General features: G+C 49.0%; 5 protein-coding genes and 1 long non-coding RNA gene across 11 annotated transcripts in view; 4 read left to right on the forward strand and 2 right to left on the reverse strand.

The window, feature by feature from the left end:
• Window positions 1-4,681, reverse strand: part of LOC130188604 (protein Wiz-like) — a 10,300-nt gene extending 5,619 nt beyond the window's left edge. Inside the window, exons 1-7 of the mRNA XM_056407006.1 lie at window positions 4,593-4,681; window positions 3,874-4,054; window positions 3,576-3,759; window positions 3,376-3,451; window positions 2,464-2,612; window positions 824-2,380; window positions 1-86 (exon numbers count right to left, since the gene is read on the reverse strand). The exon at window positions 1-86 is cut by the window's left edge and continues 364 nt beyond it. Coding sequence (XP_056262981.1) covers window positions 1-86; window positions 824-2,380; window positions 2,464-2,612; window positions 3,376-3,451; window positions 3,576-3,759; window positions 3,874-3,972 — 2,151 coding nt within the window. The 5' untranslated portion in view covers window positions 3,973-4,054; window positions 4,593-4,681. The remainder of the gene's footprint in view (window positions 87-823; window positions 2,381-2,463; window positions 2,613-3,375; window positions 3,452-3,575; window positions 3,760-3,873; window positions 4,055-4,592) is intronic.
• trappc5 (trafficking protein particle complex subunit 5) lies at window positions 4,629-13,304 on the forward strand. Of its 3 annotated transcripts, none has more exons than XM_056407850.1 (3): window positions 4,629-4,853; window positions 11,374-11,676; window positions 11,941-13,304. In XM_056407850.1, the coding sequence occupies exons 1-3, from the start codon at window positions 4,704-4,706 to the stop codon at window positions 12,235-12,237; spliced, it is 750 nt and encodes a 249-aa protein (XP_056263825.1). In that variant the 5' UTR covers window positions 4,629-4,703; the 3' UTR covers window positions 12,238-13,304. The 3 variants fall into 3 exon arrangements, with proteins under 3 accessions (XP_056263825.1, XP_056263827.1, XP_056263828.1); XM_056407852.1 differs by lacking the exon at window positions 4,629-4,853 and adding an exon at window positions 10,327-10,395; XM_056407853.1 differs by lacking the exon at window positions 4,629-4,853 and adding an exon at window positions 10,337-10,395 and having other exon boundaries at window positions 11,404-11,676.
• On the reverse strand, window positions 5,949-9,167 carry pglyrp6 (peptidoglycan recognition protein 6). The gene is made up of 5 exons (XM_056407845.1): window positions 9,058-9,167; window positions 8,019-8,822; window positions 7,496-7,706; window positions 7,126-7,420; window positions 5,949-6,037 (listed from the first exon to the last, which is right to left on the reverse strand). The coding sequence occupies exons 1-5, from the start codon at window positions 9,122-9,124 to the stop codon at window positions 6,017-6,019; spliced, it is 1,398 nt and encodes a 465-aa protein (XP_056263820.1). The 5' UTR covers window positions 9,125-9,167; the 3' UTR covers window positions 5,949-6,016.
• Window positions 13,305-13,359: 55 nt separating the features above from the next.
• Window positions 13,360-19,830, forward strand: LOC130189150 (mucolipin-1-like). The gene is made up of 13 exons (XM_056407844.1): window positions 13,360-13,626; window positions 14,461-14,693; window positions 14,781-14,942; window positions 16,010-16,166; window positions 16,573-16,654; window positions 16,774-16,870; window positions 17,010-17,109; window positions 17,199-17,305; window positions 18,264-18,413; window positions 18,501-18,602; window positions 18,689-18,811; window positions 19,354-19,560; window positions 19,664-19,830. The coding sequence occupies exons 1-13, from the start codon at window positions 13,584-13,586 to the stop codon at window positions 19,793-19,795; spliced, it is 1,695 nt and encodes a 564-aa protein (XP_056263819.1). The 5' UTR covers window positions 13,360-13,583; the 3' UTR covers window positions 19,796-19,830.
• A 7,317-nt stretch (window positions 19,831-27,147) lies between these two features.
• Window positions 27,148-58,908, forward strand: prr36b (proline rich 36b). Of its 4 annotated transcripts, XM_056406231.1 has the most exons (7): window positions 27,232-27,440; window positions 32,059-32,276; window positions 41,400-42,117; window positions 42,513-42,594; window positions 54,589-54,812; window positions 54,923-57,877; window positions 57,969-58,908. In XM_056406231.1, the coding sequence occupies exons 3-7, from the start codon at window positions 41,502-41,504 to the stop codon at window positions 57,995-57,997; spliced, it is 3,906 nt and encodes a 1,301-aa protein (XP_056262206.1). In that variant the 5' UTR covers window positions 27,232-27,440; window positions 32,059-32,276; window positions 41,400-41,501; the 3' UTR covers window positions 57,998-58,908. The 4 variants fall into 4 exon arrangements, with proteins under 4 accessions (XP_056262208.1, XP_056262206.1, XP_056262205.1 ...); XM_056406233.1 differs by lacking the exons at window positions 27,232-27,440; window positions 32,059-32,276 and adding an exon at window positions 27,148-27,223; XM_056406230.1 differs by lacking the exon at window positions 32,059-32,276.
• On the forward strand, window positions 48,302-48,633 carry LOC130188132 (uncharacterized). The gene is made up of 2 exons (XR_008830570.1): window positions 48,302-48,347; window positions 48,439-48,633. It is a non-coding gene; the product is annotated as an uncharacterized LOC130188132 (long non-coding RNA).
• Window positions 58,909-68,971: the final 10,063 nt, after the last annotated feature.

A 68,971-nucleotide genomic window follows, 5' to 3' on the forward strand; every position in this document is an offset into this window, starting at 1 on the left:
TTTCTCCACCTCCAGCTCGTCTTCGTCGTTCACACACTTGTCAGGGGGGAGCAGTGATGTGGCGCTCCGCTGTGCTGCGCAGTCCTCTATCAAGACAATGAATTATAATAATAAAATAAATTCAGAATAAACATCACATTTACATTTCAACAGAATGCGTACGTTAAATATGACAGAATGCGTACGTTAAATATGACATGCGTTTACATCGTTTTCATTCAGTGTAATAATCTGATTATTGCACAGTTTTTGCATTAATCCGACAGTCTTTCAGGTAAAGGGATTACACATAACTATGCTAACGGAGCTAACGGAGCTAACGGAGCTAGATTTCTGCGACAGAAATATGAGAATTAATACAATCCCTGAAACGGCATTCTTACACGAAAAGCTACTTGTTGGTGTAACAAACGTCGCGGAGCAACATTAGCATTCATTTGAAGTCGTGTTCAGTCCAAGTCTAATGTTCCCTCTACTTTTAGCTCCGTTTTTGGTCTCCACCGACTCCTGAGGGAAATATCTGCCGTTTTTTAGCCGCTAAATGGTCGTCGCGAAATTTTTACCGTTCGCCGTTTACGGTGTTCAGTTTTCGAAGGTTTTTGCGTGGAAAACAGACGCCTGCTGCAGCCTGGAATCAACACCGAGTGGTTACGGAGTGAAACAAAATATGAAATACACCTTTCATTTGATCCATTGTTTATGATTAAATAATATGTATAAGTGCAGCTTCATTGTTTTCTGTGTGATCAGGTTTTCAGACGGATGTCTCATATCCATCATCATTTACCAGCATGACAGTGTGTAGTCTGACATTGAGTCTCACCTGTGCTGGATCGGGCTCTGGTGTGCGGTTTCACTCCAACAGGTGAGTTGGCATCTCGTTGAGAACGCTCTGTGCTCGGCTCTTTGTCCTGCTCTTCTTCTTTGGTCCCTGTCAGCTTGTCATCCTCCAGAAACTTGGCCAGATCCGTCCAGGCCTTCCCTCTTTTGCTAAATCTCCTGTTGCCGGTGCGCTTGAACACCACCTGGCTCGCGGGCCGAGCTGCAGCGCCGTCTGGCGTCGTGCCGCCCTCAGAGGCAGCGGCTCCTTGCTGGCTCTCGCCTCGGGTCGCATCGTGAGAGGATCCGGATCCAGCTAGACGGTCAGAATCAAGGCCGGGCTTGGGAATTTGAGCGCCCTCGTGGGACCTCAAACGCTGGCCAGTCTCATCCGCCAGAGCGCCACTGGAGACCTCCACCGGGTGAACGAGTTTCTGGTGTTCCCTCATGACAGTGTGACTGGAGGTCAGGAAGGCACAATGACCACAGGCCAGGGAAACCGATGGCGGCCCAGGGGACTGGGGGTCAGCCAGTGTCTTTCTGTTGTGGGTCTTGATGTGATTGGCCAGCGCCTGAGGCGTTCTTGTGCTGAAGTGACACTTTGTGCAGACGAAGCGGCGGCGGCCGGCGGCAGCACCTCGGACCGGAGCCGGACATCGAACCGAATTCGGAGGAGCGGCGTCCGAGTCGAGAACTGCCGGGTCTGGTGTTGAAACCGTAGCCGGGGGAAGTGACGGACACGTCGCCGGTTCTGGGTCCAACGTTTTTCCCGCATCTCGCATCACAGCCGCGGCGTCCGAGCTCTTACCGTCGAACTTCTGAATCCCTCTCGCCTTCCCGTTTCCGTTCAGTTTCTCAATCTCCTCCAAGATCTTCAGACGGGACTCCTGGTGCCTCTTGTGGTGGTCGGCCAGTGCGAGGCGATTCGGAAGGTCCCATCCGCACTCAACGCAGCGGAATCGGCCGCTCTTTCCCGAACGCCCGCCGCCCGGGGCGCCACTCAGACAGTGCTCGACGATGTGCTCCTGCAGGTGCACCTGCTTCTTGAAGTAAATGCTACATTCCACGCAGGTGAAGATTTCGTCACCCGGCTCTTCCTCCGCTTCTTCGTCCCCTTTCCCTCCAAACTTCGTCGGCTCCTCCGCCGTTGCCTCTCCGAAGCCGGCCTCCTCAAAACCGCACACCTCTGCGCCGCCATCCAAACGCCCTGCCGTCTCGGCGCTTTGGGGTTTTGGAGGACTCGCCGTCGCCCGCTCGCCGGTCTCAGGCGACGTGCGCCTCGAGGTGCCGAGTCCGGAGAAGGGCCTGAGCAGCACCCTCTTCTTCCGGCACCGCTGAATGAATGTGCATTGAGCCCAGGGGGCGGGAGCGGGACTCTCGGGGTCCGAGTCTACAGGGAAGGTGTACACATCCTTCCCAAGCTCCTTAGTTTCTTCCCCCCTGGGCCACTTCTCCCCCTCACTATGGCCCATCTCCTCCTCCTCCTCTATTTGGCAACCGTCCTTTGGTTTTCCTTTGGAGAGGAACAGCTCGGATACATTCCACGCTTCGCTGTCTGCCACTGCGAAGAGAAAACGTCGGAGTTATGAATGGAGGCTCTCAAGTGTGCAGGCAGGGTCTGGGTTTCGCCCCGACGCCACTCACAGCCTGGCGGGCCGAGCCGAGACGTATTTGGCTCTTCTGTCGTTGTGCTCTCCTGGTCGCCGCGGCGCCCCTCCAAGGCCGGAGACCAGCTCATCTCGCCATGCAAGTGCTGCAGTTTTTCAGGTTCTTGGCAGTCTTCACGATCGGGACTGGGCCGCGTCGAGGAAGGGAAAAAGAGAGACATGACACCCCTAACCTCGCCAACTATTTTCATCAACGATCAATCGGTTAGAATAAAAAAAAGAAGGGAAGAATGTACTAATTCTAGCTTCTTAAATGCAACTACTTTCTGGTTTCTTTACTCCTCTGTGACGGCAAACTGAACATCTTTGAGTTGTGGACAGAACAACGCTGTCGAGGAAGTCATTTTGGGCTCCGGGAATGTTTACATTTTTTTAAACAATTGACAAATAGACAAATGAAAACATCCAAGGTTGGCTTTTGCTAAGAAATAAGGGACTAAAAAAAACCATACAATTATTTCAAAAATACCCTACTTCTTTTTTTTTTATACCAGAAAACATATATTGCGACACGTTATTGTGATAGAAGATTGTGTTGAGACAGCATTTGGACCCTCAAGTTGGAAAATTAAAGAGATATATTTTATGGGCCTAAATACATGGGAGTTTTCATAAGGGGCGGGGGAGAGGGGGCTATACAACTTGGACAATTTAGCAGCAGTAAAGTTTTAGTTAGTCTTTCACTTCCAGAGTTTAACGTTAGAGCCAGTTAGCTTAGCACGAAGAAGACTGGAAACAAGAGGCTCTACAACTCAAATATCCCGATGATCTGCCTTTTGTGACGTCCCTCCCTCTCTGTGTCTGGATGGTTCCCCTGAACTAAGCAGCCAACATCGCTGCCCTTCCTCCTCCTCCTCTTCCTCCTTCTCCTCATCCTCCTCCTCCTCACCCGAGTCCAGAACAAGAGGATCCTGGGCTGTGAGCTGCCAGGCCGTGCGGGTTAGAAAAGTGCTGTAGCTCCTCCTCTGTCACACACAACAGCGCACAAAACACACAACAGCATCAGCCCGTAGTTACAGTCCACAGATATCAGCGCCATCTAAATGATGTAATAACGACGGTCCCGGTAGGTATTAAGCCGTGTGTTACCATCGAGTGTTTCTCTCTCGGAGTCAGAGTCCCAGCTGAGGGAGGAAGGGAAGGCTGAGGACCTGCATCTCCTCTGTGCGCTCCTCCCCGGGTCTCCGCTGAGCCGAGCGCCCTCATCGCCGGCCTGCACCCTCGGACGCTTGGCAGACATCAGGACGTCCCTCACATTTGGAGAACATGAGGACTAGAGGGCGACAATAAAAGATTTATATATATATATATATATATATATATATATATATATATATAGTCAGATGGCACGTGACGAATGACGGTGAGGCTCAGCGGGGGCTTTTACCTGTAAGGTGCATTTGAGGGAGGCGGGGTTTTGTGCTGAGGTTGAGGGTGCGAGCCCATAGCTGGTCCCTGGGGTTAGGGGTTGCCCCGCTGCCTCCATGGTGCCCCACCCCTCCCCCCAGAGGGCAGTATGGAGTCCCACTGGTGACCAGCCGTCCTACATTGTGCAGCGTCCCCTTCTTCTGGAAGACACACACACACACACACACATAATAAAAGTTTCTCACCACTCATCCTTTATACTAACAGACAACAATTACCGTCGCAGATTGTGAGGGAAGAATCAGAAAGCAGCTGTATGGAAGTGTCAGAATCTGCAGAACCAGTATTTTATTTATTTATTTATGTTTTGGCAAGATGCAGGTTTCTGGACTCTCTGGCCTATTTTCAACCTGCCTGCTCCTAAGGAATTAAATAGGGCTCCCAGCTGGTTGTATAAATAAGTAGCTGCTCCACTCAGGCCTATGCACCCACCCTCTATCCCCCCATCCCTCTTCTAAAAAAGCAGGAAAATGCCCGGGTACATCCAGGGTGTCCCACCCGGCTGGCCTCTGCTGCTCCAGAGGACGTGGCTGGTATCGATCCCGGTCGCTGTCAGGTGACAACACCGCATCCGCGCACGATGTCGTTTAAAAAGCACCAAAACGCCCAGAAGCTGCAGGATTGCTTGTCTTTTTTAAATTCTTCTTCTCCCTCCAGTGTAAATACATAAACACTCACTGAATTCCAGGCCTGGTTTGCGGGTCGCAGCAGAAAAGGCTGGTCGCTGCTTCAAGCCCCGCTCGTCATAGTTGTCGAGGACGGCGCTGAGGCTTCCACCGCCCCGAGACGATGCTCGCCGCCGGCGGCTTCGACTGCTCGCTCCCGCGGGGACGAACTTGTCCCTCCGAGCCGCCGCCGCCGCTCAGGTCTCCGCATGGATCCCTCGAAGATGCCAGACGGAGGACTCCATGTTATTTGTCTCGCGGGCGCGCTGCGTACGTAAGTAACGTCGACGCGGAGGGCGACGAGGAAAGAGTTGTTTTTTCTTCAGAGTCGCAACGTCAAGTTGAATAAGTTCAACTTTCTTCTTTTTCTTCTAGCGGCGCCTCGGTTCACGTTATCGTGTCGACGTCGGCGTGGGAGGAGGGGAAGAGGTTTTTGTTGGTTCTAACGCGTTTTGGGTCACGACGGCACTTCGTTCTGCGAGATAATGCGAGACTACACGGGGTCCGCGCGCGGGGACGGTGAGTTATGCCGGACATCGCTTTGTGGAGACAGGTGACGGTTTCATTGTCAGTTGGTGGCATTTTAGTGTCAGTTGGTCGCCATGTTGAACAGCGTTTATAAAACACGCCGCAGACGTGAGGCGAGGACAGCTGGACCCGTTTATCTTTAGTTGGTGTCATTACATGTTATACATGTTGTAAATCTAAAACACGCCTCACTGCGAGTTATTATTATGTGTGTCTGGCGCCCTCTACTGGTCCGAGGTGGAACTGTGTTTTGTACCTTGAAGGACACTTTCCATCAAGTACTGACTCTAAAAGTAAAGTGTTAACACCACAATGTACAGCATTTTAATTAAGCAAACTTATTAGCGTCTAAATATACTATAAGCAGGCCACTAAAAGTAAAAGTACTCTATCTATACATATAGTGTATATAGAGTATAGTTATTTGTGCTTTAATGTGTAAACATGACTAATGCGGCTGGTTTTAGTTACTTTATTCTACTGCTGGGTAGCTTGGGAATTTACCCACAGGGACCAATATAATATCTTATTAATATAACGTATCATTTATGTATTACATGATAATAACTTTGTTTATTACCTTTTTGATTTTAATAACATGAAGCAACCAGCAAATTATCAAATACATGTACTGGAGTAAAAAGTAAAATATTTACATCTGAATTGTAGTGAAGTTTATGTATAAAGTAAAGTATAATCATAAGTCAAATACAAATAGAAATGTAATGTAACGACGGTAGGAGTAAATGTACTCAGTTAATCTCCCCGACTCACATCGACGAATAATCTCACCAGATTTCATGTAGCACACGTCATAGTGTTTAAAAGGAAGCGGCAACAATCAGAATAAAACAAATATTTATTGGGTTTGAGTTTTTGGTTCACTCGAGCTCCCTCTTGCCAAGCGGATCATTTTCCTTTCTTGACTTCCTAAAAGGAAGGAAATAGGGAATGAAACTGGTATGCAGTATATTCAGAACTGTTACAAAATACATCAATGTAAAAGTAACAACCCATCGCAGTACAGTATTATCAGTAGAATTCACTTAAAGTATCAAACGTATTTATTCTGCAGTGAATTTGGCCTCTTTTGTTATCTCATATTTATAGAACTAGACCTCTTTGAGCGTCAAATAGTCATTTAAATTAATCCCCCTGAGAGGTTCAGGGAGTAGCTACAATATGTTCAGGAAAAAATACAATATTTTCAAGTAAGGTACAAGTACCTCCACGTTCTACTTAAGTGCAGGACTTACACAAACCAAATAAAGGAGAGCCATCAGTTGTGCAAAGTACCCGGGTCTGTCCTGACATGTCCAGAAGGGAGGGTTAGGGGGCGAGGGCCGCCACGCCTCGATGGAACACGGCTGCAGGCTCTCGCCTCATGGCAGCGTCGGAAACACACCAGGGCAACGCTGCCCAAAAGAAATATCATTTTGCCCCTGATATCCCCAGGAGAGGCGCAAAAAATGCCCCCATGATTTTGATAATTTACTAGCGTTTTGTTGTGTGTGTCCTATCTGTCGTGCCGGTACTAGGCAGGTACACAACAACAAAATCAATAAATATAATTTTGAATGATAAAAAACAAAGAAACACGTTATAATTGTTAATAGTTGTTTAAAAAAATGTCTGAATAAATAACCACAAATAAATAATAATACAATTGAATATGATTGTCTGATTTGTTTTGTTTGTTCTAAGAAAACACTTTGAATATGTAAACTACTGCCTAAAAGTCTTATTATTGCCATTTGATGACTATTGCTCATAAGCCTAAATAAGTCTATTTATTTTTCAACAAAGGTTAAAAGTTATTTCACAAGTTTAAAAAAAGTGCCCCAAATTTCTTTTTAAATTCCCCTGGATTTGAGGCAGTGAGGGAAAAAATTACCCCCTAAATTTGTTTTACATTTCCTACCCTGCCTCAAGGCATTATGGGCAATTCTGAGCTGGACTTCTGTTCCGGACATTGACTCGTTTTCCTCTCGGGGGTCGGCTGACCGGCTCGTACGTACCCCGTAGTGTTCCCAGCCTCTGATCTCCTCGTAGAGCGCGTCGCCGGGACAGGAAGTGCTCACCACCTGCCTGTGGCCCTGCAGCACGAAGTCGGAGACCAGTCGCCCGCCGCCGACGGCGCAGGACGCCAGCCGATCCCTCACCAGCCCCATGGAATGCTGGGAGGGAACCGCGGCGCCGTAGTCGCCGATGAAGGAAACCCCGTAGCCCACGGAGTTGTGCCCCAGGGTGTGGGCCCCTTGCCAGAGCCAGCCCCGGCCCTCGTAGATGTACCCGTCGGAGCCGGCGACGAAGCTGTCGAGGGGACGCGAACTTTAGACGCCTGTGAGTCGGGGCGCGGGGGCGGACCGTTTGGCCGCGAGGCCGTACCTGTAGCCGATGTCGTCCCAGCCTCGGTCCTCCTGGTGGAAGCGCTGCATGGAGCGCATGTCGGCGGCGCAGCGCTCGAAGGTCAGGCACGGGTCGCCCGGCGTGGAGGTGTGGTGGATGAACATGAAGGAGAGGGGGAGGGTCAGGTTGGTGGGGGTCCCTCGGTACGGCCGAGCGCCCCACATGCAGCGAGGGATGATGGGCGGGCAATCTGAGATAAGATAAGATATATACTTTATTAATCCCCAAGGGGAAATTAGTTCTCTGCATTTAACCCATCCTGAGTTATTAAGGAGCAGTGGGCTGCAGTGATGCGCCCGGGAAGCAGCTGGGGGTTCAGTGCCTTGCTCAAGGACACTTTGACTTGCAACTAATGGGGAGAGCCGGGATCGAACCCACAACCTTGGGGTTGCAGGACGGCCCCCTTACCCCATTGAGCTACAGCCGCCCCCAAAATCTGCAACGGGGACGTGTGAACGCAGGACGTGACCATGACGAGAGCTTCTCGGGTCCTTTCACTCACCGACGTACTGACGGACGAACTCCTTCATCGCCTCGGTCGCCGAAGCCGCCAGCTGCTTCTTCTCCTCCGCCGCCATCTTGGAGCGCCCCGTCAGCCTCCGCCGCAGCGCCGCCGCTTTCACCACCTGCCTGGCGAGCGCCGGCGGGGCGACCAGCCCCCCGAAGTTCTCCCTGCGGCGCCGGCCGAGGAGGCGCGGGGCGGCGTCCGCTCCCGCGCTCTCCGGCCGGCGGGCGTAGTACTCCGCCAGCAGGCCGCTGAGCAGGAGGGGCCGCCGGCCTTCGGCGGAGACCTCCGTCCCGAGGACCACGCCGTCCACGCCGCCGTTCACCCGAGCGGCGGTGAGCGCGGCGGAGGGCCCGCCGAGGAGGGTGAAGACCCGAGGGGAGGCGACGCTGTCCCAGCAGCCGTCCGGTCCCAGGAGAGCGGCGCCGTCCGGGGCTCTGGCCAGAGTGAGCTGGTACAGGCCCCGCGCGCGGCCCGCCGCCCGGGCGAGGAAACCGGCCTCGATGCCGAGGAGGAGCGGCGCCAGGGCGACGGTGGTGCCGTCGGGCGTCAGGGCGACGCCTTCCTCTCTGCCGTCCTCGGTCACCCTGTGACGCACGGCCGCGCGGAGGTAACCCGAGAGGCTCGCGTCCAATCGGGGAACGTCGGAGACGTTGCCGAGGAAGTGGCGGACGAACGCGTCGTCGAGGCCGGCGGCGCCGCGCAGCCTCCTCAACACGGCCAGCGGGCCTGACCCAAGAGCGCCGGCCTCCACCCGCCTCACCGCCTCGATGAAGTCATCCATGTGGCGGGACGACGGAGCTGGGGACAAGGACAGGAAACATGCGGGTGACTCGACCTCCGTGAGCCTCGACGAGCTCGGACACGGGCCCGGCAGAATCAAATCGAGTCGGAGGAAAAGTTTAAGTCGAGAATCTCTGAGAAATCTCTGGGGAACAAAAAAACCCTAAATGCACTGGAGTCGGTGCAGTTTCTGCCGCCACATTGAGTCCAACACATTGTCACTGAACTGGTGATCACAAGCGGACGAGTTTACCTTGGGCGTACGTGCCGAGCAGCACCAGGACCAGGGCCAGGGCGGGTCTCCAGCAGCCGTGAGCCATCCTGAGGCAGGAGCGACTCCAAATGTCTGTTCCACTTGTTGCCTCCTGTCATTTATACAAGTCCCCCCACACACACACACTCCCCCCCCTGTGTATAATAAGTGGGCGATTATGCAATTGTTGATTTAGTGTAGATCCGCCTGCGTTCAGCCCGCCGCCGTGGCCCACTGAGCATTGTGGGAAAGGGGCACCTGCCGGGCTCAAGGTCTTTCCACGCACAGCGCCGGACGCAGTCTCTTTTGAGAAATTCCCAAGTTCCCCGTTAACGCTCCGTCTCCACGTTAATGCGGCTGGTGCTGGTGAAAAGGAGAGAAAACCTTTCTGGGAATAAAAAAAGCAGCCGGCGGTAAACTTCCCTCCGCAGTACTAATCACTGGCACTCCTCTGAGGCAATGAGCGTATTCCGGTGGATTTTCTGAGAAAGATGAAGAGGTGCTCCACAATGGTTGGGACCGAGGCTGCATGTCAAGACAAGAACAGGAAGTGGTTGTAGTCTACGGCTCGACTGGGAAGTACATTGCAGAAGGTCGGGGATGCCAAAAACAAAGGTCAAAGATATGAATTTCTAATCTGTAATGGTAAAGACCTTTTTAGAGGGAGAACGATAAGGTGCCTAAAATGACTCCACAAGCATTACATTAATTTGTATTTTTCTGGAATAGTCACAATAACTAGTTCCTATCATAGACTTTTTTTATGTGCCAACATTTTCTTCCCCCAACATTGCTCTGCTTCATAGAAATGCAATATGTTTACACCGTGACCTTTATTCACCTTCTCGAGGGAACATTAAAAAAAGTATTACGTTGTTTGCCAGTAAATTCTATTTTAGAGTGACCTTGACATTTTGCCAGGAACAAGAGATAAAAGTGACCGAGTTCGCCCGCTGTTTCTCTGCTCATCAATGGACACCCTGTCAATTAAACAACAAATTAATACATATAAATAAAATAGAGGTGTTTGAGTTATTACTAGACACGGATGCACTTGTGAATAATTAGAAGGGAACAAAATTACACATGAGAGCAAAAAATATGTATAAACTACAATTGTATTTAACAGTTTTACATACACTATAGCCTCCACTTGAACCGTGGATACATATGTCCACTATGGTAACTGTAGTCGTTGTTGATGCGGTGACTCTCCGGTCCGCTAGAGGGCGCAGGGCAATGTAAACCATGGTTGCAATGCGAGACTATTGAGAAAGTAACAGAAGAAGAAGAAGACGGAAGCTACACTGCTCAGTCGCTCGTCTCTTCCGCAACGCGGTAGGTTTATCTTTCAAGAAATACGTCCTGTTCATCATATAAGTCATCTACTCTGTATTTGTGTTTTTGTATTTTAAACTGGCACGTGTTCACAGTTCGAAGGGCTCGCGTGCAGTTTGCTTTTTCTAATCGGAAAGTACTCGCTAGCATGTTTGGCTCGGGTAGCTAGCAGCTAACGTTATTGGAGATCAGCTGTCTGAGTCCTGAAGGCTCGCGAGTTGATTTAAATATGACGTCATTTGTATCGACGTGATGGGAGAACCAGAGGCGCCTTCTCTCTCGTTCTAGTGAACCGATGAAACGCCACCGTGGAGAATGTGACGTCATTGACGGTACATTAGTGGTTCATTGATTAGTTGATCAACAGAACACTTTGCTGAGAGATGCAGCATTTCAATAATGTGCCCAGAGTTGCAGCTTTTCTTGTTTTATATTGGAATATATATTTTTAACTGGTGGTTGCTGAAAACAGGCAATATGGGATATTGATTTTGCTATTACAGACTATTGATTAATCTGAATAGGAAGACCGGTAAATTGCAGCAAGCCTGCAAAAAAAGCTTTTAGAGTCAGAAGTGCAGATCTGATATCTGCATGAAGGAGTTTTCCCCAACATGATGGAAGTGGGCTTAAATGTGAAGTCGCCATTGGCTGCTTGTATTCGTAGTCTGACATGCGTGGCCCACATGTCTTAACATCACACGGTGGAGACTGTCCACATTTACAGGCTCCTTCACTTGGGAGGTGGGAGGCCTGATGGCACAGTTACATCAGGACTTCTGGTTTGAAGTTTTTTACCAAGGGTCATAATGTGCAGATTGTCAATACATGCAATGGTCTAGAAATATATGCTAGAGATCATGTTTTAATGCATAAAATCCACCGCAAAACTCTTGGCTCATTTAAAAAAACGTAAGTATATCTGTATCCAGTGCTTTCCTGGAACAAAGTACGCTACCTGCCTGTGTTTGTCGGTAGATACTAACCTGTGCCGTGGACCACCGCCAGAAAATGGACACGCGGTTCACCCGAGGCAAGTCCAACATCTTGGAGCGACCTCTGACCCGGCCCAAGACGGAGGTCAGCGTGAGTGCGTTCGCCCTCCTGTTCTCGGAGATGGTCCAGTACTGTCAGAGCCGCGTGTACTCTGTGTCGGAGCTGCAGACGCGCCTGGCGGACATGGGCCAGAGCGTCGGCGCCAGCCTGCTGGACGTCCTGGTGCTGAGGGAGAAGAACGGCAAGAGGGAAACCAAAGTGCTGAACATGCTGCTCTTCATCAAAGTGAGAAAACAGAAAACCCGAGTTGACTCTTAAACTAAATATATATATATATTATTTTTATATATACTATATTTGTATTTATATATATATTTTTTAATATATTTGATATATTATTTATTTATATATATATTTTCTATATATGTTATATATTTATAAATTTTCTTCTATATATAAATATATATATATTTTCTTCTATATATGTTATATATTTTTACATATTTATAAATGTTCTTCTATATATATATACTCTCTTCTCCTTTTTAGGTTAACGTCTGGAAGTCTTTGTTTGGGAAGGAAGCCGACAAGCTGGAGCAGGCCAACGACGACGACAAGACTTACTACATCATCGAGAAGGAGCCGCTCATCAACGCCTACATCTCCGTGCCCAAGGAGAACAGCAGCCTGAACTGCGCCGCCTTCACGGCGGGCATCGTGGAGGCCATCCTCACGCACAGCGGCTTCCCCGCCAAGGTCACCGCCCACTGGCACAAGGGCACCACGCTGATGATCAAGTTTAACGAGTCGGTCATAGCCAGGGACAAGACTCTGGACGGCAGATGAGGAAGACCGGAGAGAGAGAGAGGGGCGGTTTTGTCGATCGCCCCAGTGAGACGTGAAGTCATCCAGGTCCAGGCTGCTGTTTGTCCCTGACTGAACTTCCTTGTGTTGACTTCTGAGACGGGAGGGACTTAATGGACGGACGACCGCACCATGCTGAGCCACGGCGACAGCAGGAAACATGCAGCTCGTTGTTCAATGCTCCACGTTTTGTTTTTGTGGATCATCTCAACATCACTTTTTATTTCACATCGTCACATCACGGATGATTCGGGGAGGGGGGATATTGGGTAATACTGTGACCACATCGTAAAAAATTACTTTAATTAAATGACCCCTTCGGCTCTAGGAGAATTGTGACGGCCCTTTTTTTACACTTTTTTGTATCAACTTAATAATTAATTGAAGAAACACTCCAATTATTTGTTGATAAAAGTGATTGTAATGTGCATCCATGGCCTCATTGGATGAAAGTAAACCAACCAAACGAAGACAAGATAATTAGAGCATCCCTTGTTTATACAATGATAATAAAGGATATTGTCACAACAGAGGCTACAAAATATTCTAGTATAAAAGACAGAGATCCGGACATGAGATTTAATTTTTGTTTTCATTCCAGTGTAACTGCATCTGCGTGTTTTATGTCTGAAATAGATTCATAGTCCAGGCCGTAGCTAGCATCACGACACGTGGGCATATCGTCACCATTTTTTACTTGAATATATTGTTGTTTTATTTAGTGTCACTTTGGGGTTAATATTAACCAAACAAAACATACACATTGGGGTTTTATGCGCTGGCTACAATAAATTTGAATACTAAATAAAGCTTCAGCGTTCCTCCTTCCTCCCCCCAGAATGTTATCCCTTATGGCAGCGTGACAAAAGAATTGAACGCCTTAAATAAAATGTGATAAAATCCAAATAATGAGTGACTGACGAACTTTTTTGGTTGCTGTGGGAGGGATATTACCATGTAACCCAATGCGTGACGTCATTTTATCTCAGCCTCCTGCTCATCATGCACCGTGTGTTTGCCTGTTAACCGTGAATAAAGCTTTAATAACAGTCAAATATATATAAATGCTGACGTGGTACCTGCACGGACACTTTGAGAGAGAAAGCACGTCATGATGGGTTGTTTCTTCCTCGGAGCCGGCGCAGCGCAGACGTCAGTCACGTGGCGGAGTCACGTGCTCAGCAGCAAGCCGCTGCGGTGTGTTTACATTGTGTCCTCATCCACACTCCGCGACCGACGAGCATCCCTCTGATGCGCGGTGGACTTAAGTTTGATGAATTCGTGCAGATGATGACGTCATCCTCCATCTTGCCCGCGTGAACGTCGCCATGGCGTCTCCCGGTCCCACCTGCACCCACGATGGAGCCACAGGTCAGTCTGGACGCCCTCTTTCTCCCGGCTACGGGCTCCCGGTCTTTCGAAAGACATGTTTCGTATAAACAGCTTCCGGTTAGAGTGACCAAGGTCGCGCGCCGTTCACGCGACGACGGGTTTTTTTACAAGCGAGTTCACGCGCTCGTTTGTCGCGAGCGCGCTCGCGACAAACCTCGCCGGCCTGTCGAGACAGGTGTGCACTGTGTTCTGAAAACCGATGATGTCATCTTCTTGAAATCTAAAATGTCCTGCGCAGGAGAGACCGATTATCTGTACGATTAATCGGTTTTAGTCGGTCAAACAGCATGCGCCTAAAGTGAGGTCATCAAATGTTCCAAAAACCACAAGCTACTCAAGGTACTAACATGTGAGATCTATCAAATATAAAATAAAATTGTGTTGAACAATTTTATTTATCACTTATCTAAATAGTTGCAGATTGAATTTCTGCTGATCAGCACAAACGTGTTTTAATTAAATAACTGTTGCATTACCACATGGGGTGACTGTGGGTCAGTGGTTAACAACATAATCAGGGAGTTGTCGGTTCAATCCTCGCCCTCGTCGATGTCTCCTTGAGCAAGACACGTAAGACACTTAACCCTGGATTGCTCCCTGCAGATGGACTATGTAACTTGTCTTTGAGTTCCTTAAAAAGCAATTAAATGCATTATTATTATAACCTGGTAATAACTGGGAGCTCGATTCAAGGTCACAATGTGTCTGCCCCCCACACACACACACACTCTCACCCATAAACACTTTCTAAAAGGGTGACCCCAGATCACTTTTAATATTTGGTTGACGCTGTTGATGATCTGTGTTTCCCAGAGAAGGACCGGCTCCTCTCCTCCGTCACTAACTATGGGAGCCCTCGTCCCACGTCTCTGGTGGGCTCCGAGACCCCTCATCAGAAGCAGCAGGAGGAGGAAGAGGAGGAGGAGGCCCTAAGGAGGAAGCTCAAGTACTTCTTAATGAGCCCTTGCGACAAGTATCACGCCAAAGGACGCAAGCCCTACAAGCTCGGCCTGCAGCTGCTGAAGATCCTCATTGTGACGGTGCAGGTGGGTCCAGATCTGTGTGGTCTTGTGGTTTTGATGACATCACAGCGTGAGGAGTTAAATATGATCATTCCTTGGTTGGGTCTCCAGTTGGTGCTGTTCGGGCTGAGCAACCAGATGGCGGTGACCTTCAGAGAGGAGAACACGGCCGCCTTCAAGCACCTGTTCCTGGAGGGCTACAAGGACGGCGCTGCGCAGGCCGTCCACACGCAGCAGGAGCTGTACGGACGCATCCACTTCGCCGTGGAGCGGGTCAGTGAAGAAACTAAAAAGGGGCGAATTTGGCTCCCGAAATACAAGAAAAAACACGTTTTCATGACATATGCAGATAATAATAATAGTTAGTTTGCCCTGGTTTTGAGATGTTGTTTGGCAACACTGAGGGAGAACTTCCACTAACATTGTTGTTGTTGTTGTGTATTTCATTCAGTCAATCATTGTAATACAATACAATATTATTCGATATAATATACAAAACAGAAAGACTGAAAAGTTTTAGGCAGAAGCAGAAATGCTTATATATTCCTATTCTAAATTATTATTATCAAATAAATCAGATAATTAACATTAAAAAAATAAAAAGAATACATATAATAAAATATATATATTTACATACATCTTCCATATACATACATATCAATCACACTTATAACCCTCATACATTGTTTTATGAATAATCCTTTTGAAAACCAAAAATGAGTTGACCATTCTTACATCCATTTTAACGTTCCATAATTCGTCTGGAAGCCGAAACATCCCAAAGAGATCAGGAAGTAAATATACACTACTGTTCAAAATTTGGGGTCACTTAGAAATGTCCTTATTCTTCAAAGCATTGTTTTTATCAATGAAGATAACATTAAATTAATCAGAAATACACTTTATACATTGTTAATGTGGTAAATGACTATTCTCTGGTGTTTAATGAAGTCTCTACATAGGTGTTTAGAGGACCATCTCCAGTGTTCTAATGGTACGGCGTGTTATCGCCTTAGAAGACTAACGGAGGTGTAGAAAACCCTAGAGAACCCTTTTTATTTGAGCGCAGCTGAAAACAGTTATGCTGCTAAGAGAAGCTATAAAACTGTCCTTCCTTTGAGCGACAAGATTGAAAAACAAAATTAAGATTTCAAATAAAAATCATTATTTCTAACTGTGTCAATGTCTTGAATATATTTTCAATTAATTTATTTCAATTAATTTGATAAATAAAACTGGGTTTTCATGGAAAACACAAAATTGTCTGGGTGAGCCCAAACTTCTGAACGGTATTGTATATATTTAGTAATTTAATCCTCTGCTTTTCTTCCCCCCCTCAGTACTCGGCGCTCCCTCAGATCTCTCTGGGCCGCTACGCGTACGTTTTGGGCGTCGGCGTGAAGGGGAGCGCGCTCTCCCTCTGCCAGCGCTACTACAGGAGGGGCGTCATCGACCCCGTCAACGACACCTTTGACATCGACCCCCGCGTCGACACCGGTAGGTCGCTTGAGTCGGTCTCTGGGTAATCAACGTTTAAAAAGACTAAAACAGCAGCCGCGGTATTAACTGTGTTTCCTTGTCCCTTAAGGAAAAGAGTGTCAGTGAGTCATTGGGAGGTTGCCCTACTTTAAAAGGCTCGGAATAGTTCCGACAAAAAATAACGCAACACCAAAGTTTGTTTCCCCTCGCCTTGGGAAAGGAGTTATTTGCATACAGCTGCTGATTTGGCAGAAATGTCTTTTGGCAATGTGCGATAAAATCATGTGACATATGAAAAGTCTCCTGGGGGCCCGATGCTGCATTTTCAACACTATGAGGGAGTCTGGTTCGCGTGATGAGGGAAACATCCCATGTGGTATTTTGTGTCGTTCCTCTCATGCTATTTTCTGTGTTTTCCCCCCAGAATGCATTGGAGTGAATCCACCGACTTACAGTTTGGCTTCAGGAAACGGAGACTACAAGAATTTCACTCTCAAGTTTTATAAGTCAGATTCTATTAAGTCTATTTTTAGTGTTGTTGTTTTTTACGTTATAAATATAAAAAATGTGCGATTCTTGTCTTTTTTTGAATGGCGTGAACCATTCAAACATCATTCTCTTTCAGGCTGATCAACGTCACGATCGACTTCCAGCTGAAGGCCATCAACATTCAGACGATCATAAACAACGAAATCCCCGACTGCTACACCTTTGCCATCACGGTGAGCCGATTGTTTCTATCTGAATGAGCAGCGGACCCCGACGTGGCCTCGTCGATCACACCCGTGTGTGTGTGTGTGTGTGTGCAAGTTGTGGGTGAAATTCCCCGTGTGTGTTTACTCTGGTTCTCATTGCCGTCAGATCGTCATGGACAACATGGCGCATAGCGGCAAAGTTAAGATCAGCCTGCAGAACGAGGCGTCCATAAAGGAGTGCAGAGACCCCAACGTGTCCGGACACGGTGAGACTCATCTTTGTGTCATCCTTATGGTCGGCCATGTTTTGATCCTCCTCCTCCTCCTCCTCTTCCTCCTCCTCCTCCTCCCTCAGCTGAAAGCTACGCCCGGGAGTTCCTGGACGTGCTGGTGGCGTTCGTGTGCCTGCTGTCCCTGGTGCTGTGCGGCCGCTCCATCCTCAGAGGCGTCGTCCTGCAACACGTGAGAAAGCGGCCCGAGTGTTTGTGTTTTCATGGTGTGACATTTAAAAATAAATAAATAGGGTTTTGCTTCGGTCACCGGAGCCACGGCGAAATCGGTGGCCAAAGGATGTTGAGAAATCAACTTTTTTTAGTTTGACTGTGCTCAATATATTTAGTTGACTCACGCACAGAAGTTAAGGTGCTTGGTGGAGTATTTTAAATGATTTTCCTCCCTCGTAAAATATTTGCAAAGACATTTAAAATAAGATAACTAATATCCCAAGAGTTGTTATTAAAACAATGTATTCCCTTTAAAAAATATATATATATTTATTAACTTTCTGGTTGATCAGCAGAGAAAAGCTTTTATCTCTTGTTCCTGGCAAAATGTCAAGCTCACCTTAAAATAGAATTTACTGGCATTCCATTTTATAATAAATATAAACTAGAACGGGCACTCGGTAGAGCGCATACCTTCGCATATCACAAGATTGGGCATTGAATTATGAACATTTTGGTAGTTGCATGCCAATTGGATAAAAATTGGTATGGTATGGTAAAAAGAAGATGTTGACCTATCCATGACCTTGACCTTTGACCCGATTGATCCCAAAATCTAATCAAATGGTCCCCGGATAATAACCAATCATCGCACCAAATTTCATGCGATTCGGTTTAAAACTTTTTTTGTTATGCGAATAACATGCATACAAATAAATAAATAAATACACGGTGATCAAAACATAACCTTCCGCATTTTCAATGCGAAGGTAATAACTTAATATTGCTAAACCTTCTACTTTTTTTATATTTCCCCTCTAGAAGGTGAATAAAGGTCATTGTGTAAACCGATTGCATTTTGATGAAGCAGAGCAATGTAATATCCTAGTGGGTTATTTGTGGGTTATTCTTCCACTGTATGTGAATATGACGTTTAAAAACACACCATAGCAGCCGTCTTTGTCGTCACCCTGCAGGAGTACGTGCGTTTCTTTAAGCGCCGCCTCGGCCGCGGCGTGCGCTGGGGCGACCGAATGGAGTTCATCAACGGCTGGTACATCCTGCTCATCGTCAGCGACATGTTCACCATCGTCGGCAGCTTCATCAAAATTGGGATCGAGTCCAAGGTAATGCGATAAAACACATTTTTAAAAAACATTTTAAAAAAACATCAGAGTTCCTGGTAATAAGTGACGTCGGCCGTTGTGCCGCAGACTCTGTCGTCATACGACATGTGCGGCATCCTGCTGGGCACCTCCACCCTGCTGGTGTGGGTGGGAGTCATCCGCTACCTCAGCTTCTTTCAGAAATACAATGTAGGTGGAAAAAACACACGCATAAAGCTCACGTCTTATCCCCTCTTTGTTTTCTCTAAATACATATTGTGCCCTCCGTCTCTCAGATCTTGATCGTGACTCTGTCGGCTGCGTTTCCCAACGTGATTCGCTTCTCCTGCTGTGCGGCGGTCATTTACATGGGATACTGCTTCTGTGGCTGGATTGTGCTGGGGCCCTATCACACCAAGGTACCACACACACACAGACACACACGCACACGCACACATGTACTCTAACAAGGGATGAGTCAGTCTCAACAGCCTAATTATCATAAAATGCCCTCCAGCGTGTATCTTCTTCGCAGCTGTGTATAATTAATGAGAGAACATTGACATTCATTAAATATGAATCATGGCAGCATTCAGTGGATGGATCTGTTTTTGCTCGGCGTCATGGGGAGAGCGTTCAAAAAATCTTAAATAGAGCAAACTTCACAAATGCACAAAAGTAAATGAAATAAAAGTTCCCGGCCCGACAGAAATATGTCTAAAAGTCATTTTTTGCACAGAATTGTGTTACAATTTACAGTTTAAGACATAAAAAAAAAAAAAAAAAAGGAGTTCTCCAGTGATTTAGTATCGCTCCTCCATAAAGTCAGGTGACCAGACTTTTCTTGCCTGTTATGGTCAATCTACACGTCAAAACGTCACGTTTCAAGCCCGCGATAACGCCGATGACATCATCGGGGCCACAGCCTGTGAACGGGAGCACCCTGTGTCTCCGTGTGCAGTTCCGCTCGCTGTCCACGGTGTCGGAGTGCCTGTTCTCTCTGATCAACGGGGACGACATGTTCGTGACGTTCCACGAGATGGAGAGGAGCGGCACGCTGGTGTGGGTCTTCAGCCAGGTGTACCTCTACACCTTCATCTCCCTCTTCATCTACATGGTGCTGTCCCTCTTCATCGCGCTCATCACCGGAGCCTACGACACCATCATGGTACGGTTCCCACTGGGGTTCTTCGCTGTGGGTTAGTGTGTGTGTGTGTGTGTGTGTGTGTGTGTGTGAGAATATGCTCAGCTTTACGTTTGTCCTCCCGTAGGCTCAGACGCAGGAGCAGGTGAGGGTCAGCGACCTGCACGCGTTCATCGCCGAGTGCGCCGACACGCCCAGTTCTGGCAAGTTCCGTGGGCCTGAGGGGTCGTCGTGCTCCTTCCTCTGCTGCTGTGACTGAGGAGGAGGAGGAGTGAAGGGGGGAGGAGGAAGAGGAAGGAGGAAGAGGAGGAGGAAGAGGAAGGAGGAGGAAGAGGAGGCAGCGGCCCAGAGCATGTAAGCTCTGTGTGTGTGTGTGTGTGTGTGTGTATAAATGTGTGTGTCTGTGTATATATATGTCTGTGTGTGTGTCTGTGTGTGTGTGTATGTGTGTGTGTCTGTATTTGTGTGTGTCTGTGTGTATAAATGTGTGTGTGTCTGTGTGTATGTGTGTCTGTGTGTTTATGTCTCTGTGGGTGTGTGTATGTGTGTGTGTATGTATGTGTGTGTCTGTATTTGTGTGTGTCTGTGTGTGTATATATGTGTGTGTGTCTGTATTTGTGTGTGTCTGTGTGTGTATATATGTGTGTGTGTCTGTGTGTATATATGTCTGTGTGTGTGTGTGTGTGTGTATGTCTCTGTGGGTGTGTGTATGTGTGTGTATATCTGTGTGTGTGTGTGTGTGTGTGTTTATAGCACTATATTTCCACTTTAGCTGTCTGCAGCTCCTTTTGCCCTCAAACTCCCAGCAGAGATGATAAATGCCTCGACCTGCCTGACCTTCAGCGCGTTGTCGTCTCTCAGAATTCAGCATTTATCTCTGTGCTCACACGGCCCATTGCCTGCTGAGGGAGTTTGTCCTGCATGAATAATGTATCGTCTCTTCCTGACACGACGTGTTTGCTGGGGCTTTGATGAGCAGCAGACACATGTGTCGCTGTAGACGGCTACGGGTCCACTCAGTAAGGAGCGGCATCGTACGGTATGTTTTCGGTCCCGGCTCCTCCTCCTGCGTTCATTCTTTTCACACAAGAAAGGACGAGCCCTGCAGCCAACCAGTCAGTCATCAATATGTATGAACTCATTCTGCTGAGCCTTTTTGCCGCTTGGCTGCACAATAACGTTTCTATAGAAACGCTGGAAGCACGATTGTCAACGGCAAGAGACAAAGATTGTTTTTTGGAGCCCGTTTTCAAAATCTGAATCAGGAGTGTTCATTTGCCAAGTACTAAAGAACATACAAGGAATTTGACTCTCTGAACAATAAAGATAGAATAACACGATGAAAAAATACAATTAAAACAATAAACATGCAATAATAGATAAGTATGGTCTTAAGTGTGTCATGAAATACAAATCTGATGTTTGTCAATTTAAAACATTGTCGAGAAAGTTGACGTTTTTCTGAGGTATGCCGTAGTAACGGCTGTTACCTTGGCTAGCTGGCTAGTCGTTGTAGCTGGCTAGCCGTTGTAGCAGGCTAGCCGCTGTAGCTGGCTAGCCATTGTAGCTAGCTAGCCATTGTAGCTGGCTAGCCGTTGTAGCTGGCTAGCCGCTGTAGCTAGCTAGCCGCTGTAGCTGGATAGCCGTTGTAGCTAGCAAGCCAGCTAGGTAACGTGGTTATATTCATGCTCATGCCCAAATGTAGCGGTGTCTTTCCTGATGCGTTTTGGAGAAGAGAGTTGTTGATATTTTATCCAATGTGTGAACAATGTGAATCTTTTTATCTGCCGGGATGCGAAAGAAGGAGCGAGATCCAGTTGTTGGAGTTCATCCTGAGACAAAACCCACCGGCATCGTAGCTTCGTTGAGGGACATCACTTGTGCGATTTTTAATCTTCGCGATTACATATTTTCACAACCGTTTTACGGCCAAATGCAACTTTCTTGACGTGCAGAATTATCTTTTAAACTGACAAACATTGAATGTAGAATTCATGGCACAATTCAAACAGGATCAGAAAAAGATGGCGTTCACTTTCACCGCCGCAGGAAATAACCTGGCACCCATTTGGAATGTTTCTTCATCTCCATAACTACAGAAACAGTGGAGCAGAGTGAATGTTAGAGACTCTTAGCCAAACTTTGTAAAATATGTATTAGTTATAAAACCTTTTTTATAAATTGATTTTTATTTATTATTCATTCTTTCTGATTTTATGCTGATTGTTAGTCATTGTCACGACCTTCACCGTAAACACCTTCCGACAGGTCGCAGGGAAAACACATTTCCAAGCTCATTATGTTGTTGATTCTTCTTCAGCTGTCTTGTTCATTTGAACCAATAAGCTAGTTTAATAAATCAACTAAAATAGGTGTAAATAAATGATTTAAAATGTAATTTCAACACTTAAAATCACGAAAAATCCCTCCGGAGACAGCAGGTACGGCTACTATGCTAAGTTAGTGTCGTTGAAGAAGTGGGTACGTTAGCTGTAGCTTAAGCTTTTTGCCTTCCTGTACTTCTTTCTTTTTTTGTGTTTCTTGTGAATTTTTAAAAGATACTCATTTCACGGGTATACGCACACTTCATAGGAATATTTAAAAAAGAGTCAAATGCCTGTTTTACATCCATTTTGACCAAATATGTTTAAGCTTTGTAGGCAGCTTAGAGAGCTGCTAACATTATATATATATCGGGTCAGTGAACTGACATTGAAGCTGTTATTTTCTTTTTTAATCTGTAAATGAGAAAGGGAATGATTACAAACAAGTTATTTATATCTTTTTGTACTGTAGAAGCTAACTTATTGATATGATTATTGTTTACAATCACAACATGCACTTGTTTATTGCCACATACTTATTTGCACTTACGGTATAGTGATTTAAATGCACGGGAGCAAAGCACTGTGTCTGTGCAGCTGCTCCTGTTCTCATGTGGTACGCTTCTTTAAAGCCACTTTTATTTCATGGTAACTTGGCATTGGCTTCTGGTATTTTGCATGTTGTCTTTATTCTTTTTTTTAAAGTGATGGTTAAAAGGGGAGTTTCTCTGTTTCTTTAAATGAGGTTTTTACCCTCATTTGTTAAATATGTTTTGTAATGACGCTGCCTTAGAAAGAAAGCACCTGTAGATCAAATAAAGTGGAATGACACTAGTTTGACTAGAGACTCTCAAATTGTGTCAATATTGTTGAGATAAGTAAAACCGTTTTGTGTTATTGTGCTTTGTTTATTATATTTGCAAGAAAACATTACACATATCGATATACTAACATACATAACAACAAGAAATACTTAACTTATGTGTTTATTTTGTTTTATTTCGATGCATCTTTAACGAAAACCCCTTTTATATTACAAGGGTTTTATTCAGAACCCTAAACGGCCCAGAGCCCACTCCAATCATGGTTCACAATTTGAATGTTTGGGGGTGCGTGGGTTGGGGTTGGATGGAAAAGGGTTCCTAATGGAATACTTAGTCAAACAAAGGACTTAGGCACTTAGTCTAACACAAAGTACCCTTGAACAGAATAAGGTCTCCTTTGAAGTCAGTGGTTCTGGATCGAACCCCAGTCCTCCAGGAAGAACCCTTTTGGAATGGAACCTTTATTCCTGAGAGTGACGGCAGTAATGAGATGTACTGAAGTTCCCTTGTGCTGGGATAGGCTGCTAAAGAAAATTATACCAAGCTTGGATTCAATGAAGCTGACAAGCCTTCAGTGTGTGGTTGCAGTCTGGCACCACTAGAGGGAGAGAGCATCCACCAACCAACCAACCAGACTCAGTAATCAGTACCACCTACAGCCAATCTGACTAGTAAAATGAAACACAGCTACTTAGTAGAGGGAGGGAGGAGTTATTGCCTTCAATAAAGATAAATAAGCATTTATTAAAGTTCTTCACCTTCAAATCCACTATCACCACAAACTACATCTCAACATGAGCTAAACGGACGCGGAGTCTTTGGCTGCACCGGAGCAAACAATTACCAAAAGACGAGAGAGGACCCAGGATGGGATGGACAAAGATCAAAGAAGGATGCGTGCACACTCGCTCCTCTTAGTGCGGATGAGTGGCACGGCTGTCCGATACCCTCACGCACCTGCATGCATTATTCACTCGCAGGAGGCTGAGACGAAGCACTTAAGGCTCAGACTAACAGGAAGCGGCCGGTCGTCAGGGTACAACGCTGGTTAAACAGGCCCACGCACAGCAAGTGGACTGCATTCACCTCCGGTCCAAGTCATTAGTCTGTGTAGTACAGATGTATGTATACGGCGCCTCCAGAAGAACAGGCATGATATCCTGTAGGGCTGCCCCCCCATGTTGCATGTGTGTGTCCTTCATCTTCTTCTTCACCACCACGTGTTGCCCCGAGCATGCTGCATGTTAATGGCATGCTGTGCTAGCACGTTGCTGTCTGGGGCGTCCACGGGCAGCTGCACCCCGCGTGTGCTAACCTGTAACTGCCTGGCATTCACACACACACACACACACACACACGCATGATATGATTGGATCTCTTGTGCATTTTTGTGAAAGCCAATTGTGTTAAGAGGAATTCGATTTACCACTTTAATAAAAAAAATGTAAAAAAGATGGCGTACATGGGTGTGTCTCGCAGTGCCGGCTGCTTTCTTGTGTGTTTGTTTTGGCTGGCGGGAGGACGACTGCGCAGTCTGACTGTACTCGCTTGATTATGTGAAAAATAAATGAGACCGTGCCTGTTTTTTAATTAAGTAACGTGTTGTGTAAGATCATCTTAACGGTAGCAGACCGGAGGAGGCTGTTTTGGGAGGGCTTGACAGTGTGCCAAACCCTTTTTGTGCCACACCACCTGGACTGTGTGCTGGTGGATTGGAGGGGGGAGGGGGGGGGGGCAATGAGATAAATAGCAGGGGAACTGTGCAGCGGGGTACACAGCCCTGGCCCTTCCTGTCGCACAACACTACCGGCCTGTGTGGAGGAAGGTAAACCCAAACACCTTCCTCTCTTTGTTGCGGCTTGTCGACTGGTGCCAATACGTCCGTCAGCGTACAACCAGCAGGCGTCAACCCCCCCCACCCAACCCCCTTCTTCCATGCCTTTCATACACGTGTGCGTGCACCTGCACGCACACTGCAACTCAACTCAGTCTGATCAGCGGTTCGAGCAGCTCGACCTTCAGTTGGGATTCAGCAGCAACGCGAGTGGAAAGATGCTTCTTTTGTCATCAGGTGTGGGTTTTTTCTGTCTTTGTGCCGCACATTTACAACCTTGGGCTCAAACAAACAACAAAATACCCCTCTCTCACCCCCTCCCCCTCTCCAGTACTTGGAAAGAGCAGAGTGCACTTCGGGCTCGACCGTGAAAAGGAGCCCATCCGAAGCCGAGCGGCGCACAGAAGGCCGACAGGGGCATGCAGGAGGCTGCTGTGGGAGAGCTGAGCGGCAGCAGAGCAGCAGACAGGCAGACATACAGACAGAGAGAGAGAGACAGAGAGACAGACAGAGAGACAGAGACAGACAGAGAGACAGAGAGACAGACAGAGAGAGAGAGACTGTGTCTGATGGCTCTGATCTGCCGAGGAGCACGGAGACAAAAGCTTTTGTGACCGAGAGAAAAACGACACAACTTGACCGACAGAAAATATCGGCTGCTCCCTTTTGCTCTCTTCCATTTCGTGGTGTCTTCTCTTCGGCTGTGACACAACTGAACCGGCGGGGGCAGGTGCACGTGTCGGACTGCATGGGAATTTCAAATGGCAGGAAATTTGAATTTTAAGACAAAGAAAAAAAACGTCCTTTTAAGCTCTAGATGTTTGGAAATAACTTCCATCAACAGGTCTGGAATGTGTTCAGAGATTTAAAATCCTGGATGCAAGTCACATTGAGACGGACAATGCATGCAACTTGATGCATGTGGGGCAGCGGTAATGCTGTGTGTGTGTGTGTGTGTGTGTGTGTGTGTGTGTGTGTGTGTGTGTGTGTGTGTGTGTGTGTGTGTGTGTGTGTGTGTGTGTGTGTGTGTGTGTGTGTGTGTGTGTGTGTGTGTGTGTGTGTGTGTGTGTGCGCGCGTGCAGTGGGGCATGGAGAAAGGGAGAAAAGGGTTTGAAGAGGAGAAGAAAAAGGGGGGTTGCAGGGGTTGTCTTGGAGGGTGGGCAACAGACAACCGAGAGGAACCCGGGCATAGTAGGGTGACTTGCAAGAGGTGACATCATCCTTAATTTGAATAATCCCCAAAGCCCGGGAGGTGAGAAAGACATTCGCTATTCAGCCCTTTCAATTCCAGCGTGGCGCGGCCGTCGTGGTGGATGCTGCCTTCAAGGGGCTTGTTGCGGCCTCCAGTTCTCTGAGGTTGGAAGTAGTGAAGGGAAAAAAGAATAGCCTTAATGATTATGAAATAAAACAAATGTGTTTTTAATAGATCTTTTTTATATTTTATGTCCGTGTGAACATCTGCAGTGACAATTAGCCAACTTAAAAAATACACCTTTTGATCAGTTGACACAGCCTCAGTGTTCTCTTCATGTCATTGTGTTTCTGTTCATGTGGTGTGAGGATGTGCCAGGTGTTGCCACCCTCTAAAATATTAAAGCGTGTCTATACTCGGCAAACAGGTGTAACTAATTGAACAGAATCATTTAAATAATGAAAAACCACGGCATTCCGATCCCCAATGATTAACACCCTGCTATTTCACTTGTTACATTATACTCAGGGCATCTTCATTTTACTTTTATAAAAGTACAGACACCAATATTTTACTTGATATTGTGCTTTAATATTATATAAGAATATAAATATAAGAATATTAAAGGGGCACTATGCGAATGTTGCACAACTTGTAAAAGTTAGAGCTTTGAAAAGTTGAACCATGTCAGTTATTTTATATCGGGGTGTCTGCTGCTTCGATTTCAAACGTATTTATTTGGGTACAATTAATGATTGGGTCCAATATCAATTCATATGCTGTCTTTTTTCAACTAATTTATTAATTTTTAAGTCAATAAAGTGCAAGCGAATAGTGCTAATGACTAGCGTTGTTTCTTAGCGGGAACCAGTAACTTCTTGGAGTCTCCCATGGTCATTAGCCACTGTTCCTAGTCAATAAATACTCCGGCACAACAAATCCTCCATAAAATGTCAAGTATGTTGTTTAAGACATACTTGAGACAAACAAAACACATCGGGTTCATTATTGAGCTTGAGTTGGCCAAGTAGAGCGTGTTAGCTTTGGACTAACGGTCATTGAGCTAGGCTCCTCCCATTTAGGACAAGAAAGCGAATAGGCCAAACGTTTCCCGAAATGTTAAAGCTTTTTTTCAAACATTAATAATCAAGTATTTTAAGTCTGTTTAAATGTTGACCAACAACTACACCACACTTTTATAGTTTCATCTCACACAGAGAACCCCAGTTTAAAAAAAATGCTGCTTATGTACATCATGTGGCGTTTTTATTGTTTTAAAACAGCGTAAAAATTATCACGACACTTTATATATGTAAAATATTTCTTTATTCCGACGTTTTCTGTCGTCCCTGAAGGCAGCGGCAGCCCTCTCCTCCTCCGCCCGTCCCTCTGTTCACATGTCTACTCTTGTGTGTGTGTGTGCGCGTGAGAGAGAGAGAGCGAGAGAGCGCGTGCGTGTGGACTGAAGCGTCATTCTCCTCCTTTCTTCCTTTCAGTGAACGCGCATCACTTGGTGAGAAACGGCGCTTTTTGAGATCCAGAAGTTTCTTGTTGACTCGCTCAGCTCTCCCGCTAATTTTACTCCAGTTCCTCCCGCTTTCCTTTCCGCCCCGAGCCTCAGTTTCTTGTCTTTTTCTTCTTCTTCTTCTCCCTGGCTCGAGGACCGGCTCCGCTGCTTCACACTGGGCGTAGACGGAGAGGATTTCGCTAGCTCGCGGCTGCACCGACTGGTAAGGGCGAGACTCTTTGAGCGTTAGCTCGAATGCTAACGTCAGTTTGAAACCGCCGTCGGGCTCATTAACGTCTAACGTTCCCGAAGCCCAATCCTCCAACCGAACGTAACGTCCGTCGGCCGTTACACACGTTAAGTGTAACCGTTCCACCGCGATTTGCCGTGTTTGGACTATTTTAACGGCAAAACGGGGGCGTCGAAATTGCGGTGTCCTCTTATGTGTGAATGGATATTCGTGTTAAATACGCAGTTGAAAACGTTTAAACGGTTTTGGTTTCGGTGGAGGAGCCGTGCTCCGGTTAAGAGTGAAAGGGTGAGTGTGTGTGTGTGTGTGGGGGGGGCGATGGGGCGGTGGTCGCTGGGAGTGCTCAACAGATATCGGGGCTAACCCGAAATAAGATGCGTGGTTTTCAACGTACGCTCCTTTTTTCTCTTCTTCTTCTTCTTCTTCCACAAACGGAATGTTTTTCAATCTTTAGGCGACCATTTTGTCCCCCCCCCTCCCTCCTTCCTCCCTCGCTGAACTTTTTTCCTTCTTCTTCTTTATCTTCTCATCTCCCCTCCTTCTCCATCCTTCACCGCGGATGCCCATTGTTCTGTGATGGGCCAAGGGGGTGCGAGTACTGAGATGTTTTAGTCGCCTCAGAGAGGGGGGGGGGGGGGACATGCTCGCTCAGTTTATTATATGTCAACCAAACCGAATAAATTATAGCATTAACTCTCAGCTTGCACAAGCAACAATTCCCTCAGACCTCGGAGGGAGTGTGTGAAGCTTGACATATCTCTGAGATCGGCTGTGTGCAGACTGGAGCTTGGGCATGTCATCAGAGGTGATTAATGTTACCCCCCTCCCCTCCTCCCTCTCCAGAAGTGATCAGCCATTGTGATGTGAGAGTTGAGGCTGGAGGGGCTCCTCTCCGCCGCTCCTCCCGAGAGCAACAGGACAGATTACACTCCCGTCTGTAGAACAATGGAGAGGAGGATGAACGCCGCCAATTTCTAAAAGCCTGGCCAAGAGCGTTTTAATAAACTGCCAACGCGAGAGCGTCGGCGAAAAAAATCTTTAACCTCAGTCCGCAAGCTCTCCATTCCCCGACGCAGATCGTCTCCAGCTTTTGTCCGCGGTCCGGCGGATCGGTCGACCGACGCGCCGCAGGTCGACCGCCGTGACGTCGATGTCGTCCCTTTGAGTGGATGGTGGACGGTGAGCACTTTAACGGCTCTGCCACGCAGCGTTTTGGAGACGCACAGGACTCTTGAGTCAGGGGTGGGCTCAGCCATCATACAGTCCCCCCCCATCCCCCCTTATCTTTTCCCGGTGCATGGATGAGAGAATGTCTGACTCACAGTGCTGCTGGATGAGGCAGGGAAATGGAGGACAGGCCGGCGGGCCTAATGCAATCACTTGGGATTTAATTTCGGTGCCATTTATAACCACACTTGTTTGTTTTTAAATCAAGTTATTTATGACTGTCTTTAAAAGGATTATCGGAGAACGTGGGTTTGTGTGTGTGTGTGTGGTCTGGATTTGTCAATCTATACTAGAATAAATGACGGCGGTTATTGTAATTGGAAAAACAAATTGGGCCCCTTAATCTCCTCTCCGCGGATCAGAGTGACATCCTGTATTCATCTCTGTTAGTTCTTTTTCTTTTTTATGGGGCGCATCGGTCTGTCCCTGTGGACGAGACTGAATCCATGAGAAGGAGAGCGTCTTGTGTCTGAGACGGTCCGTCATACGGGGGGGGGGGCAACAATCGGAGCTATTGAAGCCGAAATGGAGACTAAATGATTCGACGCGTCGCTCCACAAACTATTAAATAGTTGCAATTCTGTCAGTGATTAACAATCAGTTAATTAGTGGATCGTCAATCACAGTATTGATGGCCGAACGATTCTGCTTCTAGGTTCACACATGTCCCTGTGTGTGTGTGTGTGTCTTGTGTGCACTTTCCCTCTTCGCTGCTGTAATCCGGTAAATTTCCCCACTTTGTCTTTGATTTCTATATTCCTTTGGTTTTGTTCAGACGATGCTTTTTATCGTCAACACACTTCAGCTGGAGCTGAAACAATTCGTCAATAGACTCGCCAATCGACTCTTTGAGATGAACAAAGCATTGTTTCAGAGAGTGTGAGCATCTGCTGCTTTTCTTTTGGTCAGTGATGATGGAAAACCGAACATCCGTCTTCCCTCCGGCTGCTCGGATCAGACGAGCCGTTTGAATACGGCACCGATTCTGGGGCGTTGTCGTGGGTATTCGTCATTATTTTCGGACACTTTGGTCAAATGAAATGATAAATTTGCGGATTTGCTAACGACATCACATGTTAATTCGCCCCTAAACTTAATCTATTGAGATGATAATCTTCAGTTGCAAATAACATGAGATGCTTTTTAAATAGTCCGAGGATATTTCCAAGCAGACGGTCTTGTCGCACACTTTTATTTGAGGTGAATTTATATTCTAATGTTCTTGTTCCCCTCCCCCTCCTCCTCCCCCCCAGCTGGCCTCTTGACCCACGCCCCCCTTCGCCCCCCCAGCAGCTCTGATCTTCTCGATTGTGAGAAGGGCCAGCCTGTGCCTCTGGTCACTGCACTGAGCGTCTGACCCTTGCACCTCGAGCAGCAGCACAATAGTTTATTGTTTGGATCTCCTCAGAACCCCAACAGACGCCTCTGTTGGGATGCGTTTCCCTCTCTTGTTTTATGGCCGTCGTCCTCCACGCTGCCGGCCTCGGTTGTCCCAGTTGTCCGGCCACGCGGTCGGCAACTGCCGGTTGCGGCTCTGGGGCCGTGTCTGCCGGCAGCTGCAGTAATTTGCTGCGTTCGGGCGCCCTGAATTCCTCCGGTGGGAGGACGGATACGAGACGTGGTTCACGGCCTTGTTGCTGGGCTCCAAGGCCACGTCTTTTTAATCAATTATTTTTGATTTCAGTGCCTAGCTTTTCGCGTAATGCAACGTCGTCGTCCGTTCCGCGGTTCCGCTCTGCCGCAGCTATTCGGTCAACGGGGTTCTCTTTGTCTGGGTTCTGCTGTACTTCTGCTGCGCCGGAGCAACGATTATGTCAGAACCCGCCGGAGCTGGGGCGCGGAACGATTGGCACTCGTGCCGAAAACCGGCACCGATGGACTCTCTTTGCCGCCGGCAGCTGGAGGGGCCATTTCATTTCTCCGTCGTATCGGTTTCCCCTCGGCGGCATTCTGACCCGGCCGTGTCCCGTCATCGTCGATCAGCCTGCGACTCTCTTGTGGGCTGAGCTGCTCAATGTGTTTTCATGGCTGTTGTGGATGTGGTTTAAAAAAAGAAATGAAAAGGAGCTCCTGCCAGCTTCGGGTCCAGTGGTGCGCCGTACGGTTCGGTATCTGGGAAGCCGTCGGTGCCGATCGGGTCGGACCCTCCCGCCTGTCTGTCCGCCGCCACTTCAAACAGGAGGAGCTGATCCTCTTACGGACGTGGTCATTCCCCGTGGACCGTGCGTACGCATGTCCATGCCCCCCCCGCTCCCCTCCTCCTACAGGGCCAAATCTCAGGAGGACGTCAAAGCCTCCCCGGGGTGTTTTCTTCCGTCCTGTCCAGATGCCCCGGTACTGCCCTCCCCCCGTCTCCACCGTACCCGCTTTATCTGGGCGCCATTGATCCGAGCCGCCAGCTGGTCCTGGGCCGGCCTGATCTCATTTACCCCAAAGAGGAGCTCGTCTGTGGGCAGACGGCCCGTTATGGAGATGATCCAGCAGCTCTTCAAGTTACAAATTAGCCCTCGTTTGTCTGTTGCTTCTCTCAGTTTGGGTCCTCTGTCTCGTCTCGCTGTTTCTCTCTCTCTCTCTCCCTTTTTACGCCCCACTCCCCTTCTGTCGTTTTCATTGTTCATCTCTTTTAAAACCTTGTCACTGCTATCTTATCTTCCGCGGGAGCGAGCTAATGGCATCAGAGGAACTAATGCACTTCCGCTGTCCATCGCTCTTTCTCTCTCTTTCTCTCCCCCCTCTCTCTCCCCCCCCCCTCTCTCTCTCTCTCAGTCGCCTCCCTTCCCAGCTGGCCTGGCGCTCCCCACTTTCTCCCGTTCGATCAATACATCCACAGAGTCGAGCTCTGCGCCGCCGCTCGTCGTCCCTGTCGTAGGGTCCTCGCCGTTGTCTGCAGCCAGGCTGTGTTTTGGGGCTGTCGTAGTGTCTCTATGCCCCCCCCCACACACACACAGAACATTTTCCATTTTCTGGGACACACAAGGCCTCCATCGTTCTTTCTTGGTCTTCCCCTCTCTCTCTCTCTCTCTCCTTTCACTCGTGTCTGTGTCCTGTTTTAGGACGCTCGAGGCCGACTGTACAAGATTAGCATCTCTCTTTGTCCAGGGTTAACGCGCTCTGTCATGTGTTAATCTGGGGGGGGGGGGGGGGTTCTCTGAGCCCGGCTGCACTTTGGGAATGACAGGGTTTGAGTGTTTGTATGTGTGTGTTTTTTGTGAACTTATTTGATGCTTATTTGATGCTTGTAAATGAGCCCTGAGCTGTGACGCCGTCGGCGTTCTCTGCCATTCGGGGAAACCTCGTTGTTGATTTGTTGTGTTGTTCTACTCCAGTGCAACATTTCTTTTTGCAACCCCCTTTTTTATTACAGCTGAAGTTTCCTCCGGAGGACATTTTGAAGCCTTGAAGCTCCAAAGAGTCACAAGGATTAGTGCCAGCCTCTGTGGTCACATGACTTCTCTGATCCACCTGTCGCACAATCTGGTGCCAGCAGCCGAGTAAACACGGAGACGAGGGAAAGGGAATCGCCCCTTCACCTCCCAGCGGGGCCTTCGAGCCGGCTCCCGGAGGCTCGCTGCAAATCAATCGGTAGGAATGACAGGAAGACGCCTTGAAGGAGTTCACTTGACGACTTCTCTGTCGGCGGCTCTGGAATGACTGGCGGCTTCGTCCCTAGATTCCATCGACCTGCTTTTTGAATATGTATTTTTTGAGTTGGCGCATAAGAAGACCTGATTAGAGATGTCAGGGACGTGATGCCAGGCCACCGCGGTGCAGATGAGAGAAGGAACCGAGTTGATGAAAAATATTGATCCGAGTAGCCTTCAATTATCCCTGCGCGCTGACAGCTGGTGAAAAGGCTGATGGGGTTGTACTGAGCCCAGAGGGAAGACTTGCAGACACTTGATACCTCAGCATCTCTGCTTGTTTTTCGGGAGAAGATGAATGATGTATGATTTTCCAATCGAGAAAGTAGAATTAACAAAGTTGTAAAGCATTGGGCTCAATGCAAAGACAATCACTCCTCATCAAGAAACTATTCTTTTGTTAAGTTCTCACAAGGAGCTTATGGAAAAGCCCAGGTGTGACGGTCCGCTCTGTCCTGGTTCTGGTTCTCCCGTGCCTCTCTTCCTTCGTCTGGGTCCAGAGTCTGAGCTGAAAGAGTTTCACCTGCACGATTTCATCCAACCCGTTAGCGAGCATTCAGAGGAGCTCTATAAAAGTAGCCCGTCCTCTCGCTGGTGCTTTTGTTTATTTATGTAGGTCAGCATCAATATTAATTTACGATGGTTGCATAACCCGTGAAGAGTTCCTCACGGTTGCTTTCATGTCGGGTTCGTGCATCAACACAGGAACGGTGGAAAGAGACACTGGGTGACATCATCGCTCCCAGTTTTCCACAACGTTGTGATGGAATACTCTCTGTTGTCGCGTCCCCAGCTCCACGCCCTCCCTGTCACTCTACGGGGAATGTGGGCCATGCAGAGCGGCCGGCTTTGTTGGGTGTTTATTTGTGTGAAGGACGGAGGCGGTTTCCTGACCTCAGGCCGGGGGGGGGGTTATGGGAATGTGTGAGCTGTGATTAGCCTCGAGGCAGCACCCCAGCTGGATTGAACCGGGTGTCGTGCACCTTTTAGCAGCCCTCGTCTGACGCACACACACACACTCACTCCGGAGGTCACCGGCGGGCCGTGATGATGTGCGTCGAAGGCGCAGAGAAACATCCCACTAAGTCACGAGAGAGGCAGGCCGTGACGGTCGACCGAAGGGGCTTTGAAAGATTTTACTTTAGCTTTGAACCTTGGACGCCGTTGCATCACTCCGTGACTGACGAGGAGAGCGCTCCCTCCGTAAACAGTTGATGGTCTCATACAAACCGCTGCATCGACTGAGGGGACGGCTCCTAATCTGTTGCGCTCGACGTGTTCAAACGGCGAGCGACTGACGGGAGCCGTCGCCGCCTCCTCGGGTTCTGCCGAGGTTTGGCTGAGGAGATGAAACGCTCAGCGGAGAGGCGCCTCCAACGTACGTCGCTCCATTTAGATGGAGATGCCTGTGAAGTAAAGGCGGATCTCTCTCTATCTCTCTATACATCTATCTCTATATATCTCTATCTCACTCTATATATATCTCTATCTCTCTATATATATTTCTCTATATCTCTCTATCTATATATATATCGCTCTATCTCTCTGTATATATCTCTATATTTCTCTATCTCTATATATCTCTCTAAATATCTATATCTCTCTATATTTCTCTCTCTATATATCTCTCTCTCTCCTGAGGCGCTCGTGTTCCTGCATTTATTCCCTCGACACGGTTCTTGAGTAGCGTTCTTCTTCTAGTTTTTGTGTCGTAACAGTGAACTCTCTCTCAGTTCGTCTCAGTTGTATTTCATTTTGGTTGCGACGACATCAACTTCGGATTAAAAAATGCTCAATCAAAATATTGCATTGTTCGAATACAATTACATTATAATATGAATCTCTTCAAAATGTCCTTCAGTTAATTGTTTCGTATCTGATTTGTTAAAATCTGATACATTTCCCCTGATGACACGAGCAGACTTAAAAAAAAAAAAAGAAGTCTGCTTTTGTGCGACAGCATACAACCCAAATTAAAAAAAGTGAGTTTTGTGGCATTTTGAAGTCATCAATCCGTCATGAAAAGTGTTTCGGTTTAATTTGAAACCAATCGATCAGTCAACCTCTCCTTTCAGCTCTTTTCTTTGACATTTGAAATAAGCGCTTGATTAATTCCTAATGTCGAAAGCATGTGTGTAAGTCGCCCGACTGGCGTGGAGTTGACTGGGCCTACTGTTGTGTTTTGGAGTGGGTTGAATGGACAACCCCTGGCCCGGCGCCAGCGTGTGGCGTCTTGAATCTAACATTCTCCGCCTCTTAAAAAGAGGAGTGCTACGCATACCCATGAACGCATGCATCACATTCCACCCGATTCTTGTTTTTTAATATTCACAAGTCAAGTGAGTCCACGGGAGGAGTAAATAAGTGAAGTAAATAAGAGTTTGGGGCTGTTGTGATGATAACGAGATCAGACGATCTTACTGATGTCCATTACATGGTCATGTATTATATTAATGTGTATTATGATTTTTTTTTTTACAAGCAACTGAATATCAAGACGTCTATTTGTAAAATAATTCTCCAAATAAGGATTTGATGCATTTAACAAGGCATCATCCGTCTCCACACGTTGTTGTCGTTGTGAAGCCAATATATAAGCATACATTAATTATTAATTGAACAGCTGTTCGAGCAAAGACGGCCCTCTGCGTTTCCGCTTCACGGTAAAGACCGCCGCATCAGGAGGCAACGGGGCGGTCCATTAGCGGTGTCAGAGAGCACGCCGCGACCCGGCCGTTATCGGTTTCCTGCTCGCGGAGATAAAAGCGTGTCAATTACAGGGTCAGAGGTCACCGACTGCTCGTTAAAAATGGCTTCAAAACCCGCCGACGCCCTCTCGCCGCCGGCGACTTTGCTGGAACCCTCTGCTCGTGCGCCAGTAGCGTCTTCTGGATCATCCCTTCGAGCTCGCACCGGCAACATCACATTTGTAACATCGGCCACATAAACTCACGTTCTTCTTCCGTCTTTTCCACCGTCTCCACCTCCTCTCCCCCCGCAGTCACCCCTCTCTTTGACGATGTCGAGTCGGCCCCGGGGAGAGAAGGCGGCTCACAGAATGCACGTACACGCCGAGCTGCGAACGCCGGCTTCCCCACCGCGCCGATCCGCCTCGGCTGGCTAAAGGCGCTTTTGACTCGGGCCTTCAGTGTGAAGAGGGCTCTCCTGTTCATCTCAGCGACGTTAAAGTGAAAGCCGCGGCCCGGGAGCAGCTTTCACTTTAACTCAACATTTAGCTCCTCACGCTTCTTCATTGGAAATCTGCATCATGGTAATAATTCATCGTTCACTGCATAATTCTGCGAGCTCTTCTTTTGAATGTGACCTCCGGCTGTTTTCTAAACAGGCTTGTTATAGTGCATGTGACCCCCCCCCCCCCCCCTCTGCACACACACACACACAGTAGTAGACTGTCATACTCCAGGCAAAACCAAACTGGGTAGAAGTGTTCTGTTTAAATATGCTGATGACCTGATTATTGAAGAACACAGCGTTTTGTTTGTCTAGACAGTCAATAACGCTGAGCTCCCTCAGAGGAGCTGGATGCCTTCCAGTTGTTAACGCCATAAGCCCGAACAGGTCGGCCACACCTCACACGTTCATTAGTTTACTGCTGGAGGCGGATTAAGTGTCATAATAACAATGACGACAACAGAAATAAAGTAGACTGCATTTCCCTCAAAGCAAAATGTGCCTTTAAAATATATTTAAAAATGTGATATAAAACAAAGGGAGAGAGATTGTGTGCATCAGTCAGACAGGTGTCGGGGAAAACCACGCAGAGGGCGTCTCTGCGTGGAGCGGAGGGTGAATTTGACCTCTAGGTTAGAGGCCAAAGGAAGGGCATTCAGTCCTTATTTCACTAACTTAGGATCATGTGCTTTTCCATTTTTGTGTGCGTGTCACCAAGTTTGCATCCAAAGAATGTAAACAGGTTGTGTGTGTTTGTGGGGGGGGTGGAGTCCTTCACTGGTCTTTCCTGATCCTGGTCTCAGACCAGTGCCCCTGGTGTTTGCGGGTTTCCTGTGTTCTCTGTAACTCTGTCGCTCATCGTTGAGGCTTGCGGGGAATTCCGAGTGGGACGCCGGCTCGTGAGCGGCGACCACACGAGCCGACCCGTCGCGAAGGCCGACTAACACATTTTTGCGGACTCGACTGCATTCACAATGTCTGCAGCGCTCTGCTCCCACGCCGCTCCGCTCCGTCTCTTGTTCTGCAGCTCGTGAGGCTCGGAGCTGAACGGCTGCAGCCTGTGGAGTTTGATATTCTCCAACCAGAGTCTTCGTGCGCATGTGTGCCGCTGAGGTCGGGCCGGCTTACTTGCGTCCTCGTCTTGTTGTAGCTTGACAAAGCAATTCTCCTCAGATTAAGCCATCTAACGTTGTAAACAGTTCACACACACACTCACACACTGTTGTCAATGTTTTGAAATGGACCCAATGCGGCCGACACGGACATCTGTCTAGAATCAGCTTCTGGAAATGTGCACCAGCTCACAAGCAGTGAAGTGTGTCACTGGACAGGCTTCATTCTGTCCCCTGTGAGGTAAATGACATCCAGTGTGTTACAGACGAGGTTGTCGAACCTACGATCTTGTTAGTTTCCTCCCAAACAATCCTCTCTAACACATTTGGCCTCACGCGTTTCAGGTTTCCTCGCATGAAAAAGGACACGGACCGAAGACGGGACACCCCCCGGGTCCAATCGTCTGTATTGTGACCTGAATCACGTGACCCCAGGGCAGCATTGTGTAATGAATGGTGGTGCAATCCCATTGTAACCCTCCTAATGGAGACGCGTCGTGCTCATTTCCAGGTTCATACTTGTATTTCGGGTTTCTACTATTCACCCTCAACATGAGACGCTCCGCTTCGGCGCGTCTTTATGGAGTTGCATCACCAGAGCACAGCCGGGGCCCGTGTTGACTTCCTGTCAGCTGATGTCATTCACATGCACTGCAACCCGGATATGAAGCGACGCGCCACGTTTCCATTTCAAACGCGGACCATTTAAAGGTGCAGTGTCTGAATCGAGCTGTTTTATTTTCTCTGTGGATTTTAAATGTTGCTACTTTCACAGTATTGAAATAGCACTCACACTGGCTATATAATCACAAATAAGACATCTCTACTTACAAGATGGGAACGTGACGGAATCACACGCTGCAGCTGAGGTGCCAATGAACCGGCAAAACATTTAACTTCTTAACGAACAGAGTTGTGCCGCAAAGCGTAAATGTGAAGCAGCGGTAAATGGGGAGGATTTCTCAGCAATACCCAAGTAGCATAACACAATTAACGAGGAATTCAACTCTCAAATGTAACTTCTGCAACCGTCTGTTGGGGAGGATCGGCTGTGCAGACGTCATAAGGAGGAGGCCGACTCGGCCCTCGCCAAATGTGATCCCTCGTAACAGCCAGCGCTCTCGGTGCGTTTGAAGTGCAGTAACTCTTCTAATCTAATCATGTTGAATGAAAAAGCTTTAATAGCCTTGATGGGGTTAGATGTTTCAGTTGAGGCTGCCGCAGTAATCGGGGCCAAAAAAGTTAGATGATGTCGAGCCGTGGCGACCGACTGGAACGACGAGTATCTGTGCCAGAGCCTTCTCAATGAAGAGCTTATGGATCGGTTTAGTTTCTGTGGCGAGGAGATAATATATTGTCTTCTTTCAAAAGTTCGTTCCTGCCCTGGCTGCTAGACTGGCTGCCTCATGACGTAAGGCCAGGCGAGTGAGCAACGGAGCCAAAGAGAGAGAGAGAGAGAGACGTATCACAGCTGTCTGGAGGCTCGCAGGAGAAAGACAAATGTTCCTCTGGCTGTGGCCGTGCAATCAGGATTTATCACTCTCTCTCTCACACACACACACACACACACACACACACACACACACAGCGCAGCAGTGAAATAGAACTGCCAGTCCAGATGCTTTAGTCTAGGATGGCAAGAGCAGGACATGAGTCTGAAATGAGAGGAGGGAATGGTGATGGGTAACGGAGTCTTATTTCCTGGATCACCTGGAGGTCACGAACAGCGGCGTGAATGTTTTAGAGATTGTTGTGGAAAAACATACGTCGAGATCTACGACTACTACGTCATCGTAATCCCATGTGGCCATCAACATAAATGAGCCGTAGAGTGTATTTAAAGCAACCAATGGCCCTAGCGAGTCGGAACCATAGGCTGTGTGTACGACGTGAACGTCGGCACGGCGATGTCACCCAGTGGTTTGGGGACTGTGCTTTTGAAGCCTCGAGTTCGGCATTATGGCCGTCGCCATCTTGGCTTTTTGCAACCAGAAGTGACTCGATAGGGTGGCGCCAAGTGCAACCAAACGCCAACTACTACGAGTACTTTGATGAACTGCAAACACACCGTTCAGAGGGTTTACGTTCTGACAGACAACGCATGGTGGCAACCCGTCAATCACCAGGTAGCCCCGCCCTAAAGCACACTCTGCTCTATGGTCTATTGGACTCTAAATGTGACCAGAATCTACTAAATAAACATTATACTGTGTTGAGGAAGTCCTGAAACTAGAGATTGAGACCATCGTAAACATTGCCAACAAGAGTTTAAGAGAATAAAGCAAGAGTGAAGTCGTCATTTTCTCATAGACTTCAATACAATCAGATTGAGCTGTGTTAAAGAAAGGCGTCTGAAGGTTTTGTTCTGGAGCCAAACGTAAAACCAGTGAACGAGTCTTTGCTCCATGTTGCTGCACCAGTGTCCTCTCTCCTCAAGGCGGTGTCTGGTCGTGGTGGGCAGCAACACGATGGAGCCAACTGTCCACATTATGTAGCCTCACTGGCATTTAACCGCCCCCACCCCCCTAGTGACCGGAGGGTGCGGCTTGTTCTGGCTCGTGGCGCTCGCCGTGTGTCTCTCTTCTCCTCTGTTATTTGGGATATTTCGATAAATAAAAAAACAACTCAGTCGTCTCACCCCCTCCGGCCTTCCTCAGCTGCTCCGGCCATCTGTGCAGAGGCAAAACAGAGAACAGAGGGATGGACGGAGTGCAGTAGCGGTGGAGGAGATGATGGAGGGGGGTTGTTTGAGAGAAAGGGAGGAGGAAAGAAAGAAAGCAAGCCTTTTGACATATCAGTTTTAGAGGATGAGTAACGCGCGATGGAGAATCCACGATGAGGGCATTGTTTCCAGGAAGCCAGCGGCACAGAGATGATGTCTGTCCCCTCCTAGGAATAGGACGGCGAGCACGTTTAGGTCAGCGGAAACTCGGACGACCGAACCGGCAGCGATCGGCCAATAGTGAGCTCATTGCACATCTTTTTGTTTTTTCGGCGTCCCCGTCCCTCGAGCCACCGGCTGTTCCCACGCTCCACGGGCCGGCCGCTTCCTCCCCACTGGCCCCGCGTCGCCTCCAGAGTGTCTCACCACTTTGCTCCGTTTGTAAATGCTTGTCAAGCTAGTTTCCTGCCTCCCCCTCCGGCTTTTAAAAACCTATCTGTTTCCTCTCCTCCTTCCTTTACACAAGGAAGCTGAGGAAACTAAATAAGAGACACTTGTCTAATATTGACGGGGATGACTCGTGACAGCCTGCAGATGGTTTGCCCTTCGGTCGGGGCTCGTCCCGCTCCTCGTCCTCGGCTGCCCGTGTCTCCTCGACTCCTCTTGTTCGCGTCAAACCGTCTCCCCGTCTTCGGGGGGTTTATTGCCTCAACACTTAGCAAACACACACAGACCCAAGTCCTCTCCCCCACTTCATCCGGCTTCTCCTTTTTATGGCCTAATGGCGCTTGCAGATTCAATCAAGCTGCGTGTCCTGACGTTATTACAGGTGGCCTGTGTGCGTGTGCCGTTTGCACGCTTCACTCATGTGGAATCCAAAGCCATTTTATTACCCGTAGCAGCTACGCTGGCCAAGTGTGTCACTGAGCGTTTCAGCCTCACAGAGAGGCTGATCGAGGCTGTTGATAGAACACGCTTGTTGTTCTGCAGTAGCCATGTCCTCCTCTGCCCGTCGTCCTTAACCCTCCTGTTACCTTTCCGGTCAATTTGACCCCATTCAATGTTTAATGTCGGTGTTCTTTGGGGTCAATTTGACCCCAGGCTGTTTTTCACTGTGTCAAACACATAAGAAATATCAACTTTTTAAATATATTTAAAGGGCTATTTAGGTAGTCAACAAACCAACATAAAGTACCTCACACTTAAACTTGGAAAACAATATTAATTCAAATAATTTTCTGGAGGTTTTAATTGCTGGGGTCAAATTGACCCCGAGGGTAAAATATGTCAGTAAAATGTAAAGGTAACAGGAGGGTTAAGGACATAGAACATGACATAAAGCGTGTTGATCTAGTTGTTGGGCCTGAGGTTTCCCTCTTGTACGTAAAAAGATGATTTTGACCTTTTCACAACCTTGACCTCTGACCCGATTGATCCCAAAATCTAATCAAATGGTCCCCGGATAATAACCAATCTTCCCACCAAATTTCATGCGATTCGGTTTAATGCTTTTTGTGTTATGCGAGTAACACGCATACAAATAAATAAATGAATACACGGCGATCAAAACATTACCTTCCGCATTTTCAATGCGAAGGTAATAAACCATTTTAGAGAAAAAAATAAATATCATGGAATCGTTTTGTTTAACGAGATGCCATCTAAATGTTTGACTAATCAAAGTTTAGCCACCTTTTGCAGATATAACAGCCGAACACACTTTGTGGCATTCTTTCTACAATGGAAATCAAATATTGTTCAGAAAGTTCTTCCCAACACTGTTTCAGGCTCTTCACTGGACTTGAAATGCTTGAATTTCAATAAAAACTGGAAAAATGGGGGTGTCCTAAAACGTTTGACTGTTAGTGTATGTCTTTCTCCACGTCCTACTCCATTTCAGTTTCAATTCTTCTGCTTACACTTGGACAAACATATTTCTGTCTGTGATGGTGAAGCTGAAGATGCACGCCATCGCTGTATCTGATTCCCGGGGTGAACAACATTCCTTGTGTTCTCCCGATAGAGATCGCAGGCTGCCTCTCGTGTCTGGTCTTGCTGTTGACTAACTTCACCGTACGTTCTCCTCCTGTCCCTCCAGACCGGACCTCGCCGTCTCCAGAAAGCCCATAGGCCGTCCTGTGAGATTTGACTCAGCCCCCCTCCTGCCTTGCAGAGACGGACCGCCACCACTCGAGGAGAGATGAAGCCGGATGGGGTTGCCACGGCAACGCTGGAGCCCATGGAAGCGTTGGAATCCAATCCAGTAAATGAGGCGGCGCCAGCCGCGGGACAGGAGCCCGACCAGGCGGCCGGTCCGGCGGACGGGGAGATGCCGCAGCAGCCCGCAGCAGAGCCGGGCCAGGCGGAACCCAAGCCGGACCCGGCCAAGGACACCGCAGCTGCCAAGACCGGCAACAAACCGTCAGCCGACTCCAAAGCCAAGACGACCAACAAGGCCACGGACAAGACGAAACCTGGCACCGCGGGCCCAACCAAAACCACACCTGGGTCACGGCCCAACACGACCCAGAGCCGCCTCTCCAACGGCGTGTCAAAGCCCCAGACCAACGGAGTGGCGAAGAAAACCGCGCCTGCCGCCGCGGTGAAAAAGATCACCCCGACGCCAGCGCCGGCTAAAAGACCAACGGGCCCGGCCTCCAAGAGCAAAGTAGCTGAGAAGAAACCCGCGGGGGCGGCCCCGGCCACCAACGGTGCAAAGTCGATGACCGGAACTACAACGTCGGCCAAGAAGACGGCGTCCGCCGCCGCTGCTGGCGTCAAAACCGGCTCCGCCGCCGCCGCTAAAAAGCCCCCAGGTGAGTGAAAATGTCACCGCAAAACAAACAAATTGCAAAGTTCACGTCTCTCCTGCTCGGAGTGTCGACTGTGTGACATGCAGACGGAGGCATCAGGAGACATTCAGCACGGGGCTGATGGCCGCTGGTCATCCAGAAGGGCATTTGCTCTAGAGCCTGACGACATGACCTACATTTGTAACATGTTAATCTCAACGATGCTTTATAGTACTGGTCTAATATCGTTATTCTCCTGTCGTCTCATTTCCTTTCCTCTTATCTCCTCCTTTACCTTCCTGTCCTCATATTCTGTTCTCCCCTGCGATCATCTCATGACGTTTAATTTCCTTTCCTCTCATTTCTTCTCGTCCCGCCTCCTATCCTCATCTCCTGTCCTCTTCTCTCCTCTCCTCTAGCACCCAGGACCGCCTCTGCAACTCCCACCAAGCCGAGTGCTGCTGCCGCCTCACCCAAGCCCTTGACTTCCAAGACAACCAGGTGTGACATTTATGCAGAGCTGAAGCCTCTCCCTGTGGGCGTCCCTGCGTGAGCTCACTGTGTGTCTGGAGATGGCAGCCGTCTGATTGGTCCTCTTCTTAGTCATCCTTCAACACGCTGGCCTCTTTTCTTAAAAGCCTTTCCAACAATTTGCCAGAAAATCAGCAAATTTGCTCCGTAAAAGCATCAAATCAGGAGTAAATTGTCAAATAGATAAGAATTGGAAACGGGGTTCAGCATAATAAATGGCTCCCTAGTAAGAAGCAGGCGGTTCAAACCTCTTCACTTGGCCACGGGTTCAAAGACGGCCCTGTTTGACAAGAAAAACACAATGAATCCACACATAAAGACCTGGAAGAGCCGGCTTTACGTAGGCCAGCAGCGAGCCGATGTCAGAGCGAGCCCTGGAGGATCGCCTCGCAGAGCGAGCGGTCTGCAGCGGCTTTATTAATAAACCACGCTTTGTGAAGCAGCCGGTTCAGAGAACGTTAAGATGAACTTTCCCCGTAGCGAGCGTTTGTGTATATGAGCGAGTGAGTGAGTCGGCATGTGTTCAATTCAGTTTATTTGTATAGCCCATTTTCACAAATGACAAATTTGTCTCAGAGTGCTTTACAATCTGTTCACATAGACATCCCTGACCCAAACAACCCTTCAGGGGGGGAAAAAGGGAAGAAACCTTCAGGAGAGCAACAGAGGAGGATCCCTCTCCAGGATGGACAGAACAATAGATGTCATGTGACCAGAGGGACAGATTAGAGTTAAAACACATTCAATGAATATGACAGAGTGTATGAATAGTTGGTATAGGCATATTCCACGATGGAGACCTCCACGATCCATCAGGCAGATGGAGGTAGAGAGGACGAGTGGGCGGAGTCTCAACAGTGGGCGGAGTCTCAACAGTGGGCGGAGTCTCAACAGGGCAGTGGTGTAGTTGGTAGTAGGCATATTCCACGATCCAGACCTCGATGATCCATCAGGCAGATGGAGGAGTGGGCGGAGTCTCAGCAGGGCCATTCCTCACCTGAGTCACGCGGCGTCGGGGCCGGAGGTGGCTCGTCCGCGGCCCAGGAGACTGAGGGGCCCTTTGTCTGAGACGGGGGAGATCACAATACGACGGAGCCTTCGGGAGTTCATCGCACCGCCTCTGCTTCTTGTTTGTTTGTCTGAGAGAGCAATGGCCCTCTTTCTTCCTCCCCGTTGCATCACACACACCGCCGGGTGGTACGATGCGGGGTCGCTTCGCTGGCATGTCTGTGCAGACATAAACATAAACACGCATCTCAAAGGGAGGCACTTCTAGCTGGATCGTGACGCTTATTGGCTTCCTTGACATATTTAGGACGACGTTTATCCGCCAGAGATTTCTGACGAGCCAAATACTAAATGTTAGTAGTTACTCATCCAAATAATGTATTTATGTTTCGTGTTTACGTCATGTACGGTTATTGACAGATGGCAGCACTGATTAAGTTATGGAATAATACATCCATCAAACAAAAGCCAAAGGAGGCCATGAAAAATCACAGTCATGGCCAAGAGACTAACTTCCTCCTGACAGCAAGGGGTTTGTTTTTTGTTTTTTTACTCTAGCAAGGGGCTTTTCATATGAAAATCCCTTAGGTCACACTCACACTCACACACACACACACTCCACGTGCCACGGGTAGCAGTTGGATTGTTGAGATTACATTCAGATTACAGCTTTATACAATAGTTGATGTGCTAACATCTAATTAAGGGGGATTACCCTGGAGCATGATAGTGTGGCACAGAAGCCACATTGTTGGATGCCAGGATGAACTGGCATGGTGATGTCATTCTTCACTACCGACCAGGTTAACACACTCACCACCGCTACGAGTTACTGGACCGCCGGGAACCTTTTAACTGGTCATGAAACCGTCTCAATGTAATACTCACAAACCCACATTTGGCTTCGCTGCAAACACATGAACACAAGTGGTAGAGTTTTTATAACTAATAACAAGTGTGACATCTTCTCACCCGTCTCCTACCTCTGGGTATATTTCAGACCGGCTTCAGAGAAGTGAACCCAGTGAACTGCATGAGTCCAAGTCGGGAGGAACGAGCACATCTTGTATGGGTGCTATCGAGAGCCCCTTTTCACTTGAGCAAATGCGCCGTTTGAGAAGTGACCGGTGAGGCTTTCGAATAATTAAAAAAAAAGGCTAATGAGCTAAATCTGTCAAAATGGAGCTGAAATCCAGCCGAAGCTAATATTGTAATGAGGTTAAGATTGGATTAGATGCAGCGCTCTGTGGCGTCAGAGCGGGAGCGAGTCGTCTGAGATGTGCAGAGGAAGATTTATCCGCAGCGAGATGAATCCCCACGAGAGAGAGAGAGAGACAACCATTACTGATGATGGGCTGCTCTGACAGCGCCGCGTACCCTCGGAGGCGCACTTTGTTCAGTGTGTTCGTGCAGGGATCGGCGTTCGTCCATTTGACGCGCTTCGACAGGCCCATTAATATCTGCTTTAATTAGATTGTGCCCTTTTACAATCCCCCTCAATCCGTAACTCGGGGGCTGCTTTCAGCAGAGAGCTAGATGAGGAACGTTGATTGCCCCTATCAGACACACCCTGCTTCCTCTACTGCCGACACACACACACACACACACGCCAGTGGGTTTCTTTTAAGGCTCAATTGATTTAATTCCATGTGCAGCAGGTTCCAGTTATGAGACGCATAAAGGTGCGGAGCCGATGCCGGTTTCACTAAGTGACATCAATCTGACTGAAGGCTCACCAGCTGCTCTTCTGGATGTTTTAGACAAATTAAATTAGGTGTTCTTAGTTGTCAATGCCAGGACTCTTTATTATGGCTCTTGTTCTTTGTTACATATATATACGTATATATATATACGTATATGTGTATATATACACGTATGTATGTATATATACGTATATATATGTATATATATAAATACGTATGTATATATATACGTGTCTATATATATGTATATATATATAATGTATCGTTCATGCATCACAGGTCAGGACTCTGTCAGGCTGATTGCTCGTTGCATGTCGCTTGCGCCGGGAAACATTTTGGCCCGATTAGCGTCCAAACGGGGAAAGTAGAAACCATCACGGGTCTCTTGGACGTCACGTCTGCCTCGATGCCGCGGTGCAAGATGAGTTCATTCGTCAGCTTGTCTGCATGACCAACGTTGGTCCATCTTGTGCAGCGGCACAGACGATGTGCGTCCGGCTACGCATCGGCGGTTGCAGACCGGCTCCATCGGCGCCCCGGTGAGCATCGATGGAGCCGCGTGTCATTAGGATGCAGAGCATGTGTTCATTCGTATCGCTCGACCTGGAGGTTAAGGGGGAGGGGAGGCTCCTCGGGAAAACACGTGGCGGCGAGCTTCTTCGCCGGCTGCCGCAGACGGGAGCGAAATAAAAATACTAATAAATGGTGCTGGCGTTGTATGGAAGCTACATGGCTGAATAAGTCATGTGTCCCTGCTGCCAGAGATGCATACAGAGTGAGAGAGAACGAGGTGTGTGTGTGAGAGAGAGAGACAGAGACAAAGAGGTGTGGGAAAGAACATAGAGGACCAGAGGGCGTCTCTGCGTGAAGCGGAGGATGATGTTGGCCTCCATTAGAGGACAAAGGAAGGGCTTTCAGTCCTTATTTCACAAACTCAGAAGAGGAACATGGGGCGAGCTCTCGCTGCCTTTTACATTTGTGCCTCTCTCTCTCTTTCTTTACCAACCTCTCAGCCAACCTGTGTTCCCACATTAGTCATGCTGTGTTCCCCCCGATGGCCCCTCAGGGATCATTTGGTTTTATTGCGCCGAATTGAATGCAACCCTCATGATCTAACAAATTACTGCTGATGTAATGGGTGTGTGTGTTTTGTGTGAGTGTGTGTGTGGCGGGCAGCATTCAGGGTCCTTGCCCCAGATGGCCGCGCTGCCGTCCGGCGCTAAGCAGGCTGTAAATCCGCCGTCCTGCTCTGGGCGTGGCCGGTGTCATCCGGGATGCGGTCACCCGTTGCCGTGGTTTCCACAGAGGTGCAGCCGCAGAGCCAATTACCAAATGGATTTAGTGCAAATGAAATGGGAGAGAGAGGGGAGGAGGAGGGAAGGGGGAGTGCACGTTTGAGTGTGAGAAAAGGTTTGCGGGCGCCCTCCTGGGCGGCAGACATGTGACGGACGTCTGAGAAAACACTTTGTGAGCGCCGTGGTTTTCTCTCTCTCCTCTTTTCCAGACCCACATGTGTTATATTATATTTAGCTAATGGGAGCGACAGAAATAATGGTTGTAAATGTGGGATTTGAACCATAGCATCTCACACGGTGTGGACACGGGACACGTGTAGAACTCTTATCACCGTGTGGTGAGCATCGGGTCGGCTCGTAGACCACAAGGTACCCGGTGCCATCCCCGCCCTCCCCACGCGCGTCGAAGTGTCCTTGAGCAGGCCCTGTGGGCGTCGCTATCTTGATTTGTGCTCCCAAACGCTGAGTCAGACATTTCTAGGTGACCAACACTGGTAACGATTAACTTTTATGAAGTGAACGCACACTGAAAGAGGGAAAGTTCTGGAACAAAAACCCTGTCGACCCCCAGACCGGAGTCGCCCGCCGAAGGCCGTCAGAAAGAATCCGCCTGAGCAGCAGAACGCAGCAGACGCCTCTGTGTGGCGAGCTCCCCTCGTCTCCATAAAGGGACGATCCCTCATCGGGTTCTTTTTAAAAACGGCAACACTAAATCGAGAGGCTGCCGGTCCCGCCTCCAAGTTTCTGGTGCTTGGTTAACACGGCGCCGTCCCTCCTCGCGGCAGCGGGGCCTCCAACGCGCTCTCTGTCGTGCTTTGCTGCAGGGCAAGATGTCGCTCGATGGTGTTTTGAGCCCTCACCGGAGCCTTCCAGGCAGCCGCTGCCTGGAAGGCGCCGGAAGGTGGTCCCGCCCCCCAAAACTCTGATCCAATCAATGCGCTACCCCCACTGCGCATATTCAAATCCACTTTTTGGAGCGCATTGCATATTCAAACCCGCGCATTTGGAGCCAAACCCACTTGGAGCGCATTTGGAGCGCATTTAACCCACTTGGTTCAACAATTTCAAAGGTACGTAGCTATTTTTGGGCCGGCTAATGTTGTGGTAATGTTATTTCAACCTGCTAGCTAGCAGATAGATTATGCTAATCTTAGCTGTGGTAATGTCATTTCTACCTGCTAGCGAGCTAAATCTGGTTAAAACATTAGGTAACAAAGTAAGATTAATTACTGCAGATTAATCACTGTATTTGAGTGATTGTTAATGGTTAGTGGTTATCTTTCAAATGATGCCTGTGAGGCACTTGACGTTGAGACTGGTTGACTTCCAGGCTGCTTTGGAATAAGGATACCTCTGAGGCAGCCACCAGTTTTGGATAACTCTGAGGCATCATAGGTAGTGTTGACTACTTTATATCAATAAATAACTACTTTAAAGACTTTAAAGACTACTTTATATCAATAAAGAACTTCAGAAAGCCAGCTCCAAACTATTACACCCCAGTGTCAATAAGTGTTTCATTGTCACATTGGTATGTGCATCAAATCTGAATTTAATACTGTGTTCGTGTCATGATATGTCTTTCCCATTTTGTTGGCGAAGCCAAGGACCTGTGCTCCTCCGTCGGTGCTCTGGCTGCCAGGAGCATCGAATTTAAAAGTGGCCATGCTGCGGCATCAGACCCCACTGTGGCCACAGGGAGAGCCACGGAGTTCAAGTAATTTGCAATATTCCACATCCTATATCTGGGCTCTGACAGGTTTAATAGACATTATTTATCCTGAATTTATGTTTATCTTTTCCTCCAGACAACAGCTCCAGCACCTCGCCAACCAGGTGAGGTCAAATGATCAATTTGACCTCCTCACGCACACCTTGGGGCCAGGAATGGTAGAGGTGGTGGTGGATATTTTAAAAGTGTGTTGACACACACATTGAAAATATTAACAATTAGCAATTTGTTGTTTGTTGTGTTCATTAATTAAATATCTTCATGTTCTACATCACTGTGTATGTGTCGTGAATTGGAAGTGTATTGAACTTGGCATCTTGATTTAACTAGTCTGATAATTTAGCTAGCTGGGCCTGAAATCGCATGGTGTAAATTACAGATCCGACATGTTAGGCATGTGGATTAAGGCAAATAGTCATGGTAACACTATGTCAACACTAATTTCTACAGCTTCACATAAGGGTTTATTCCAGTAGAGTGTTACAAGTTAATGAAACCCCAACTTACATTAATTATTTTTTTTAAATGTATCGTCAGAGGACACACACATGATGGAGGAGAGACATGACTGATGGGGTGTGACATATTCTTTATTGAAAATAAAGGCCAAATACAACCCTCATACACACAGTAAAATGGTAAAAACAAAATTTCACATAAACAGCTTAGTTTACTAAGCACGAAGGATGGCAGAATTTAATACACTATAAATATTATCTAAATATTTTATTGGGGCAGTGTGGGACAGGTCGGAAAACTGGGGAAAGACTAGTTACGGGTTCGCTGTCTTCGCCTGCGCTTAAATGCCTCGTCGTGATGGACAGTTTGTATCTGCCGCTTGTTGTGGTCTGTCTTTGAATAGTTTGCAATCAGGTGGAGCAGTCCTCCTCCTGATCTCCTCCACCGTTATCTGGTATCTTTGTAAAAATAATTTCTGAGTCACACTCAAAGAAGGTTTCAATGTTTCAACAATATTATTCGTAACAATATTAGGATTTCATCTTCTTTACATACAGTACAGTATTGTACACATGTAATGTCTGTACATAGCCCTTCTGTCTTTACTGCCATCCCAACAGATGTTCCTATAACCCAAAACTGTGATGGGCTCTGGGAAACCAGTCACATGGTGAAAAGGGACATTTTTGAGATTAGAGTGAAAATATTTGGTAATCAAAACACACACGCCAGTGGGTTTCTTTTAAGGCTCAATTGATTTAATTCCATGTGCAGCAGGTTCCAGTTATGAGACGATAAAGGTGCGGAGATGCCGGTTTCACTAAGTGACATCAATCTGACTGAAGGCTCACCAGCTGCTCTTCTGGATGTTTTAGACAAATTAAATTAGGTGTTCTAGTTGTCAATGCCAGGACTCTTTATTATGGCTCTTGTTCTTTGTTACATATATACGTATATATATATACGATATGTATATATATATGCGTATGTATGTATATATACGTATATATATGTATATATATAAACACGTATGTATATATATACGTGTCTATATATATGTATATATATAATGTATCGTTCATGCATCACAGGTCAGGACTCTGTCAGGCTGATTGCTGTGCATGTCGCTTGCGCGAAACATTTTGGCCCGATTAGCCCAAACGGGAAAGTAGAAACCATCACGGGTCTCTTGGACGCCACGCCTGCCTCGATGCCGGTGCAAGATGAGTTCATTCGTCAGCTTGTCTGCATGACCAACGTTGGTCCATCTTGTGCAGCGGCACAGACGATAAAGGTCCGCCACGCATCGGCGGTTGCAGACCGGCTCCATCGGCGCCCGGTGAGCATCGATGGAGCTGCTGTGTCATTAGGGATGCAGAGCATGTGTTCATTAAATCGCTCGACCTGGAGGTTAAGGGGAGGAGGCTCGGAAAACACGTGGCGGCGCGAAGCTTCGCTGCCGCAGACGGAGCGAAATAAAAATACTAATAAATGGTGCTGGCGTTGTATGGAAGCTACATGGCTGAATAAGTCATGTGTCCCTGCTGCCAGAGATGCATACAGAGGAGAGAGAACGAGGTGTGTGTGTGAGAGAGAGAGACAGAGACAAAGAGGTGTGGAAAGAACATAGAGGACCAGAGGCTCTGCGTGAAGCGGAGGATGATGTTGGCCTCCATTAGAGGACAAAGGAAGGGCTTTCAGTCCTTATTTCACAAACTCAGAAGAGGAACATGGGGAGCTCGCTGCTTTTACATTTGTGCCTCTCTCTCTCTTTCTTTACCAACCTCTCAGCCAACCTGTGTTCCACATTAGTCATGCTGTGTTCTCCGATGGCCCTCAGGGATCATTTGGTTTTATTGCGCAATTGAATGCAACCTCATGATCTAACAAATTACTGCTGATGTAATGGGTGTGTGTGTTTTGTGTGAGTGTGTGTGTGGCGGGCAGCATTCAGGTCCTTGCCCCAGATGGCGCTGCCGTCCGCGCTAAGCAGGCTGTAACCGCCGTCCTGCTCTGGGCGTGGCGGTGTCATCCGGGATGCGGTCACCCGCCGTGGTTTCCACAGAGGTGCAGCCGCAGAGCCACTTACAAATGGATTTAGTGCAAATGAAATGGGAGAGAGAGGGAGGAGGAAGGGGAGTGCACGTTTGAGTGTGAGAAAGGTTTGCGGGCGCCCTCCTGGGCGGCAGACATGTGACGGACGCCTGAGAAAACACTTTGTGAGCGCCGTGGTTTTTCTCTCTCCTCTTTTCCAGACCCACATGTGTTATATTATATTTAGCTAATGGGAGCGACAGAAATAATGGTTGTAAATGTGGGATTTGAACCATAGCATCTCACACGGTGTGGACACGGGACACGTGTAGAACTCTTATCACCGTGTGGTGAGCATCGGGTCGGCTCGTAGACCACAAGGTACCCGGTGCCATCCCGCCCTCCCCACGCGTCGAAGTGTCCTTGAGCAGGCCTTGTGGGTCGCTATCTTGATTTGTGCTCCCAAACGCTGAGTCAGACATTTCTAGGTGACCAACACTGGTAACGATTAACTTTTATGAAGTGAACGCACACTGAAAGAGGGAAAGTTCTGGAACAAAACCCTGTCGACCCCAGACCGAGTCGCCGCCAAGGCCGTCAGAAAGAATCTGCCTGAGCAGCAGAACGCAGCAGACGCCTCTGTGTGGCGAGCCCTCGCTCCATAAAGGGACGATCCCTCATCGGGTTCTTTTTAAAAACGGCAACACTAAATCGAGAGGCTGCCGGTCCCGCCTCCAAGTTTCTGGCGCTTGGTTAACACGGCGCCTCCTCCTCGCGCAGCGGGCCTAAACGCTCTCTGTCGTGCTTTGCTGCAGGGCAAGATGTCTGCCTGCATGCTCGCTTGGCTCCTGCGCACTCATTACCCCCCACCCCCCACACCCCCTCATCTCCTTGTTCAAACCACAGCCGTGACTCATCAACAAAGCAGCACCAGGAGGCCCCTTTTCTGTTTTTTTGACTCCGTAATCCGTCCTCTGCCCCGGTGATTGAGGAAATGTGTCGTTGCAATAAAGCTAAAGTGTTAGCGAAGATCCTCGGGCAACGACTTGAGCTCTCAGCTGCCAAACGGTTTGTATCGGCTCCAGTGCGTCTCTGGGCTTTAACCCTGATTCATAGAGGGGGGGGGGCATTGAGTTAAAGTAACAATGTTTTTTTTTTTAAAGACTGCAATTACCCAGACAAGCTCTGTCATTGATTGCTTGATTACAGAATAATCGGAGGCTTCAAATTCAAGCGTCGACGCGTCGCCCGGCGTGTTTTTAAACGACGCCTCGACACGCGGCCGGTGGCCCCGCCTCCGGATGTCGCCGCGCTCCTCCACAAGGAGGACGAAGACGCGGCTATGAGAAGATGTGCAATCGGATGCATATTATCCGAGCGCTCCGTCCCATCTCTCTCCCGGTTCATTCGCAGCACAGCGTTGTCGTCTCGGATGACCCATCCTTCTTTCATCATCCGCGTGCTTCATCTCCAACGCCAGCTTCTCCCTCTTCTCCTCCGCTTGTAATGCGTTTCTTATCTTCGCCACAGAGTCTCCCTTCTGTTGTGTCATTTCCCCTTTTAACATCTTCATTGGAGAGCAATTAATCTAGGACAATGAGTGGTGAAGTACAGAATGTTATAGAGAAGACTTTTTAGATTAAATACATTTTAATTAAATTGACTTTTTCATTGAATACATTGCTTTTTTTAAACGCTCTTTTATTCTTTTATCAACACATCTTTTCACTCTGCTCAGGATTTGTTGAGACTTTGTTTATCGAATGACCTCATCGTCAGACTTTCTGTTTTTCTCCCAGTAATCGCAGAACCACAACAACAACAACGCTTCACAGATGAGCCTGCTGGTGATTTTCCACCGCCAGATTTTTATCAAGCTTCTAGATGAGCAGAAGTGCACCGACATGATCCAACAGCAGCATGAGTAACGCGTCTCTCACTCCTCAAAGCCCGTTTCTAAACGCCGTGGAGCCGCTGTGAACTCGTGTGTGCTCTCGACGGGGCCGCGCCCTCTCGTGTTGCGTGTAATCCCGCTGCGTGTTGCCAGACCGCGTTCCGTTCCCGGCGGCGAGAAGCTCGTCGCCCTCTCTTTTTAACGCGGCCCGAGGTTCTAGCCGGCTCATTCGAGAGAAGCTATTTTTGTTTCGCCTTTTCAGTATTAAAGATTAACGTGTTCCCATCCACCTTCGCTCCCTCCCCCTCCCCCGTTCTCTTTCTGCTCTTCCTCGCTCAAGTCTTTATTTAGAAACAGGCAGTTAGTGCAGCGTGGGCCCAGGGAGGCCCTGTCAAGACCACTAGATGTAGGTCGCACCGCTCCGAGGAGAGCCCGACACAGCAGGGGGGCCCGATGCACAGCGAGTGTCTCTCCCTCGTGGGTGGAGACCGGAGACCTGGGTCCCCGGGGACTCACCTCCCAGACTGCTTTGCTTCTAAGCCCCTCGGGGGAAGCTGGCCATGTGGCTGGAGGAGCTCTCGGGGCCTCGGAGCTGCCGCTCCAGTCGAGAGCTTCGGGGCCGACGTGTTTGTGCATCCAAAAAAACAAATCTGCCAATTTGATTTATTTTTCTTTTTTTCCTCGTCCGTTTGCCGAATCTTGCCGAAAATAATCTGCGTGGCAAACGCGCGTTCGTGATGCTTCACACACGATCACCGCTTTCATGATTTTTGACCGTAAATTCATTATTCATATCTGGGGCGGCTGTAGCTCAGTGGGGTAAGGGGGTCGTCCTGCAACCCCAAGGTTGTAGGTTCGATCCCGGCTCTCCCCATTAGTTGCAAGTCGAAGTGTCCTTGAGCAAGGCACTGAACCCCCAGTTGCTTCCCGGGCGCATCACTGCAGCCCACTGCTCCTTAATAACTAAGGATGGGTTAAATGCAGAGAACTAATTTCCCCTTGGGGATTAATAAAGTATATATCTTATCTCTTATTTTATCTATCTTAAATAGCCAACGGACTCCACCGCGGTCACATGTTCACCGTCGCCGAGTCGAAGGCAGGCGAGTGTTTGGTGTCATTTAAGTTTTGCAATCGTTCACGACCGACTTTTTTAAGACACTACGTGGCGTCAAAATGGACCCACTGTGTAACTTCAGCCTGAGTTTGAAGCTCATTAAGAAAAGAACATTGACTTCCAGAGGAGGGAACGCAAAGTGCAAAAGCATCGACTCATTTGCTGGTTTCCGGCTTCATCCCTGCAGAACTCTGGATTTATTTCATGTCTCCCAGTCTGCTGTTCCCTCATAATCCATCCAGCCTGACATTCATAGCACGTTTCATACGGGGTTAGCAGGCGACTGAACGAGCTCATAAGACAACAACGAAAACAGAGGCTCTTCATGACAGAACATTTAATAATGAACCCGATTATTAAATGACAATAACTACAGCTAATCGGTGCTAATAGGTCTGTGGTGTGAACATCAAGTCTTCATCTGATGTGGGCCGTGACACACCTGTGAAAAGCTAATTAGGTCACGGCTTTGTGCTCCTCTAACCACGGCCCAGCCGCTCCTGGTCCTCGCATGTGAGTAACGGATGAGAAGTCAAAGGGCCGACCGCCACATGAGGCTGTGGCTCCGCCTCTCACACGCCGGGCGATAAGGAAGTCCCCGTTGTTTGGAGACGAGTTGGACGTGTCCGTCCCGTGGGGATTTGTGAAGGAGCATATGCAACCGCGACCGCCATTGTTCTCTCCGCAGCGCTCAACCTTGTTCTCTGCGTTCCTTTCTTCAGGCCGACGCCCAGCACGGCGCCGTCATCTCGTCCTGCCACCGGCTCCGCCCGGCCGCCCGCTGCCGGAGCAGCCCGGAGCTCCCCGGCTGCAGCCAAAGCCGCCGCCCCGAAGACCTCCTCCGCCCCGGTGAAGCCCGCTGCCTCCAGACTCTCGTCCACTGCCCCCTCTGGTGGCAAAGCCCCATCATCGCTCCCACCCAGAACCACGACCCCCGTGAAAAAAGGTGACGCACAAACGAGATCATAACAATATCAGTGTTTTATTTCTTCTATAAGTTGTCGGGTGTAATTCTGATATAGTTTAACCGTTCCTTGTGCTGTATTCTCTGCCCAGATGTTCCCAAACCAGCCACGTCGGCATCCAAAAAGCCCGCCGAGTCCCCCCTCGCCCGCCCCTCCTTGACATCGAAGTCGGCAAAACCCGAGACCCCCAAATCGGCCTCAAAAGCCGCCGCCGCCGGGAAGGCTGCGGACGCAAAGACGCCCGTCCGCGCCAAAGCAGAGGGTAAGGCCACGCCTTCCAAGGATGCCCCCAGGACCCCCGGGTCCAGAGCGGGTGCAGCCAAGACCCCCATCCCCAAGAAAACGGTGGGCAGCAGCACCCCGACTCCGGTGAAACGCGCCCCCAAAGCAGCAGAACCCGGGAAGGAAGTCGCCGTCGCTGCAGCTGCAGCCATCGCCACTGTGGCAGCAGCCGTCGCCGGGTCAGAGGGCCCAGAACCAGCTGCGGAGCCATCTGCTGCAGAACTGATGTCCAGCCCGACCCAAGCAGTGCAAGAACAACTGTCAGAACCCGCACCAGAACCCGTACGGGTACCGACACCAGAGCCCAAACGGGGACCGACACCAGAACCCGAAAGGGTACCGACACCAGAACCCGAAAGGGTACCGACACCAGAGCCCGAAAGGGTACCGACACCAGAACCCGTACGGGTACCGACACCAGAGCCCGAAAGGGTACCGACACCAGAACCCGTACGGGTACCGACACCAGAGCCCGAAAGGGTACCGACACCAGAACCCGTACGGGTACCGACACCAGAACCCGTACGGGTACCGACACCAGAGCCCGAAAGGGTACCGACACCAGAACCCGTACGGGTACCGACACCAGAACCCGTACGGGTACCGACACCAGAACCAGTGCATGAAGAAAGTCCAGTCCAAGTAACAGAAGCATCTCCAGAGCCCCTGTCCCAGCCAGAGTCAGGAGGAGGAGCCAAAGCGGACCACGGACCGGCCTCCAACGCTCCGCTGGCGGCTCAACTGGACCACTTCAAATTCGTGGAGTCGCCCGAGGAGTCGGTTCCGTGCCTCGGAACGACAGTCATGTCCCCCCCTTGTTCTCCACCGGGCCCCGTGTCCCCCGCCAGGGAGCCACAGAACGCCTCTTCTCTGCTGGACGTCCAGTCCGGTCCCTGGGGAGACCAGCAGAGCCTGGGGCCGCCCCCGTTGGCCCCCCAGAGCCTCGTCAATACCATGATCTACTACGCAGAAGAGGAGAAGGAGAACAAAGATCAGTTTGAGGCACAATCGACTGAGGAGGAAGACGAGGAGGAGGAAGATGAAGAGAAGGAGAACCTGCTCACGCTGACCGCGGCGGCCTTCGGCGTGACGGCGACGCCTCTCTCGCCGGACGCCTCGCCCGCGGGCGTCTTCACCTCCGGGGGCCTGATCTCCCCGCACGAAAAGGAGGAGGCGGTGGAGAAGGCCGACGAGGAGATAAACGAGGACGACGACGAAGAGGAGGAGGATGACGAGGATGAGGTGCAGAGGCGACTCGGCCACCATCCGTCCTCCCTGGCCACCGACATGAGCACGTCTCAGCCCTCCGAGGAGCTCCCAGCGAGGACCTCTGCGGTCGGCGCCCCCGCGGCGTGGCCCGGCGACGACCTCCTGGACTCCGAGGACGCCGGCAGCCCGCAGCACACGGCGCTGCTGGACGGCACGCAGAGCGCCGACGCCCTGGGGGACTCCAGCCACCTCATGAGCTCGCCCAACGTGGAAACCATGGCCAACGAGGAGGAGGAGGAGGATGAGGAGGAGGAGGAGCGGGTGGATGATATGGACCTGAGCTCTGAGCGGGTGGAGGAGCACCACAAGGTGTTCCCGGAGCAGCAGGAGAGGGACGAGGAGGAGGAGGAGGACGAAGATGTGGAGATGCACAGCGAAGGTGTGGCCGAGTGCTGCGGGAATGTGGACGCAGACGACTTCAACGAGGAGGAGCGCCCGGGCAACCTGAACCGCTCCGCTCCTCCCGCGCCGTGCATCCCCCCCGCCTCCTCCTGGGGCCAGTCCGGCCCCTTCACTGACCCCTGGGCTCAGCCGGCCTCCCCCAGCCCCGTGTCCGACCGCGGCGCGGCGGCGGAGGCCGAGACGTGTGTCCTGTCTCCCGCCCGCGAGGAGGCGGAGACCTCGGCAGACGGCGAGGAGGCCCACGCCGGGATGTCCCGGCCCGGCGCCGCTCGGGCCGCCGCCGCCGCCGCCCACAGCGGCAGCGAGACGAGCACGCCGGAGGAGCTGCCGGACTACGACAGCAGCTCGGGGGTGGAGTCTCGCTCCGACAAGCAGCAGACGCCGGTGCCCTCTTCGGTCCAGCCCGACATGGAGGACCTCGGCATCCACCTGGAGAAAGGTGACGGAGAAGAGGAGGAGGCGGAGACGCTCCCCGCCGACGAGGTCCCGGGAGCGGGGCCCCCGACCGCCCCGGCCTCCGCCCCGTCCTCGCCGTCCACCTCGGGGGACGAGGCCAGCGACACGGAGGACGAGATGCAGATAAACGACCCCGACGCGGCGGCGGACCGCGGCGCCGGGTTGGAGAGCCCGCCTCCCGCCCGCAGCCTGCCGGCGCTCGAGGAGGACGAGGAGGCGGCGGACGCGCGCGCCGGAGACGGCGAGGAGGACGGCGGCGGAACCACCCCCCAGTCCGCCAACTCCGTGGCGTCGTACGGCTTCGACTGCACCGCGTCCAACTCCAACGCCCACTCCACGGCGGAGAGCCCGGGCATCTTCTCGCTGGAGAACGAGGAGCAGCTGCCGGAGGAGGCCAAAGACCCCGCCCTCCTCAAGGAGCTGACCCTCCCCTCGCTCGCCACCGTGGACCTGATGCCTTTCGGCCAGCCCGGCGCCCTCGACGAGCACCACTACATGCTCGGGGGCGAGATGGCGGCGGACCGCCCGGAGGAGGCGGGCCTCCGTCACCTCGGGGCGGCGGAGGCCGGAGACCCCGGCGACGGCCAGCCGCCGTACTACTCCACCATCTGCGATAAGACTGACAGTTTCCTGGCAGGTAACGTATAAGCCCCTCCCTGTTCCGCCCCGGAATGCACCTTGTCCCCCGCACCCCTCCCCCGTCACCTGTTTGTTTGTTTTCTCTCCAGTTGGATTAGAAGAGAAGGAAGAAAAGTGAGCGAAGAATGTAGGAACAGATTTTAAAAACAAAGGAGATGGGGGAAGAGAGACTGTAGCCGTTTTTAAATGAAGCGTTTGGCTTCAGCTCCTTGATGTACAGTAGCTACGACCATGTTCTAGTAGAACGTTCCTGTTGAAGTAACACTGCGTCCCCTGTGGCCCCGCGGGGCCCCGACCCGCCGGTCCGCCGGCCGAGTCACGCACCGGAGAGAAAGAGGAGAAGAACGGAGACGGAATGAAATTGACTCGTTGTGTATTTATCCTCCTGTTTTTACCGAACAAATGTCAATGATTTATTTGTTTTTGTTTTGTATTTGCTTATTTGGTTTTTTTCCTCCTTCCTGTTGAAACCTGCCCCCCCCCCCCTGTACACATGCTTCATGTTCAACAGCACCGTAGCGCTAGTCACAACGCTCCTTTTAAAAATAAACACTTTTTTAGCTATCAAAATAAAAAAGGCTAGATTATTAACAGGGCAGGTTAGTCGCTGTGTGTGTGTGTGTGTGTGTGTGTGTGAAGTGTTAGATCGCAGTCGGTGATGTTTTGAACGTGCGCTTCGAGAGGCTCTGTTTGCGTAGATCGTGGAAGTGAACAAGTCCCGTACTGTGTGTCTGTGTGTGTGTGTGTGTGTGTGTGTGTGTGTGTGTTCCAGGCGTTTGGTTTTACGCAGTCAGCTGATCCTTTGTGTTCCAGACTAACAGCCCATTGTTTGTGACCCACATTGTCCTCCATCGCTGCCAGGTTGTCCCAGTGAGCGCTCGGTTTACTCTCTCAGTTTATTGCATGTTTAACTAACATAAAGACTAAATGTACGACTTTGGATTTGAAGCCGTTCTACGCGACACATGTTCACCGATGGGTCACTCTTGGTTATCTTTCAAAATTCCATTAAAACATCATTGCAAGGCATTGTGTTCCCGTTTCTTATTTCCCCCGTGGATCCAGCATGCCGTGTGTTTTTGTGTGTGTGTTTTTGTGTGTGTGCACACTATTGAGTTCCCGTGGCCTCTCCTCCTCGTCACCGTGGGGATAATAACCTGTAAAACAGGACGTGATGCACAATGGTGTTGGGTTGAAAATGGAATTTTGGTTTGACTACAAAAGGTAATCCGAGCGGCGTCCCCGCGTCCTCCATCCCGCGGCTACGCCTTCATGACTCCTGCAGATTCCACCCGCGGTGACATCACACGGGCGGCGCCCACCTTGAAACCCTGTGGCGGTTTCACCGAATTTGGCATAATTGTATGAATAAAACCTGTTGAATTCCCTTCTGGGCAAACACACAAACAAACACACACACACACTTTTTCTTAAATCCAACAAGCTCTTCATGAATGTCTGCTAGCTTGAGAAGGGAACAGTGATGTGGCCCTCAGGGAGGAGTTTGTGGGCCCCTGCTCCACAGCGTGGTCCTTCACATGGCACCTCATCACAACGCAAATGAACCAAGTGGCTTCAGATCTGCCTCCACACAAACACACACACACACAAACACACGCACACACACAGACACACTCAGCACAAACACAGACAGACACTCAGCACAAACAGACACACACTCAGCACAGACACAGACTCACACACACTCAGCACAAACACAGACAGACACACTCACACAGACACACACTCAGCACAGACACACACTCACACACACTCAGCACAGACACACACACTCAGCACAAACAGACTCACACACATTCACACAGACACACACACTCAGCACAAACACACACACTCACACAGCACAAACACAGACACACACTCAAACACACTCAGCACAGACACACACACTCAGCACAAACAGACACTCACACACACACTCAGCACAGCAGGCTGTGTGTGACCCACGTGACCATGAACCAGGAACGATGAAGGATGTGAAGGTCACACGGGGTCGGGGGGGCGGGACAAACAAACACGCCCTTTGCTCCGGGAGGACGCTCTTCCTGTCGCGTGTGAAACAGGGAAGTCAACGTTGATTTACTTTTCACAGAACTTCTGCCCTTTAGTAACGACACTAACCTAGTCAGTCCATCCAGAAACCACAACGTGTTCCTCAACTTGACAACGTTGTTCCCGATCGTTTCCTGAAGCTCGCTCAGTCGTTCAGGAGCGTTTCCTGAACACAACGAACTGAGTTGCTTCTTGTGAAGACGTGAGTTTATTTTGAAAGGACTTCCTGTATGTTAGAGAGGAAACTGACAGATGTTCTACCCACTGTGTGTGTGTGTCTCTGTGTGTCTGTGTGTGTGTGTGTGTCTGTGTGTGTGTGTCTCTGTGTGTGTGTGTCTGTGTGTGTGTGTGTCTGTGTATGTGTGTGTGTGTGTGGCTCTTCTTCCCTCTAGTTTACATCATGAAATCAATCAAAGACAAATACTGTTGTGTATGAAAGAACGCACAACTTTAGAGAGAAAACATCAAACAGGAACTACCTTTATGATTTGTCTCTCATTTCTTGCTTTGTGGAAACAGTGTGTCGTAGTTCTCGTGTCGTTGTTCTCGTGTCGTTGTTCTTGTGTCGTAGTTCTCGTGTCGTAGTTCTGGTGTCGTAGTTCTCGTGTCGTTCTGGTGTCGTAGTTCTCGTGTCGTAGTTCTCGTGTCGTTGTTCTCGTGTCGTAGTTCTCGTGTCGTTCTCGTGTCGTAGTTCTCGTGTCGTAGTTCTCGTGTCGTTGTTCTCGTGTCGTAGTTCTCGTGTCGTTGTTCTCGTGTCGTTCTCGTGTCGTAGTTCTCGTGTCGTTGTTCTCGTCGTAGTTCTCGTGTCTCGTGTCGTAGTTCTCGTGTCGCTGTTCTCGTCGCTGTTCTCGTGTCGTAGTTCTCGTGTCGTAGTTCTCGTGTCGTTGTTCTCGTGTCGTAGTTCTCGTGTCGTTGTTCTCGTGTCGTAGTTCTCGTGTCGTAGTTCTCGTGTCGTAGTTCTCGTGTCGTTGTTCTCGTGTCGTAGTTCTCGTGTCGTTGTTCTCGTGTCGTTGTTCTCGTGTCGTTCTCGTGCCGTAGTTCTCGTGTCGTAGTTCTCGTGTCGTTGTTCTCGTGTCGTAGTTCTCGTGTCGTTCTCGTGTCGTAGTTCTCGTGTCGTAGTTCTCGTGTCGTTGTTCTCGTGTCGTAGTTCTCGTGTCGTAGTTCTCGTGTCGTTGTTCTCGTGTCGTAGTTCTCGTGTCGTTGTTCTCGTGTCGTAGTTCTCGTGTCGTTGTTCTCGTGTCGTAGTTCTCGTGTCGTTGTTCTCGTGTCGTTGTTCTCGTGTCGTAGTTCTCGTGTCGTAGTTCCCGTGTCGTTGTTCTCGTGTCGTTGTTCTCGTGTCGTAGTTCTCGTGTCGTTGTTCTCGTGCCGTAGTTCTCGTCGTTGTTCTCGTGTCGTAGTTCTCGTGTCGTTTTTCTCGTGTCGTTCTCGTCATGGATGTTCATTTTATTTTGAGAGTTCCCGTTCTTTTCTTTTTGTTTTTTCCTCCCCGTTCCTCCTTTAGCCGTCTTGTCAAATCTCTCCTGAACCTCTACTTCCTGTTCTTGTGCCGCCCGTTCTGTTTGATGCATGCATCGCTAATGGACGCACCAAGTGATCTTGACTGTCTCACAGGAGACGAGAAGACGGACGAAGAGGACGAAGAGGACCAAGAGCGCGCGCTGCAAACACGCTCTCGGGAAGACAACCGGAACCAGAACCAGAACCATGCTACCACAGTCCCCATAGCCAGCGGCCACTACTTGGCTCTGGTCCCGGGCAACAGGAGGCCCATCGACCCCGCTGTTGCGGCGCACTTCTCCAAGACCCCCTCTTCCTCTTCCTCTCCTCCTCCTCTTACGGAGGCCCCAGTTGCCGGCCACGCCGGTGGAGGTCAGCTCCGGAAGCTGGAGCGGCACCAGGAGAAGCTGAGAGAGATGCAGCAGAAGAAGGCGTGGCTGGAGGAGGAGCGCCTGAGGCTGGACCAGCAGAAGCAGCTGGAGGAGCAGCGGCGGGACCTCCTCCAGCAGGAGCACCGTCACCGCAGGCAGGTGGAGCAGCAGCAGCAGCTCCGGAGGAGCCCCACCGGGGCCCCGCTGTCCCCGTCCTCGGGCCTCTGCACCATCTACGAAGCCATGGAGACCGGCGACGAAGAGGAGGAGGACGAGGCCTCCGGGGGAGGAGCCAACAGGAACACGCCCTCTCGGGGCGGCGCACAGGATTTCCAGAGGCAGCGGCGTCCGGTTCCCCCACAGGAGCTGGAGTGGAACCGGCGGGTGGACATGGTCCAGCAGCTCATCAACCGGACCCTGATGCTGTCCGGGGGGGGGGGCTGCTCGCCCCTCCTCCTCCTCCCCGTGGGGCCGGGGGGCACCTTGAGCCCCCTGGAGAGCAGCATGTGGCCCCCGCTGCCTCACGTCGGCCCCCCCGACTCCACGGTCACCTCCGTCAGCAGCTACTCCCCGGACAGCCGGGGCGGCTCCCCGACCGGGGACTGGACCGTGGTGGAGGTGGAGACCCAGCACTGAGGGAAACGACCGCGTACATTCTGGGGAACGCGATTAGAGGGAAAGCGTGAAACTACTGCTAGCATCCAGTTAGCGTAGCTTAGCGTTGAGACTGCTCAAGTCGGAAGTCCCTTTTATCTTTTACATGTTTGTGTTGATGAGTTTCAGAGCGAGGCTAGCCGAGTCCAGTCTTCATGCTAAGCTAGGCTAGCTACTCGCCGTAGCTTTAATATTCGACGACTGACGGCCGAGTGGCGTCCATCTTCTCCCCCGACTCCTGGAGAGAAAGCGGACGAGCGAGTTTCCCAAAATGTCAAATTGTTCCTTTTAACCTACGTTCTTATTCCTGGAAGAACAAATCCGCCACGAGTCACTGGCGGGTTCTCGTCCCGCTCCTCCCTTTGCAGCCTCGCATCGGAGCGCGTTTCCTCGGCGGTCGTACTCTCCCGCCGAAATGCACCGTAGCGGTCGAGATAGGCGTCGGCGCGTCACTCCTCGGACCAGAAGCTGAGACTAGAAGCTGAGACCAGAAGCTGAGACTAGAAGCTGAGACCAGAAGCTGAGACCAGAAGCTGAGACCAGAAGCTGAGACCAGAAGCTGAGACTAGAATTTGAGACCAGAAGCTGAGACCAGAAGCTGAGACTAGAAGCTGAGACCAGAAGCTGAGACTAGAAGCTGAGACCAGAAGCTGAGACTAGAAGCTGAGACCAGAAGCTGAGACTAGAAGCTGAGACCAGAAGCTGAGACCAGACGCTGAGACTAGAAGCTGAGACCAGAAGCTGAGACCAGAAGCTGAGACCAGAAGCTGAGACCAGAAGCTGAGACTAGAAGCTGAGACCAGAAGCTGAGACTAGAAGCTGAGACCAGAAGCTGAGACCAGACGCTGAGACTAGAAGCTGAGACCAGAAGCTGAGACTAGAAGCTGAGACCAGAAGCTGAGACCAGAAGCTGAGACCAGAAGCTGAGACTAGAAGCTGAGACCAGAAGCTGAGACCAGAAGCTGAGACTAGAAGCTGAGACCAGAAGCTGAGACCAGAAGCTGAGACTAGAAGATGAGACTAGAAGCTGAGACCAGAAGCTGAGACTAGAAGCTGAGACCAGAAGCTGAGACCAGAAGCTGAGACTAGAAGCTGAGACCAGAAGCTGAGACCAGAAGCTGAGACTAGAAGCTGAGACCAGAAGCTGAGACCAGACGCTGAGACCAGAAGCTGAGACTAGAAGCTGAGACCAGAAGCTGAGACCAGACGCTGAGACCAGACGCTGAGACTAGAAGCTGAGACCAGACGCTGAGACTAGAAGCAGAGACTAGAAGCTGAGACCAGAAGCTGAGACCAGAAGCTGAGACCAGACGCTGAGACCAGACGCTGAGACTAGAAGCTGAGACCAGAAGCTGAGACCAGAAGCTGAGACCAGAAGCTGAGACTAGAAGCAGAGACCAGAAGCTGAGACCAGAAGCTGAGACCAGAAGCTGAGACTAGAAGCAGAGACCAGAAGCTGAGACCAGAAGCTGAGACCAGAAGCTGAGACCAGACGCTGAGACCAGACGCTGAGACCAGACGCTGAGACTAGAAGCTGAGACCAGAAGCTGAGACCAGAAGCTGAGACCAGAAGCTGAGACTAGAAGCAGAGACCAGACGCTGAGACCAGAAGCTGAGACTAGAAGCTGAGACCAGACGCTGAGACCAGAAGCTGAGACCAGAAGCTGAGACTAGAAGCTGAGACCAGACGCTGAGACTAGAAGCTGAGACTAGAAGCTGAGACCAGACGCTGAGACCAGACGCTGAGACCAGACGCTGAGACTAGAAGCTGAGACTAGAAGCTGAGACCAGAAGCTGAGACCAGACGCTGAGACTAGAAGCTGAGACCAGAAGCTGAGACCAGACGCTGAGACTAGAAGCTGAGACCAGACGCTGAGACTAGAAGCAGAGACTAGAAGCTGAGACCAGAAGCTGAGACCAGACGCTGAGACTAGAAGCTGAGACAAGAAGCTGAGACCAGAAGCTGAGACTAGAAGCTGAGACCAGAAGCTGAGACCAGAAGCTGAGACCAGACGCTGAGACTAGAAGCAGAGACTAGAAGCTGAGACCAGAAGCTGAGACCAGACGCTGAGACTAGAAGCTGAGACCAGAAGCTGAGACCAGAAGCTGAGACCAGACGCTGAGACTAGAAGCTGAGACCAGACGCTGAGACTAGAAGCTGAGACCAGAAGCTGGTCCCCCTCTCGACTCACGAGAGGCTCAACTGTGACAAATTGCACTCGTTTATTTATCGTGTTAGGCCGACGTACATAGGTAAGTGGTAGTACTGTTATAGATTTACATGTTTAGATTTAGGACCCCCCAAAATCCTCATAGTGAATGCTGTGTGTACTAATAGGAGTCATATGACCCCCCCCCCCCCCCCCAACCCTAACATAGAGGTGTCTGTCATAGAGGACGAGAAGAAGGCCCTACTTGTTGTGCTGCGTGGGGAGGGAAGGTTAGGTCGGGGTGGGGTCTGGTGATGGGGGGGGGGGGGGGGTATAGATCTAGTCTCCACTCTCACATTCCAATGTTGAAACCTCATTTCCCGGGTCGCCTGGCATTCAGGGAGTCTCCCGGGTTACCGATGATGTCATGGTGGGAGAGAAAGGAGGACGTCTGAGAGTCTGAGAGGAGACAATGCAGAGCTCTGGAAAGGGGACCAGTTGGGGGGAGGGAGGAGGAGGAGGAGGGAGGAGGGGAGGGGGGGGGGCGGCGCTGGCGGTTTAAAACCAACAGCCAGTGCTCTGTATTTATTACATGTTCACTATAACGTATGTTTTTTACGACACGTTCTCCATATATATCAATATATTTATTTATTTATATTTATTTTGGGGTATTTTTTGTACAATATCGATGAAACATGCTTTATACTTCTGGCCGGAAGGCCACCGGAACTTATCAGGATATCTTACATCAGTAACTGTGATTCTTTATTTTAAAAAGAGAAGGAAAGCACCTGTCTGCCTCTTTGTGTCTGCACGAGGGGGCGTGGCTCCGGAGAGCAAAACAAAGCAACAGCGCCCTCTGGTGGCTGCGCGAGGGAATCACCCGATGTGATTTACAATAAATCCTCCTGTGTGTTTTCTATTCTGATCCGTCGACCCTCTGCTGTTATGCTCCGGTGCTATAAGTGATATGCACACTTTTGATATGACACAGGAGTGACGTGGATCTCAAACCAATATTTATGAAACATTTACAGAATATTTGCATGTACAGAATATAGTTTTCTAAATGATATAACTATTTATACTGCAGCCTCCCACTGTGCATGTTTAACTTATGGCCACTGGTGCAATATATGATCATATCTAAGAGTTTTTATCACAAGTGAATCCCTTTATAATATATCCAGAAGCACAACTGACAGTAACTATGCATGCATTCAGAGCAATACACCTATAAGTGTGTATATTGTTTTCATATTCAGTGCCTCGAGTTCCTTTACGTTGGTATTTCTGTGCAACTTTGCCTTTTAAGTTTCATACGATTTAAGTGTTTACATTTTGAATAGTTTAATATTTGTTTTGTGAACATTTGTTTGGTCTTCTTTTGTGTTGGAGAAACTTCTTCCTTTGTGGTGTTGTGCCATAAATCAATGCTCCGAATATGAAATAAAAAGTTATGGATATACGTGCTCGCGTCTGACTCTTTATGTCACTTTATATTAAGAGAGGAACCGAATAAGTTTCTACTTATTAGTGAGGGAATTATATTCATGTAGCACTTTACAAACTCTGCTTATTGAGTACAGGAAAAAGAAAGGAGTCCTTCTGCTTGTTACAAATATGGATAACAATATGTGATAATATATATATTAAATATATATATACAACATGTATATATCAAATATATATATATATATATACAATATACACTACCGTTAAAAAGTTTGGGATCACCCAGACAATTTTGTGTTTTCCATGAAAACTCACACTTTTATTTATCAAATGAGTTGCAAAATGTATAGAAAATATAGTCAAGACATTGACAACGTTAGAAATAATGATTTGTATTTGAAGTATTAATTTTTTTCTTCAAACTTTGCTTTCGTCAAAGAATGCTCCTTTTGCAACAATTACAGCATTGCAGACCTTTGGCATTCTAGCTGTTAATTTGTTGAGGTAATCTGTTGAAATGTCACCCCACGCTTCCTGAAGCACCTGCCACAAGTTGGATTGGCTTGATGGGCACTTCTTGTGGACCATACGATCAAGCTGCTCCCACAACAGCTCAATGGGGTTGAGATCTGGTGACTGTGCTGGCCACTCCATTACAGACAGCAGACCAGCTGCCTGCTTCTTCCCTCAAGAGTTCTTGCACAATGTGGAGGTGTGCTTTGGGTCATTGTCCTGTTGGAGGAGGAAATTGGCTCCAATCAAGCGCTGCCCACAGGGTATGGCATGGCGTTGCAAAATGGAGTGATAGCCTTCCTTATTTAAAATCCCTTTTAGCTGGTACAAATCTCCCACTTTACCAGCACCAAAGCAGCCCCAGACCATCACATGACCTCCACCATGCTTGACAGATGGTGTCAGGCACTCTTCCAGCATCTTTTCACCTGTTCTGCGTCTCACAAATGTTCTTCTGTGTGATCCAAACACCTCAAACTTGGACTCATCTGTCCATAACACCTTTTTCCAATCTTCCTCTGTCCAATGCCTGTGTTCTTTTGCCCATACCAATCTTTTCTTTTTATTGGCCAGTCTCAGATATGGCTTTTTCTTTGAGACTCTGGCTAGAAGGCCAGCATCCCGGAGTCGCCTCTTCACTGTCGACGTTGACACTGGCGTTTTGCAGGTACCATTTAAAGAAGCTGCCAGTTGAGGACCTGTGAGGCGTCTATTTCTCAAACTAGAGACTCTAATGTACTTGTCTTCTTGCTGAGTTGTGCACCGGGGCCTCCCACTTCTCTTTCTGCTCTGGTTAGAGCCCGTTTGTGCTGTTCTCTGAAGGGAGTAGTACACACCGCTGGAGGAAATTTTCAGTTTCTTTGCAATTTCTCGCATGGAATAGCCTTCATTTCTAAGAACAAGAATAGACTGGCGAATTTCACATGAAAGTTCTTTTTTCTGGCCATTTTGAGAGTCTTATCGAACCCACAAATGTGATGCTCCAGATAATCAACTAGCTCAAAGGAAGGCCAGTTTTATAGCTTCTCTCATCAGCAAAACAGTTTTCAGCTGTGCTAACATAATTGCACAAGGGTTTTCAAGGGTTTTCTAATCATCCATTAGTCTTCTAAGGCGATTAGCAAACACAATGTACCATTAGAACACTGGAGTGATCGTTGCTGGAAATGGGCCTCTATACACCTCTGGAGATATGTCATTAGAAACCAGACGTTTCCACCTAGAATAGTCATTTACCACATTAACAATGTATAGAGTGTATTTCTGATTGATTTAATGTTATCTTCATTGAAAAAAACAATGCTTTTCTTTGAAAAATAAGGACATTTCTAAGTGATCTCAAACTTTTGAACGGTAGTGTATATATATACTATATATATATATATATATATATATTTAAATATATATATATATATTTAAAGAAATATATATATATATATAAATAATATAAATGCGTACATATTTTAGTTTTTGACAGAAATGGTGTATTATTTCATAGGACTCTTTCTCAGAACATTAGCTTCTCCATGACAACAGTAACTAAGGACGTTATAGGCCAATGTTTTTTACTTCTACTTATTCCAGAGGTAAATATTGTCCACTCCTCTACATTTGGCTGTTTTATTTATGTATTTATTTCAGATAAAGAGCTTACACACAAAACATGTAGTATTCTTATTAGGAGCAATATATTGTTTGATTTCCCGCTAGTGGTCCCAGTCCTCTGACTGGTGGATCAAGTATAACTGTCCAGTCTACAACCCTCAGGTCATATAGAGGCATCAATATTGAATTAAGACTGTTTCATAACCAGAGTATAGTTATTCTAAATAGTAATATCTGTTTGAAGTGTGCTAACATTAGCAACAATGAGCTACTGGTCATACCAAACCAAATAAGGCCATCGCTGCAGTGCATTAAGTGCTTGAGTTCATTGCTTTTTGTTTGTTTGTACGAGAAATAATGTATTATTTAGGGAATCACGTAGTCTCCCTTTAAATAATCACTTATGACCAAAAAGAGGTCAAATTAACCAGAGTTGTAATTCAAGGTTTGTGTCACAGAACTCTGTTTTTCCTTCTCTCCAACAATATTAATCATTGCATTCCCATCAGAAACGTGTCCTGTGACCCGTTGAGGGGACCGGACCCCACGTGTTGGGAACCACTGCACAAAGCAACCTCAATAAAGTACTTAAAACAATCTAAGAGCATCACATATTCTATCGGTCTCTGCAGAATGAGTGCTGTTTCCATCGTTTAGTACGTTCTGCCAATAATTTACTTCTTTCACTCCGATGGGATTTTGAATGCATGCAGGACTTTTACTAGAAATGGAGTATTTTGAGGTGATCAATCTCAGGGATGGAATAATACT

This window comes from Pseudoliparis swirei, chromosome 23, assembly GCF_029220125.1.
Source record: "Pseudoliparis swirei isolate HS2019 ecotype Mariana Trench chromosome 23, NWPU_hadal_v1, whole genome shotgun sequence".
Classification (NCBI taxonomy): domain Eukaryota; kingdom Metazoa; phylum Chordata; class Actinopteri; order Perciformes; family Liparidae; genus Pseudoliparis; species Pseudoliparis swirei.

Bases quoted from the DNA above. Each gene is read 5' to 3' on its own strand.
- trappc5 (XM_056407850.1), top strand. From the start codon at position 4,704: ATGCTCGCCGCCGGCGGCTTCGACTGCTCGCTCCCGCGGGGACGAACT. The intron at 4,854-11,373 runs GTAAGTAACGTC...GTTTGTCGGTAG, and splicing joins CTCGCGGGCGCGCTGCGTAC to ATACTAACCTGTGCCGTGGA. The intron at 11,677-11,940 runs GTGAGAAAACAG...TCTCCTTTTTAG, and splicing joins ACATGCTGCTCTTCATCAAA to GTTAACGTCTGGAAGTCTTT.
- pglyrp6 (XM_056407845.1), bottom strand. From the start codon at position 9,124: ATGGCTCACGGCTGCTGGAGACCCGCCCTGGCCCTGGTCCTGGTGCTG. The intron at 7,421-7,495 runs GTACGGCCTCGC...TCCCCTCGACAG, and splicing joins TGGGACGACATCGGCTACAG to CTTCGTCGCCGGCTCCGACG. The intron at 6,038-7,125 runs GTACGTACGAGC...CCTTCCTTTTAG, and splicing joins GAGGCTGGGAACACTACGGG to GAAGTCAAGAAAGGAAAATG.
- LOC130189150 (XM_056407844.1), top strand. From the start codon at position 13,584: ATGGCGTCTCCCGGTCCCACCTGCACCCACGATGGAGCCACAG. The intron at 14,943-16,009 runs GTCAGTGAAGAA...TCCCCCCCTCAG, and splicing joins TCCACTTCGCCGTGGAGCGG to TACTCGGCGCTCCCTCAGAT. The intron at 19,561-19,663 runs GTACGGTTCCCA...GTCCTCCCGTAG, and splicing joins GAGCCTACGACACCATCATG to GCTCAGACGCAGGAGCAGGT.
- prr36b (XM_056406233.1), top strand. From the start codon at position 41,502: ATGAAGCCGGATGGGGTTGCCACGGCAACGCTGGAGCCCATGGAAGCG. The intron at 42,118-42,512 runs GTGAGTGAAAAT...CCTCTCCTCTAG, and splicing joins CGCCGCTAAAAAGCCCCCAG to CACCCAGGACCGCCTCTGCA. The intron at 57,878-57,968 runs GTAACGTATAAG...TTTTCTCTCCAG, and splicing joins GACTGACAGTTTCCTGGCAG to TTGGATTAGAAGAGAAGGAA.